Source organism: Corythoichthys intestinalis, chromosome 11, assembly GCF_030265065.1.
Source record: "Corythoichthys intestinalis isolate RoL2023-P3 chromosome 11, ASM3026506v1, whole genome shotgun sequence".
Taxonomy (NCBI): Eukaryota; Metazoa; Chordata; class Actinopteri; order Syngnathiformes; family Syngnathidae; genus Corythoichthys; species Corythoichthys intestinalis.
The window spans coordinates 12,354,489-12,426,577 of NC_080405.1; the positions used below are offsets into that span (position 1 = coordinate 12,354,489).

General features: G+C 40.2%; 1 protein-coding gene and 2 long non-coding RNA genes across 10 annotated transcripts; 1 reads left to right on the top strand and 2 right to left on the bottom strand.

The window, feature by feature from the left end:
• Positions 1–4,015: 4,015 nt before the first annotated feature.
• Positions 4,016–24,956, bottom strand: LOC130923576 (transcription factor 7-like 2). Of its 2 annotated transcripts, none has more exons than XM_057849330.1 (8): positions 24,790–24,956; positions 19,705–19,779; positions 19,515–19,632; positions 17,232–17,293; positions 17,066–17,143; positions 11,085–11,244; positions 5,825–5,932; positions 4,016–5,752 (listed from the first exon to the last, which is right to left on the bottom strand). In XM_057849330.1, the coding sequence occupies exons 2-8, from the start codon at positions 19,767–19,769 to the stop codon at positions 5,669–5,671; spliced, it is 675 nt and encodes a 224-aa protein (XP_057705313.1). In that variant the 5' UTR covers positions 19,770–19,779; positions 24,790–24,956; the 3' UTR covers positions 4,016–5,668. The 2 variants fall into 2 exon arrangements, with proteins under 2 accessions (XP_057705313.1, XP_057705312.1); XM_057849329.1 differs by lacking the exon at positions 24,790–24,956 and adding an exon at positions 20,530–20,608.
• Positions 24,957–50,211: 25,255 nt separating this feature from the next.
• Positions 50,212–54,180, top strand: LOC130924525 (uncharacterized). Of its 7 annotated transcripts, none has more exons than XR_009064893.1 (12): positions 50,222–50,725; positions 51,405–51,532; positions 51,675–51,812; positions 51,914–51,989; positions 52,268–52,371; positions 52,447–52,501; positions 52,619–53,037; positions 53,239–53,310; positions 53,398–53,469; positions 53,604–53,719; positions 53,820–53,931; positions 54,029–54,180. It is a non-coding gene; the product is annotated as an uncharacterized LOC130924525 (long non-coding RNA). The 7 variants fall into 7 exon arrangements; XR_009064891.1 differs by having other exon boundaries at positions 50,228–50,725; positions 53,633–53,719; XR_009064892.1 differs by having other exon boundaries at positions 50,217–50,725; positions 53,239–53,469.
• Positions 51,533–55,712, bottom strand: LOC130924526 (uncharacterized). Its single transcript, XR_009064896.1, has 2 exons — positions 55,135–55,712; positions 51,533–55,062 (listed from the first exon to the last, which is right to left on the bottom strand). It is a non-coding gene; the product is annotated as an uncharacterized LOC130924526 (long non-coding RNA).
• Positions 55,713–72,089: the final 16,377 nt, after the last annotated feature.

The following is a 72,089-nucleotide window of genomic DNA, read 5'->3' on the forward strand; positions in this document are numbered from 1 at the left end:
ACTTTTGAACAAATTACGTCACAATGAAAAAAAAAATTGTGTCTGTAAATAGGTCACGGATACCTACCTCATAACTATTGCTTAATTGTATTTTTTTTGTTACCGTTGCATTTTCCCTGATATTTTCGATGATAAATAATCGATCAATCTAAAGAAGAATTAAAAAAAAAAAGTTTAAAAGGGAAAATATTTGAGAAACAAAATCTCGACCACTCTTTGATGCATGCAATTTCTGCATTGCGACCTTTGTTATATTACCGTGTTTCACCCAAAAGTCCGGCTGTGGCCATTCACAGCTGCGTTTTGACACTCGGTGAGATATGCTACGCGGGGGTTTGAAAAAAATATTTTTAAAAATGCCCTCCAAAGTTTTTCTTCCCCCAGAAAATTGAGATTTTAAGCTTTCCAATGATGTATTACACATGCATATAGGACAGTTTTGAAATTTGGCCAAATTGGGGGGTTCAGATATACTAGTATATGGCAGAAAACACTCAGGTGATTTGGAGTTCTGCTCTGAGATCTCATCATTGGAAAGCTTACAATCTCAATTTTCTGGGGGAAGAAAAAAATTGGGAGGGCATTTACTTGAAGTTCCGCTCTGTCAGTCTTGTCTGTTTTTTCCGCCACTTATTAGGTCTAGTGACGCACCTGTAGCCCATTTAAAGGAGACCTATATAATAATTGCACTTCAAATATTCAAAGTGGTAGCAACCTTAGGAGCTTTGGCAACCTGGACAAAGACAAAGAATTGATATTGTAATTGGCTAATTGGTGCAGGGCGGGACATCCGTTGTAAACACAGAATCAAAATAACAGAATCAAAATAACTCGTGCAGGGTATTGACTTTTAAGATAGGAACGTTTCATCCTAACCATTGAGAACTGTGCTAGAAGTATTTCGAAAAACAATTCTTTAGCATGGTATAGAAAATTGGGTGTAAAATATTACCTAGGCTTGAGGTGTATTTAATTGACACTGACCTCATTACATTGATTGCATTTTTCTTTAAAAAGTTATTATTTTTTCAAACAAACTTCTGAGGGTTCTATATTTCTACTGAAATTTATGTATGCATTAAAAATGTGCATGTGTGAAAAAACCAAGTTTTCATAATTCCTCCCATTTTACCTGATTGCATTGAATGCACATTTTGAAAAGTTGTGTAAAAAGATTCAATATTTCTACTTTTGTGTTTGTTCATATTAAAATATGCATGAAAAAGCATAAGTGTGTAAAATTTATTTCATATGGATATTACTGAATGTACAAGCAAGTTCTGTAAGAAAGGATTCTTAAAAACAAAGATGTTCAAGTTTGTATCTATGCTGACCTTTGAGGACAAGAAAGATGTGGCAACATTGAGTTGAAAAGTAACAGTTTTGAACCTATTAAGATTAGTAACACACCTATTACATGGACTATTTTTTTTCCTCATAAAGGGACTGTCATAATTACAGATGAACCATGTGTTTAAGGTGGCTGTAGTTTTCTCCTTCAGAGTCCCAGTGTTGAGGTGGTGTTATTACTGCTTGCAAATGATCCATCGGTATGTACGGAGTCTTCAGTCTTACTCATGATATATGTCAAAGGAAAGATTACACAAGCACGTCATAAACTCATCCCCATCATTCTTGCTGATTCAGCTTTTGCATCAGCTTTGTGTTCTCCAACACACACAACAAATTAATATAACAGTCTCTCAGCTTTATTTACCTTTCCTTCCAGTAAGAGAGCAAAGCAAAAAATCCTAGTTAAAGGAGCCGTATCTAAGATTGGTGGCCCAAAATGGTACTGCAAAGTACTTTTGGGTGAAATTGTACTTGGTATGCATTCTGTATCACAAATGGTGATCATACCATTATTGCATTTCAATTAGAAAAGTCAAAGGCTAAAAACAAAAAACTAAAATTAGCAATAATATGTAGTCTGTAACGTTTAACGTCTATTACATAGCAAAAATAAAACGAGTACACGATAGTCTTTAAATGTAAGAGTTTCAAATTAAGTTGGTGCACAAATAATCATTTTTAGCGACGTAGGTTAATACAAAAATAAAAGAACCAAGTTCCATGCTAGCTATTGCCATGACAGGAGTGACAGAGAGCTACTTTTGTCAATGTGAAAGGAATTGGCAAGGAAATAAAAGACGTTACATTTATATTTTCATGTTTGCACACTATGTTCTTTATTTCAAGCTCCAAAACACTTCTTTGAACGTGTTTGTGGTGTCTATTATAATAAATAGCATATTATTCAGTTTGCTTTTGTGCATTTTTGGGACTAATATGGTCATGAAATAGGTCACAGTGAAAAAAAAATTACAATTTGTTTCTGTAGATTCAGTTGAGCTGGAAAAACCAAGACCGAGCAAGGACACGTTAAACATTTATTTTTTATGGAGTATAGCAAGGCAAAACAAAAAGTATTTTAAACAGCTAACAGGTTCCCGGCTTTAAGGTTTTTAAGTAACTTTAACTTTGTTGCTAAAACAATTATTTTAAGGGTTAAGTAACTAAAATTGCAAGTTGCAAAAATATAAAAAAATAATTAGTAAATAATTATGTTAGTAGCTCTGTTATTTGGTCATGACTCATTTTAGATTCAGAACGTTTTTTTTTGTGTGTGTTTTTTTTTTCCGGACTGATAGATGACATTAGCCCCTTTTACATACACCTGAATACCATTTAAATCCAGTCCTTATACAGTGGGGCAAATAAGTATTTAGTCAACCACCAATTGTGCAAGTTCGCCTACTTGAAAAGATTAGAGAGGCCTATAATTGTCAAAATGGGTAAACCTCAACCATGAGAGACAGAATGTGGAAAAAAACCCAGAAAATCACATTGTTTGATTTTTAAAGAATTTATTTGCAAATCATGGTGGAAAATAAGTATTTGGTCAATGCCAAAAGTTAATCTCAATACTTTGTTATGTACCCTTTGTTGGCAATTACAGAGGCCAAACGTTTTCTGTAACTCTTCACTTGGTGTAAAGAAATCAACTTTGGGAGCAATTATTAGAAAATGGAAGACATACGAGACCACTGATACTCTATCTTGATCTGGGACTCCATGCAAGATCTCACCTCGTAGCGTCAAAATGATAAGAACGGTGAGCAAAAATCCCAGAACCACACGGGGGGACCTAGTGAATGACCTACTAAGAGCTGGGGCCACAGTAACAAAGGCTACTATCAGTAACACAATGCGCCGCCAGGGACTCAAATCCTGCACTGCCAGACGTGTCCCCCTGCTGAAGCCAGTACACGTCCAGGCCCGTCTGTGGTTCGCTAGAGAGCATTTGGATGATCCAGAAGAGGACTAGGAGAATGTGTTATGGTCAGATGAAACCAAAATAGAACGTTTTGGTAGAAACACAGGTTCTCAGGTTTGGAGGAGAAAGAATACTGAATTGCAGCCGAAGAACATCATACCCACTGTGAAGCATGGGGTTGGAAACATCATGCTTTCAGGCTGTTTTTCTGCAAAGGGACCAGGACGACTGATTTGTGTAAAGGAAATAATGAATGGGGCCATGTATCAAGAGAGTTTGAGTGAAAATCCCCTTCCATCAGCAAGGCCATTGAAGATGAGACGTGGCTGGGTCTTTCAGCATGACAATGATCCCAAACACACAGCCAGAGCAACAAAGGAGTGGCTTCGTAAGAAGTATTTCAAGGTCCTGGAGTGGTCTAGCCAGTCTCCAGATTTCAACCCCATAGAAAATCTGTGGAGGGAGTTGGAAGTCCGTGTTGCCCAACGACAGTCCCAAAACATCACTGCTCTAGAGGAGATCTGCATGGAGGAATGGGCCAAAATACCAGCAACAGTGTGTGAAAAGCTTGTGAAGAGTTACAGAAAACGTTTGGCTTCCGTTATTGCCAACAAAGGGTTCATAACAAAGTATTGAGATGAACTTTTGGTATTGACCAAATACTTATTTTCCACCATGATTTGCAAATAAATTCTTTATAAATCAAACAATGTGATTTTCAGTTTTTTTTTTCACATTCTGTCTCTCAAGGTTGAGGTTTACCCATGTTGACAATTACAGGCCTCTCTAATATTTTCAAGTGGGAGAACTAGCACAATTAGTGGTAATGTACAGGACTTTCCCGGGAAGTGGTTTGTGTGAAAGCAAGTTAAATTCACGGGTCACAGCACGATGAGTGATGACATAAATGTCACGGTGGGCCGATTGTCACTTCTTTCTTCGCAGTAGGACAAAAAGCAGTAAACAAACATCGCAATTATCAACATGGCAAGCTGGAAATAGCTAAATTAAACTGAAACAATACGATATTAAATTGCTACTGGATTGTAGAGCCGACGAAAGGAGTCCATCATCCATCTTCACGCCAGCAGCCCTCCCCGCACAGAGAGCGCCGAGTGGGCAACATGGACAAGTCTGTCAAAGTGTCCAACCCGCGTCCACCCGGGATATCGCAATGACGTGAGTAAATCTCGCGTCACCTTACACGGGAATTTACCGGGATATATGTGTGTATGCTGTTTGTGAAAGTTGTAGCAAACATAGAGGCAGTTTACATGGCGACTCTGTGACACAAAGACGCAATGACTGAGTAGTGGACTCGCCTCGCGTGCATATGGTGTCTGCGAAGACAGAAGGCGAAGACGAAAAATTCTGAATCCTGCCTCCAAAGTGGAAGAATTTGATTGCGGCGAATTGAGGGGGGTTTCCTCGGCATGCATATCAAAGGCTCCCGCGGCGCGAGACTGCGCCGATAACGTCAGCACTCGTACACGTGACATTGGGTGTGCGCAGCCGTTCTCCTAAACATTAAAAACAGCAAATTTGGCGGAATGCCGGCTTTAATTTACTGTTTTACTAATAGTTTTAAATTAAATATGTTGAATGTTTGCATTTTTATGCCTTTTTGAACAAAAGAAAAATGCCATTGCTTCGAGTGGGCTGGCATATTTTTGTCCGGGCTGAGGGAGCTTGGTAGGGTCAAAGTACATCATTCTCTGTCGCCCTGTAAATCTGCATTGCCCCCTAGGGCCTGGCATAAATACTAGTTCGTTTTCATGCGAAATTGCGACATTGTTCGAATGTAGACGCAAAGGCAAATGCAAATTTGAAATTTTTCGTATTCTCAGAGAGTCACCATGTAAACGGCCCCTTAGTTTCCGAAGACTTCAGAGCTCTGGCAAATTGGACGTAAAACTGATCTCGTAATTGGCTTATTGGTGGAGGGCAGGTCATCCACTGTAAATTATTAAAATAGGCTGCCTATCGACTTTAAAATGGGAAAATCTAGGCTTAACCATTGAGAACAAATTTCCAGAAAAAAACATTTCTATAATGTGTATTGAAATATTAGGGCTATTTAATGTATAATTAAAGTGCAGTTCTTACATACGACTCCTTTAAATTCCCACTTGTGGGGCAGTTAATAGTGCTAACAAAGAAATAATAATGAATACATAAAAAAGCTAAATGAAGCTATTGCTAATTTGCATTATACTTGCATTATAACAGAAAACATTTTTCACTTTTTGAATGATACAATATCTAGCTAAGGATACAAATAAAGCCATGATAGCATGGAAGTCAAAGTATTTAGATTTTCAGTAATTAGTTCTCTCAGAGACTCTCATATGGTTGATGTTGATGACGAGGCAACGAGCTGTTCAAAGACAGTCAAGCCTTTTTTATTTCTACTATTTCAGAAGCCGGCGCTGCTGTAGCTGATTCCTTGCTCCTTTTATGATACTTTTTTTTGCCCTACAAATAAGCACATGAAATTTTAAGCATCGACTGGACTCATGTAGCATTCGTGACAAAAGACACACTTACATAGTTGTGGCGGCAGGACCAGTCTGGATGCTGCTGAGCGTGACGTCTCCTCTCCTCATCAGCCTTCTCGTAATACTTGGCCTTCTCTTTATCAGTTAGCAAATGCCACTGCGTTCAAATAACACATTGAGAATGAAGCACACAAAAATATTAAGAGGGATACTATCTCAACATGCTGAGCTCCAAGAAATACCTTTTCGGATACAAGAATATACGACAGTTGTGTTAAAAAATATTCAACCTCCACTGCACTACAGGCATAGTGAAGTAGCATTAATCAATTTTTAAATCTCATTGAAAATCAAATCAAATTGGGATTTAAGTAATTAGACAAATGTATTTTTATAATTTACATTTAAGTCTGAGTTGCCGACGGTGTAGTGGTAAATTTGCCTGACTTTGGTGAGGAGATTTTGGGATCGATTCCCACTCAGTGACAATATGATTGTAAATGCGAATGGTTGTTTGTGCCTGTGGGTGCCCTACGAATGACTGACAGCCAGTTTATGGTGTAGTCCGCTTTTCGTTAGCTGTGTGGCAGCCTAAAACCCTGACTAGGATAAGCAATGATGAAAATGGCTGGCTGGATAGACATATAAGTCCCGATTTGATCATAAATTAGATTAAATAATATATATATATATATATATATAGGATATATCCATCCTCTGCTATCAGCCTGAAGCGATACACATGAGAAATAGAAGTCAGGAAAATAAACCAGTTGTTCTCTACTAGCACGGCTACAGTGTATTCTCAGTGGCAGGGCAATACCACAAGGACGAACCCACCAAGGCCACAGCACCCTTCCTGACCAAGGCCCAGTAACAATCACAGTGGGAGGTATGCAATAAAGAATCTCAGGTATGAAGACCGGGACAGCACCTGGCCCAGACATGATTCACAGCTACTGGTTAAAGAAGCTAACCTCAATCCATGAGCGCCTAGCAGCACAAATGAACCAACTGCTGGATGGGAGCCATCCTGAATTGTTCACCAAGGGACGAACAGTCCTGATCCAAAAAGACCCCCAGAAGGGTCCGATCCCATCCAACTGTCAACCGATAATCTCCCGATAGCAGGTGACTGTGTGCCATAGCCGGCCTCAGCTCACCAGGTTCACATAGCAATCATGTCTGCTCAACGCCTCAGTGCGCCAGATACGCTGGGATCTTTAATCTGATAGTCCAAATGATAGGTTACACACTGGTCCGGGGCGAACCGTGGAGACAGGATGCGCTAATAACCTGAAATTTAATGTTCGGCATGTGACGTCACAACAGCGCGCACCCTGAAGGCGGGCATGTGTGCGACACGGTGGAGCGACGGTATAGACCCTACTCACCTACGTCACAAAATGGGCGTGTCGCTGTTTCCGGCCGCCATATTGTACCTCTTTTTCAGACCTATTCTCATTGATTTCTATTAGTCGAGCAAGTTATAGAGCAATTCATGGAAGCCCCGGTGTTATCTGACGCTGTAAACTCATTGGATCCGTTGCATAAAAGGCGTTACGTGGAAAAGCTTCAGTTTATCCATTCGCCAGATCCGTATTTGATGCCTAAATCGATGTTTTTCGACCCGCTGGCTTCGCCTGACATCTGATACCCACACAAAATCAGCCTATTCTCACGAAAGTTTGAAAAACTTTAAGAGCTTGGAGGCTTATAAATGCTACGTTGCTGGTTAGGTGAAACACGTCCTCGTACACGAAAGTTCGGCAGGAATCTTGTGCTCGGAAGGTGAGTTACGAAATTTTCAATTGAAAATCTTTTGTTCTTGCTAACATCCACTGTCAAGTCTAATGTATTTCATGTCATTTGTCAATGGAGCTAGGGCTTTTAATGTTTATATGGTTTAGCGATAGCACTAACTACATACATACGTGTATGTTGTCGGCGATTAGCCTAGCAATGATCTTAATTGTGGTTGTCAGCCCGAAACCCTCTAAATATATATTAAATGCATCTTACCAGATATAAAATGACTACTACATAATCTGTGGTAGTCGTTTGGAGCCCAGTTGTCTCGTCGAATTGCAGCAGTCAATCGCGGCCTCCTCTTCGTGTCTCTCGGAATACGGTAAAAATTCAAGTCTCTCCGTCTATCTTCTCTGTTTTTGCAACCGACCGCCACACACGACTTCACCATTTTGAGTATTAATGTTGACGAGCAGTAAAACGTGCAATAATAGGAAGAATTTACGAAGCGCTAATGCATTTCTATGGCGAGTATGCGGACATCATGGCGCGGGGGCGTGGCTGTGACGTCACGTGAGTAGGGTCTATAGTCACTGAGCATCTGAAATTCTGTGTCAAGGGAATGCGGTGCTCTGTAATTCATCGTCATGCCACTAGAGGGGTGTGACTTTGTCTTTGTATGATTTTGGGGGACTTGTCGAATTCCTTTAAATTTTCCGCCTGTCATTGACAGCAATGGCAACGAAGATGGAACTTGTGTATTTACAGCTGCAGCTAATCAATACTGAACAAACGTTGTTAATACAAATGTTTAATAAGCACACGCGACACAGAAGACGTTTGTGAATGTTTGAAAACGGGGTTGTTGTTGTGCTGAACCGGAAACCGATCAATCTGAGCGGACCAATCGCAGTCCTTTGACGTTCACGTCACACGCATTGACAAGATGCGTAGAGGTCTGCGTTAACGGCGTAGATCTGCCGTCATCGCTACGCAGTGACTCCCTGCTGAATTTGGGCCATTGTTCAAAAAGACACTGGGGCGGATCCTTTTTACGAACGTGGGCCGAAATTTGCAATACATCTGGCCCATGTCAGCTCCAGTTACATTTTGCTATCTGGGTCCGATGTCCCCGCTGTAGATCCTGTTGGTTTGGAACAGTGAGTCAATGCCTCGCTCACTCTTAGCGTACAGAGGACTTCTGGAAACAGACTGGTAAGATGGTCGTGGCGAACCAACTGGAGATCATGAACATGGATAAGCAGCAGAGGACAGCCGTTGTGATTGATGTAGACTTCCCCAACGATGGCAAAATCAGGAAAAAGGAACACGGTAAAGTACACAAATACCAATGGCTCAAAGAAGAGATGGAGACAGCCTGGAAGGTGAAAGCAACAATGGTGCCCATGGTAATAAAAGCACTGGGGGCAGTGTCCTCCACACTGGAGAACTGGTTCCAGCAGATAGCTGGAGAAACATCAGACATCTCCGTCCAGAGGAGCACAGTCCTAGGAACAGCAAAGATACTGCGCAGGACCCTCAAGCTCTCAGGCCTCTGGTAGAGGACCCGAGCTTCAGATGAATAGCCACCCACCCTACCAGGGAAGATGGGGGAGGGTGAGGGAAGGGTTTTTCCTTTTATATCTCACTTGCTATACTGCAGCAGGGGTTATGCTTTTCCTCATTTTCCCCCTAGTGTTCATTATCAAGGGGTAATCGTTTTTACTCTCTTAGGACGTCTTAAGTGGGTTACATGTTCAGGAAGAAGCCCCATTTTCAGGATTTCTGAAAGATCCAGAGTGATTATTGTGCAGTTTGAGATATGTGAGGGATTTTCACTCACACATCACTCACACAAAACTAAGAAATGTGTTTGAAAAAGCAACCACAGTTTTTTAAAAGACAAATAGAGGAGCAGCATGTTGTGTTGAGTGTTTGGAAATTGTTATCTATCGTTCTACTACTTATTGTTCTACTTCTGTTCTACTTATTTCAATTTTGTTGTTTCTTGTCCAATACAATCAGGCAATTCTCAGTCTGACTCTTGGTATTGCACACATCAAGAGCTGTAAGCAGAGGCTGCAATTTGATATTCACTCAAAATGTATGGTGAGCTCTACAAAATTGTAAAAATGGATTCGGATTATTAACAGTATTATACATTAGCCTGGGGGTTGACAACCCTTGTTTTAGGAGCTAGTGCGGCTCTTTAGCGCTGCCCTATTGGCTCCCTGGAGCATTTCCAAAAATATTTGAAAATGGAAAAAGATGGGGGAGGAAAATATATTTTTTGTTTTGATATGGTTTCTGTAGGACGGGGGTCGGCAACCTGTGTTTTAAGTGCAGCATGCGTCTCTTTAGCGCTGCCCTAGTGGCTTCCTGGAGAATTTTGAAAAATATTTGAAAATGGAAAAAGATGGGGAAGAAAAATATATTTTTTGTTTTGATATGGTTTCTGTAGGACACAAACTTTCTTAACGTTTTCCAACGCCTTAAAAATGTGTAGAATGAATATTAAATTTCAACAATTCTGTCAACGAAAACTTGCGTCATAGCCTGTGACACACGTTTCTATCAGCAGGGCAGGATGCCAGGCAGCTGGCTAATGTAAACAAACTGGCGGCTGAGTGATGGGGCATGGATCCGAAAGGGAAAAAGAGAAAAATAACTCAGGAGAACAGAGGATTCAACGTTTCTTGGACTGAATCACTTGCATTCGTTGCCAATGCGGAAGGATTGCCTGAACGTTTACTTGGTGGCGTGAAGTTGTCAAATAACAAAAAGTGCAATTTGGAAAGACATTTCCAGGGAAGGCATGCTACATTTGCAATCGAGTACCCAGTTTGGAGTGGCAGAAAAAGTGTGATTGCATTACTTCTGAAGAACTTAGGTTTAAGAAGTAGATTGCATTGCCAAACTTAACTACTGCTGCAAGTTTTGTTGCAACCCGGGAGATAATAAAGCGTGGAAACCTGTTCACAGATGGTGAGTACATGAAGGAGACATTCATCAACATATCAGAACACCTATTTGCAGACTTTCTTTAATTTCATAAAAGCAATGAAACAATTCATTAATATTGTAATGAAATTAGACTTAAGTTAGCATCATACAAGAGAGTAGTCACGTGGTGCGTTGGATGCACTGCAGGGAAAATAAACATTAAATCCTGAAGGCTCATTATGCATTTTTAGCCAACTTAGTCATTTTGATAGTAGGCTAATATAGCTAATACAGATACATACAGCATGTGTTGCCTTCATTATAAAGCTTATATAAGGCTTTTAGTTTTTTGCGGCTCCAGACATATTTGTTTTTTGGTTTTATTGGTCCAATTGGTCTTTCAACATTTTGGGTTGCCAACCCCTGCATTAGCCTGATGAACAATATGCTGACAGCCTCATTGGCGCTGAAACCGAATTGGCCTCTCAATAGCAAACAGGCCAAAATCTACATTTTCATAAAATTGCGAAGACAATGTGACCTTTGGTTAAGGCTGGTCCTTACTGACTGATCTCCAACCACCCCCTAAATTTGTTCAACAGAGGTTGACCACTTACCATCTTTCCTAAGCTCTCATTTATGACAGCAATATTTGTTGAGGCAGACTTGGCCTTGACAGCTTGTCTGTGTTCCTTCGAGAACAACATGAAGGCATTCAGAGGCTTCTTGACATATGCTTGATCTTTGACTTGGTCATCCATTTTTTTAGTTTTCTTCCTGAAATTAAGAAGTACCCTGTCAAATATATCTGACATTTAGTGCATTGACATTAGATAAACAATGGCACAATTGAAATGAGACCGTAACACTTCATTTGGTAGTAGTGTTATAAGACTGCATTAATGAATGCTTGTGACAGATGTCATTTAGTGTCATCCAGCAAATTATCACTTTTGAATGGATGTAAAAGATGCGGACTAGACATAAATGGAGTCTGAGGCGGACCAGGGCAAGGGAGTGGTCCGGGAGTCAATGAAAAACTGGCCCACTTCATGGATTGTGTTGGAAGCCATCCAGCCAGCAACACAAGTACCTGTAACTGTACATTGATGAAAAAAAAAAAAAAAGCATTGTTTTGGACAATAGTAGTGATTTTAAAGCATGTACTGATTTTAATGCAAACAGGTGATTGATACAATAAACTATAACGTGAGTAAAATATTAATTAGAGAGCTGTAACCCGATCAAAGTACACATACTGGACTGTCTCAGAAAATTATCCTGAGTCAGGAAATTAGAATATTGTGTATTCTAATTTCCTGAGACAGTCCTGTATATATACACAGGACTGTCTCAAAAAATTAGAATATTGTGTATTCTAATTTCCTGAGACAGTCCAGTATAGGACAAATTTTCTAATATTGGTACAGTAAAAATTCATTGTTTTAAGAGTGTGAGTAGTTAGAGAGGTCCACTAATAATATTGACCAACCTTGGCCAGAACCTATTCAGAACTGTGGATTTACATTACCACAAAAGTGAGAACTGTAATCTGACCAAAGTATGCATGTAGGACTTTTCATATACAGTAAATTGTCTAAATTTTGGTACAGTAAAAATGCAATTTTGAGTATGAAGGTAGTCAGAGAGATCTACTACTAAAATGAGAACTGTAACCAGATCAAATACACATGTAGGTCTTTTAATTCATTTTTGTAAATATTGAAACAGTAAAAAATGCATAGTTTTGAGTATAGGAATAGTCAGAGAAGTCTACTACTTATATAGACCCGACTCACCTACGTCACAAAATATTGTCTGTCATTTTTTAGCCCTATTCTCAATGGTTTCAATTAGTCGTGCAATTTATAGAGCAATTCATGGAAGCCCCGGAGTTATCTGACGCTGTAAACTCATTGGATGCGTTGCATAAAAGGCGTTATGTGGAAAAGCTTCAGTTTATCCATTCGCCAGATCCATATTTGATGCCTAAATCGATGTTTTTCGACCCGCTGTCTTCGCCGTCTCTGCCTGACATTTGCTACCCTGATATTTACAACTATCTTGTCCACACAAAATCAGCCTATTCTCACGAAAGTTTGAAAAACTTTAAGAGCTTGGAGGCTTATAAATACTTTGTTGCTGGTTGGGTAAAACAGGTCCTCGTCCACGAAAATTCGGCAGGAATCTATCTTGTGCTCGGGAAGGTGAGTTACGAAATTTTCAATTCAAAATCTTTTGTTCTTGCTAACATCCACTGTCAAGTCTAATGTATTTCATGTCATTTGTCAATGGAGCTAGGTGTTAGGTTTTGTGTTTGGTTTCTCCTTGTGTGACTTGTCCCTGTGATTACCCATTGCTCTCACCTGTGTGTGTTTTCCCAGTGTATCCTGCAATCTGCATCCACCTGTGTTACCCAGCTGTTCCTCGTCTCGTTACCCCTTGTCTGCGTATATAATGACCCAGTTTCTTGTCACTCCTTGTTGCGTCATTGTCTATGTCAATGTCCGTGTCTACATCAACGTCAAGTCAAGCCCCGTCCAAGTCCTCGTGTACCCGTCCTTTCGCTTAAGTAAGTTTTGTTTGAACATTGCCTTTTGAGCCCTAGCCCTTTTGTTTGTACTTTGTGATTTTGTTAGTTATCATTAAAAGGTTTTTTTTGAGTTCACTGCCACCTGCCTCGCTGCATTTTTTGTTTCCCTGCATTTGGGTCCATACAACCTGCCTGCCCGCTCATTCCTGACAGAATGACGCAACCAATCCTGGACCCAGCGGGAAAGATTCATTTTCGGCCACCGCGCCGACACCCTCAAACCACTCACAGACCACAACACATTTTTTTGGATTCTGATTTTTCAGACTTTGAGGAGGATCACAATTTATATGACCTCCTCTATTCTGATTCTGACTCCGACCCAGATTTTTTTCCCATGCCCTTTTCTTCACCCTCTCGGCTTTTTTCAGGCCTCCCTCATTCCATACCACCCAGTCTGTCCATGAACCCTGTCCAAAAGCCTTGGCGATCTCGTCCACGCCGACGTCGTGGGCACGTCTTGACGGCTCGGCTTCCCGAGGCTCCCCGCAGTCAAGTTCCTCCCGCGCCGGCTCCCCGCAGTCAAGTTCCTCCAGCGCCGGCTCCCCGCAGTCAAGTTCCTCCAGCGCCGGCTCCCCGCAGTCAAGTTCCTCCCGCGCCGGCTCCCCGCAGTCAAGTGGCTCCCGCGCCGGCTCCCCGCAGTCAAGTGGCTCCCGCGCCGGCTCCCCGCAGTCAAGTGGCCCCCGCGCCGGCTCCCCGCAGTCAAGTGGCCCCCGCGCCGGCTCCCCGCAGTCAAGTGGCCCCCGCGCCGACTCCCCGCAGTCAAGTGGCTCCCGCGCCGACTCCCCGCAGTCAAGTGGCTCCCGCGCCGACTCCCCGCAGTCTTGCGACTCCGCTGCTGTTCCGCCAGCAGTCTTGCGACTCCGCTGCTGTTCCGCCAGCAGTCTTGCGACTCCGCTGCTGTTCCGCCAGCAGTCTCCTGCAGTCTTGCGACTCCGCTGCTGTTCCGCCAGCAGTCTTGCGACTCCGCTGCTGTTCCGCCAGCAGTCTTGCGACTCCGCTGCTGTTCCGCCAGCAGTCTTGCGACTCCGCTGCTGTTCCGCCAGCAGTCTCCCGCGACTCCGCTGCTGTTCCGCCAGCAGTCTCCCGCGACTCCGCTGCTGTTCCGCCAGCAGTCTCCTGCGACTCCGCTGCTGTTCCGCCAGCAGTCTCCTGCGACTCCGCTGCTGTTCCGCCAGCAGTCTCCTGCGACTCCGCTGCTGTCCCGCCAGCAGACGACGACGACGACGACTCCGCTGCTGTCCCGCCAGCAGACTCCTGCGACTCCGCTGCTGTCCCGCCAGCAGACTCCTGCGACTCCGCTGCTGTCCCGCCAGCAGACTCCTGCGACTCCGCTGCTGTCCCGCCAGCAGACGACGACGACGACTCCGCTGCTGTCCCGCCAGCAGACTCCTGCGACTCCGCTGCTGTCCCGCCAGCAGACGACGACGACGACGACTCCGCTGCTGTCCCGCCAGCAGACGACGACGACGACTCCGCTGCTGTCACGCCAGCAGACGACGACGACGACTCAGCTGCTGTCACGCCAGCAGATGACGACGACTCCGCTGCTGTCACGCCAGCAGACGACGACGACGACGACTCAGCTGCTGTCACGCCAGCAGACGACGACGACGACTCAGCTGCTGTCACGCCAGCAGATGACGACGACTCCGCTGCTGTCACGCCAGCAGACGACGACGACTCCGCTGCTGTCATGCCAGCAGACTACTCCGACTCCATTCCTGGTCCGCACGACGACTCCGACTCTGTTCCTGACCCTCGCCCCGATGATGCTGCTCCCCGTTTCCTGCCACAACGTGGCGGTATGGACGACCGAGCACTACCTCGTCTGGGACGCCCGCCTGATCTGCCCGTGCGGTCACCCAATGTCTGGCGCCCCGGGCGCTCTCCCGATCGACCCGTGCGATCGGCCCACGTCTGGCGTCCTGGACGCCCGCCTGACTGGCCGTGACGGGCTGGTGTTGCTCCCACCTCCGAGCAACCTTCTGACTTTTTGTTTCCTCGGGACGTCTGGGATCCGTCCCTTGAGGGGGGGGGTACTGTTAGGTTTTTTGTTTGGTTTCTCCTTGTGTGACTTGTCCCTGTGATTACCCATTGCTCTCACCTGTGTGTGTTTTCCCAGTGTATCCTGCAATCTGCATCCACCTGTGTTACCCAGCTGTTCCTCGTCTCCTTACCCCTTGTCTGCGTATATAATGACCCAGTTTCTTGTCACTCCTTGTTGCGTCATTGTCTATGTCAATGTCTGTGTCTACATCAACGTCAAGTCAAGGCCCGTCCAAGTCCTCGTGTACCCGTCCCTTCACTTAAGTAGGTTTTGTTTGAACATTGCCTTTTGAGCCCTAGCCCTTTTGTTTGTACTTTGTGATTTTGTTAGTTATCATTAACGTTTTTTTTTTAGTTCACTGCCACCTGCCTCGCTGCATTTTTTGTTTCCCTGCATTTGGGTCCATACAACCTGCCTGCCCGCTCATTCCTGACACTAGGGCTTTTAATGTTTATATGGTTTAGCGATAGCACTCTCACTACATACATATATGATATATAATATGAAGTGCGATAGCACTACTCCAGATTGTCCTTAGTTGAATTTATTTTTTGGCTTTTGACCTCAATAGTGAAATTGTAAATTAAATGTATGAGAACTGTCTTATTATCCCCTTATAATTATATATTTTCAGGTTGTTCATTCACAACGTCTGAGTGTATGTTGTCGGCAATTAGCCTAGTAATGATCTTAATTGTGGTTGTCAGCCCCAAACCCTCTAAATATATATTAAATGCATCTTACCAGATATAAAATGACTACTACATAATCTGTGGTAATCGTTTGGAGCCCAGTTTTCTTGTCGAATTGCAGCAGCCCATCTCGCTCTCCTCTCCGGGTCTCTCGGAATCCGGTAGAACTTCAAGTCTCTCCGTCTATCTTCTCTATTATTGCAACTGACCGCCACACACGCCTTCACCATTTTGATTATTAATGTTAACGAGCAGAAAAACACGCCATACTAGGAGGAATTTACGTAGAGGTAATGCATCAACAGTGACGAGTTGACGGACAATATGCCGCGGGGGCGTGGTCGTGATGTCATGTGAGTAGGGTCTATTCAACAACCTTGGCCAGAATTTATTCAAAATTGTGGATTTACAGTACCACAAAAATTAGAACTATAATGTATCATCTACTTAAAAGACTCGTTGCTCAGGGGAATAACATAAGATTGCAGTGACATGACATTGCACGTATGCCACATGTAGATAGAGCGGTTTTAAGATCAAGTGACTTTATTTCATTTTCAAATGATGACAATCGTAGCGTTATATGTTTTAGAGTGTTGAAAGTATTTTCTAAGAGTTGGGAACAATGCGATCACACCAAAGTCAACTGCCTTGTCGCTCGGTCGGAATGAATTTACCGTAATGCTTGGATTATGCGGGGCTCTAATTTAAGGGTCCGCTCATTTGACCTTTGGAACACAAACATCCGCTGGCTTGACCGCAGTTTTATGACCCTACTTATTTCTCCCGACACCGGCCCACCTGGGAAATCCCTGGTATCCCTCTATGTGAGCCTGCCCTTAAATGGAGTTAGTGACCCAATTTGCCGGATGACACTTACTGACATCAGTCATAAGCATTCATTAGTGTTCATGACAGTGTTATGTCATAATTATGACGGTTTTATGACAGTCTTACGAAGCCATTGTAAAAGTGTTACCCATTAGACAAATAATGGTATAATTTGAAAGACAAAAATATAAGTTTTTTGACTATAGGTAGATCTTTTTAGGTTGTCATTTAAAAAGTTAATCACTGGGCAAAGAAAGAATGACCACCAATGAAATGCACCATCAGTATTTTAGATACTAAAACTAAATAAATAATTGATCAGAATAGGGATGTGTGGGCGTGTGTGTAGGGGTGGGGGGGGGTGGCTATAGGGGGTGTGGGGGGGAGAATACAAATTTTGAAAAGAAGGTTTGCGCTATAATGCTGTCTTACTTTAGCTTGGGAACATTGGCAGGAAGGGGGGCCGCAATGGTGGACGGAGCTGTAACTTTGTACAAAAGCTCTCCATTCCTAGAGAAAAACGCATATTCAAACAGATAAATATAACTGAAAGTTTGTTTTCAATTGCAGGGATATTATAATCCTGGTTTGTACTTACAGTAATCCAACTGGACGCATGTTCATGCCGTTGGGTAACATCACCTCTGGTACAAAGTTAGTCTGAAGGTTTAACGGACAAGGTAACTTTTTTTTATGACAAAACACCACCAAATATATGATGGAAAACACAGACAAGACTGAAAAAGCAGTTTCTGCTCTTGCACTCCTCTTTAAAAGAAACTGCTGTATTTTAAGCCAAAACATCTGTTGTGTTTGATGGAACAATATGTCTATATGCTGCCATAGCAGATTCATGGCGCATTAAATCCCCGAACTATTTTTAATTCGTCCGTTTTACCCTGAAAACCCCCGTTTACAGACGTCGCGCAACCGCTTTTGTTTTAACCCAGCCATAAAACTAAGGTAATTAATTATATTTATTATTCAAAATGTCTGTAATTTTTAGCTTAGAATCATTAATTGATGTCTAATATTTCGTTTAAAAAAAAGACTAAACATTTTTTCACTCGCATATTTAAAACTTTTAAACAAATGACTTCACAATGATAAAAATGGCATTTATAAAAAAATATATAGGATATCTACCTCATAACTATCACTTAACTGTATTTTTTTTGTTACTGTCACATTTTCTCCGATATGTTAGATGATAAATAATCGATCCAATCTGGCATATTTACATCTTTTAGATGTTCATCAAGGTGATAGTCCCTATTAAATAAGTAAATAAATGAATAAATACATACATGAATAAATAAATAAATAAATAAATAAAACCACCCAAACATTTGTAGGTTTACATATTTCAATGAGGATAATATGCATATAATGACAGAATAGGGGAAAATAAGTATGGGGGGAAAATAAGTATTCAACCATCAAATTTTGTGCCCCCCCCCCTTTGGCAGAAATAACTTCAACCTTAACGCTTTTTGTTACTGCAGATCAGTCTGGCACATCGATCAGGGCTTTTCTTGGCCCATTCTTCTCTACAAAACTGCTGTCGTTCAGTCAGATTCCTGGGATGTCTTCCATGAATCGCTGTCTTTAGGTCATGCCACAGCATCTCAATGGGGTTCATGTCTGGACTTTGACATGGCCACTCCAGAGCATTTATTTTGTTCTTCTGAAACCATTCTGAAGTTGATTTACTTCTGTGTTTTGGATCATTGTTTTGTTGCAGCATCCATCCTCTTTTTAGCTTTAACTGTCTAACAGGCGGCCCCAGGTTTTTCAGCAAAACATCCCCAAATCATGATGCTCCACCATACTTCACGGTAGGGATGAGGTGTTGATGTTAGTGAGCTGTTCCATTTTCCTTCCACACATGACGTTGTGTGTTTCTCCCAAACAATTAAACTTTGGTTTCATCAGTCAACAAATATTTTGACAAAACTTCTGTGGAGTGTCCAAATGCCTTTTTGCGAACATTAAACGAGCAACAATGTTTTTTTCGACAGCAGTGGCTTCCTCTGTGGAGTCCTTTCATGAACACCATTCTTGGTCATTGTTTTACATACAGTTGATGTGTGCACAGAGATATTGGACTGTGCCAGTGATATCTTTAAGTCTTTACCAGACACTCTAGGGTTCATTTTTACCTCTCAGAGTATCCTGCGCTGAACTCTTGGCGTCATCTTTGGCAGACAGCCACTACTTGGGAGTGAAGCAACAGTGCCCAACTCTCTCCATTTGTAGACAACTTCTCTTGACTGTCGATTGACGAACATCCAGACTTTTAGAGATGGTTTTGTATCTTTTCCCAGCTTTATACAAATCAACAATGCTTGATCGCAGGTCTACAGACAGCTCTTTTGATCGAGCCATGATGCACATCAGACAATGCTTATTATCAAGACAATTCTTACCCGGTGTGTGTTTTATAGTTGGCAGGGCAGCTTTAAACCACTCATCAGTGATTGGGCACACACCAACCTAAAATGTTTGGTAAAAATTGGTTTCAATTGCTCTTTAAGTCTCCTTAGGCAGAGGGTTTACTTACTTATCTTCCCCCTTCTATCATTGTTTGGATGCTATCCTCATTAAAATTGGGTGTTTGGGTTTGGGTGATTTTAGTTAAAGCAGACAATGTATTTTCATCTGTGTGATTTTGACAAAGATCAGCTCACATTTGATGGTGATTTTATGCAGAAATGTGAGAAATTCCAAAAGGTGCAGATACTTTTCATAACACTGTATGTACTAGTATATTCAAGTATTAGTTTCAAATAAAAATAGTAGTGGCTACGCAGCAATTTGCAATTCTCTTTGGGCTGGTACATTAATAGTGTCAATAACCAATGAATGTATTTTAGCTTACCTGGCCATGGATATGGGCAATTGTCTCAATGCTCTGGGAAAGCGGCTGGAGATTCTGATGATTCATCGGGACAAAGTGCATGCTGGGAGCAGCCATCACTGGACTTAGCTGCATGTAACTGTTTTGTATGGGAACAAAGCCGTTATAGCCCCTGCTCTGGCTGTCAACAGCCTGAGGGTTGTTGTTGTACCTTGCTCCATCAGGTCGTGAAGATTGAGCTGCATTTTGAGGATGACAATTTGTGAAACTAGACATTTCCACGTCCCTGCAACATAAAATACACATGCCCTTGTTTATTGGTCCATCAACAGTTTTTCGGAGTTAAAAAAGATTAAGTTGTTAAATGACACAATTTTCTCTTTTATGTTACACATTTAATGTGAATAAAACACATGTTCAATGCAATTTAAAAAAAACAAGCCGATATGTTAGGTATTTTCCTGTCTAAGAATATGAGGTAATCAATCACCTGTTCATGGCACTCTTCATTATTTAAGAGGATAATTTTACAAGGATGGTTGTCTTTTGACACAACAATTATCGGATGATTGATGTGGGACATTGTCTCACACGTAATCCTCATCTCATTCTGTTTAATTCTTTGGTGATTGACTTTATTAAAATAAAAAAGCTCAAACATTATATTATTAAATCCTTTGTGGGGCTTGGATGTTTTGTTAAAAGGCTTTGATTTAAAACGACATACCATTGACACTTTCAAAGGCATGATCTTTGTGCGGCTTCACTCAGTAGACTCTACCAACAATCAATCCGAAAAATCCACATATACTAACTATATTTGGCATACATAGAGTGATCAGCATAATAAATGCATCATATTTTGTTTGTAAATCCTTTGTTCACGGATGTATTAAAGATATTTGTTTTCTTTTAAATGTTTCCAAATGACACTGACTGAACAGACTCAACAATCACACAGCCATCAAGAATTCTGTTCAGTATGAATTAAAATAGCTATATTCAAAAAATAGAATTATGAAAACGAATCACAAACCTGATAAGCTGCCACAGGTGACACTGCAGTAAGAGAGTGAACTGTACGTTGTATAACATTCAAATAATACTTTGATGTAGGGCAGGGGTCGGGAACCTATGGCTCGCGAGCCAGATCTGGCTCTTTTGATGTCTGCATCAAGACAATTTTTTTTTTTTTTTAAAAACCTGTCCTGTTCAGCTGTTTGATACGAAGAATGGAAGTCTAAGTCTCCCGTTGGTCTGAACAGTTTTAATGTTTCACATTGAGAGTACGTCACACTCCCATTGTGATCGTTCAACATACCTCGTTTATCATGACAAAGCAGCAAACAGGAAGGGGTTATGGGGGAAAAAAAGAAAGAGAAGGAACACAAACATCAACAAGAAATACATGGAACGCCTACACTAACTATGAATATGTTGGTGCTATCGTCAGCTAGATGTATTGCCGGTTGACACCATGTGGGGGGCCTGTTGACCAGGGAAAGAAGGGGAGGGGTGGTGGGGGAGTCTATAAGATAATTGATTGGGAGGGGTCGAGTGTACAAAAATCAGCTCTGTGATCTAGAAAACCAGTAATCATGCAAACCTCTTGTGAGTGTAAGACCCTCGGCAACCAACGCTGCCCCATCGCCAATCCCATCACCGGGACCCCCCACCCGAGCCCACCCAATCACACCCAGCTGCGCGCAAGCTCCACCAAACACACGACAGCCACGCAGATGAGCTGAGATGTTGCGCGGGCGCCACCCCAGGGCCAGCGCAGCCGATCCCTCCTTCCGTAGCCCAGCAAAGGAGCCATCGTCACCCCCCAGGGATCCAGGGTGGTCCCCCGGGCCAACCCACCAGCCACAGCCTAAGCCCCCCAACCGGCACGACATGCCACTGGACCCCCAATTTCTCACCAAGCTCAGGGCAGGGCAGGGTCCCCCGGCGGAGCAGGTGACATCAAGCCGACACACCGGTGTCCAGCCAGCGACCCGCGACGGACCAAAGGGAGGATACCCAGGCAGAGAAGAGAGGGGAAGGCGGAAGCAGGAGAACGCTGAGGAGCCACCGCGGGGCGACACGAGATCGGAGCCCCGACCTCCCCCCACTCCCGCGGCCGGCAGCCCAGGCAGAGGGAGGCCATGTTCCGGAAACAATGCCATAGAGAAAAAGTGTGAGACCCACATACCACACTATTACTTTGGCTGCCAGGTCCCTGGCCGGCAGCCATTACCCAGCATCCTGATGGGATTGTGTGGGGAGGGTAGGCGCAATGTAAGCATTAAAATAGGAGAGCTCAGCTTGGGGCAGTGGGACCGCTGCATGGAATATCTACCCAGCTGTCCGTCCCACCGCCCTTTGCTGGAGCTCCTCCGTGGAGTAGGATGTGTGTGGTGTGTTAAAAAGGTGCGGGAATGCCTGAGCCTGCCGTGAGGAGGTAACCGTGATGTCACCTCCCCCCAACAGATCCCATCCATCCCACAACCTTCGTGATGCATTAAAACCAAGGGGGAGCCGGGCCGGGACTGTATGGCCCCATTCCAACTCTCCCCGGAGGAATGAATGAGTATGCAGGTGCCAGGATGAAAGATATTTACAGTCCAAAGTTAAGAGTGCGTGAATTGAGGGGCAGGCTCCTGCCATCGTGGCCCCGTCCGCCAGAACCACCAGTGTTCTGACAAATTTTGCAACCCATCAAAAATTGCAACTTTGCAGTTCTGCGCACGCGCGTATCATTACAAAACGGCCACGAATGCAGCGATTCCAAAGTGAACACTACAAACTTTCCTTAAAGAAAGTAATATTTACTTAAGTTTGATCAGGGAAGGACATGTAGAAAAGTTCTCCTAAGACACATCCTACCATTTTAGCTGCACACAACAACTGCACCCTGCGCTCACTGTTAACAACTTTGCCGTGTCGTTAAGCATTAATTTACGCCATTTTAGTGTTGCACATGTATGTTTATGATGTGACTAGTTTATTTAGCAACTTTGGATAACATTGAGAATCCAACTGAATGTGAAAGAGTGATTTTTCACTGCCATAAAAGCTTTGGGAGCAAAATTTTATAAGGGAGCAAATTCTGACAGAACACCAGCCGCAGGTCGGGAGAAGCGTCAGGGCACCAGCATCGGTCCAACCCTACCCCTGCTGCCCAAGCACCCACCCCACACCCAGAACAGGTGCTACTTCAAGCGCCGGACACCAAGGTATATCCACCCCACCGGCAAGGGACAGCAAGCCCCACCCAAGGCCCCATAGGCCCCGCTGACAGGAGGGCAGCGGCAGCTGCCGCGGTCCAGAGAGGCGGACAGGGCCGGAGATAAACCAAGGGGACAAAGGCGCGACTTTAACCCACCCCTGGGCCAGGAGGGCACCAGGGAGCACCTCCCCGGTACCTAGTACAAGGAGACGCAGCTCCGGCCGGGCCGACCCGGGAGGGAACTGTGGCTGGCGCATACAACCCTCACCCCGGCCAGTCAGGGAAGGGCCGCGTCCCCAGGGCGGCACCCGCGCGGCACCCCCACCCGCACGCCCGATGGGACCCACCCACGACCAGATGCAACCAGACAAGCCCAAGCCGAAAACTCTGGCGCCAGGACCAGCGAAGGGACAGCACAGGGCAGCGCACCAACAAACTCTACCCAGCACCTGTGAAGCTGACAGAAGAAGAGATTTATCAAACATCCTTGGATGTGTGCCGAGGACCAGTGAAGTGTATTACTTAAACATAGTTCCTTAATTGTTCTGAATCTGGTAATTTATATATAGGGTGTCCCAGAAAAACGCATACATTACATAGCAGCTGACAACCAAATTGTCTATGGGTTTCTTTGTAGATTAAACCAATTGAATGACTAAACTTTGAAGGAAGAAAATTATTTACCAAATGCTACTGGGAATGTGAAAATGCAGTTCCGGTGTGAACATGTCAAGTTATCAGCTGTAAAAGGATGCATACAACTTCCCGGTACACCCAGCATATAAGCATGTCAAGAGCTACTATCGAAAGTGCAAGCTAGTCAGCACCAACTCCGTGTTTGGACCCAACAAAGTGACTGGAATTTGGCTAGCTTTGCTGGCGCTTTAGCAATTGTGAAAAACGCCAAGCCATTCACAGATGGGGAGTGTGCCAAAGCATTCATGCTTGATGTTGCCAATGGATTTTTGATGACTTTTCAGATAAAGACAATATAATTAAACGAATAAAAGACATGCCTTTGTCGGCAAGAACTGTTCACGATCGTGCCATCATGATGTCAAATCAAATTGATGCAACTCAAGTAAAGGACATAAATGCGGCTCCGTTTTTTTCTTGTGCTTCAGATGAGTCAACAGACATAAGCAATTTATCCCAGTTCAGCATGATTGCAAAGTGTGTTGTTGATGACACACTACATGCTTGCAGTTTTGACCATGGAAGGGACAACAAGAGGGGAGGATTTATTCAAGTCCTTCACCGAGTTCGCTAAAGAAAAAAAATCTACCGATGGATAAACTTGTTTCGGTGTGCACTGATGGTGTTCCGTGCATAGTGGGGAAAAACAGGATTCGTAGCAGTTCTTTGTGATCATGAAAAGAGACACATCCTAAGTTTCTCAACGCCTGCATGAAGCTTAACCCCACCACGTTTCAACCAGACTACAAAGCCAAAAGCAGAAGTCACATTAATAGTAAGAAATGCTCATCATTGATTAGCAACACCATAACAATGTTATTAAAAAGAATTCAGAAACTTATTGTACTTTAAAAGTGTTGAAATTACATCAAATGCACATATTACTAGTATTTTTAGTTTTAAACATATTGTATGGCTCTCATGGAATTACATTTCAAAATATGTGGTGTTCATGGCTCTCTCAGCCAAAAAGATTCCCGACCCCTGATGTAGAGAATAGAGATGTGTTTGATGGTCCGAATGTTTGGAGTTGAGCCTAACTATGTGACCTCTACCACGGTGATCTGTCAGATGTTATTAACATTCAAAATGATTCGTCTTTCACTTAAAACAGTTAAATAACCCAAAACACTGATTTGCTGCTTTGTTTATTAGATAGTTTCATTATTCTTGATCACTGCCACCGTTAGGACTAACTGGATTGAACATCTAAAAGAAGTATTACTTGAAGGCGATATGTATTTGATGAACCTGTCATATATAAGGTATAACTGTTTAGACAGTATTTTTTAATGTTTAAAGCATACCTTTTGCATTTACACGAATTAAAAATTAAAATAAAATGCAAATATCATCTGTGACTGGTAAATGATTCTTAGAGGTACTTACTTTAGTGGTTCCTGATGTTGTTGTTTTTTTTTTTTTACTGATATTGTTGGATGAGCTTGCCCTTCTCTATGGCCAAATCCAGCTGCTGGTGTGAAGTCTGTCTGCTCCTCAGAACCTTCAACTGTCTCTAAAAAGCCTACTCAGTGATATCAACACTGTAAAAATTAAGACTGTTGTCAAAGACATCAAAGCAGTGATGGCCTTTCGTGTGTTGACCGAGTGTACTTTGACACATCATCCACATGATGCTAAAATTCTTTACATAATTATGATGTGCCACTTTCAAAATGATTTTGGTTGGGGTCAAAAGGTTTTAACACAAAAGGCTACCTGGAAATGGTGAGAATAATTTGAGATTACATCTCTGCAATTGCTGTCAATCAAACACAAAGAAAGGCGCATTGTCTTCTTTTCACTCCTCGCAATTTATAAATATTTTCTCGAGAATTTAGGATTTTTGATGCTCTTTAGTTAACACACAGAAAAGGATAAAGCATTACCATCGTCATACTTTTGAACTCATCAGTTTTGTGGCTGTGGTTGTCTCACACTAGATTATACTGTATGTGACCACTGGTTACCAATATGACTAACAACAGCGCTTAGATGTTGGAACTACATAACCAGGTCAAAATCTGAAGAATATGGGACCAGGAAAGGATTAGGAAAAGCTTGACATTTTGACTTGAAAAGGCAGCTCCTCATCATCAAGTCCCCAAGTTATACTATCTATACCTGCTACAGATAAGGTTTAACCTCCTTTTATTCTGTGCTTTTATTGGGTAGCTCTGCTGTCAGTCAGTCATCTTCTTTTTCATTTTCTTCTTCTAATTAATTCCAGCAGGCTGAACAAATGCATAACCTATGCTGCCTTATTCTGTCGTATTGTTTGATCAAGAGGGGAACCTTTAAAATCTGCCAAAGGCGATTTCGGCATAAATTTGATTTGAGATTTCAAATTTAGAACTCTGCACAGCACCAAGCTGGTAGGTAATTTGGCTCATTACAGACTACGATTAGCAGGCGGAGATGCATGTTTTTTTTAGTCTGCACACGTCAGGATGCGTCTGGGAAATAAAAAGATATATAAATGTAATAATACTTTTTTTTTTAAAGACAGCCCACAAGGACAATGGTAACAGCATGTAAGTAATGTTCACTGTCATGAATAAATATCAAATAAAAAGTTATAATACTGTTGTATTAAAAATGTGTAAAACCCGGACCGGCCCTTCTGTTCGGCCGGCCCCCCGGGATTTCTCACGATTAGCCACTCCGGGCCTGGTAGGTTACTTACCTAACGTATCATCTAGTTTGTGGCCAATGGGTCTTTGTGGTTTATGACCCTCTTTGACCTGTGTAGACAGAGGGGGATTCTTTCTGCTTTCTACTTTTTATTTACTTTAGGGCCTCCCCTGGGGTGGTGGGGAGTGAGAACTGATGACTGAAGGCTGATTTATGCTTCTGCGTTGCAATGACGGCTGACCTACTCTGTTAGCGCAGACCCAATTTGGACCCTATGCCGCAGCTTGACCTGCGCCTCCAAAAAATCCTGACTACGCATCACGTCAATGCATCGTGACGTAAACATCAGAGGACTGTGATTGGTCCACTCAGAATGTTGTTTCCGGTTCAGCACAACAACACCGCCATGTTCATACATTCAAACACCTCCGCAAACATCCTCTGTGTCGCCTTACCTCAAAATTGGTATTGACAACATTTTTTTGTTCAATATTCATTAGCTGCAGTTCCGTTATCATTGCTGGCTATGACCGGAGGAAAACTAAAAGAATTCGACAAGAGTTCCCTCCCAGGTCCGCCCGGCCGGAGCCGCGTCTCCCTGTACCGGGTGCCGGGGAGGTGCCCTCTGGTGCCATACCGCGCGCCCCTCTTGGCCCGGGGGTGGGTTGTGGGGGGTGCGCTTCTCTCCCCTTGGTCTGTTTCCGGCCCTGTCTGCCTCCCTGGGCCGCGGCGGCCGCGGCTGCCCCCCGGCCGGCGGGGTCGTTAGCGGGGCCTCTTGGGGCCCGCGGGGCCTAGGGTGAGGCTTGTTGTCCCTTGCCGGTGGGGTGGACGCCCCCTGGTCGCCGGCGCTTGGTGTGGCGCCTGCTCGGGGTGCGGGGTGGGTGCTCGGTGGGTGGGAGGGGGGTGGGCGGTCGCGGAGGCGCCGTGGGTGTTCTGGGGCGGGGATTGATCGGGGCCCTGACGCTTCTTCCGCCCTGGGGCCGGTGGTTCTGGTGGACGGGGCCACGCCCGCGGGAGCCTGCCTCTTAACTCACGCACTTCTCACTTCGGCACTGTAAATATTTTTCACCCTGGCACTTACATGCTCATACATTTCTCCGGGGAGAGTTGGGACGGGGCTTTACAGTCCCAGCCCGACTCCCCCCTGTTTTTAATGCACCACACACCAAGGTTGTGGGATGGTTGGGACCTGCTGGGGGGGGGGGGGGGGGCCTCACGGCTGCCTCCTCACCACAGGCCCCGCCATCCCTGCACCTTTTTTAAATGCACCACACACATCATACTCCACAGGAGAGCTCTGGCAAAGGGCGGTGGGACGGGCGGCTGGACAGAAACTCCATGCTGCGGTCCCACTGCCCCAAGCCAAGCTCTCCTATTTTAATGCATACATTGCACTACCCTCCCCTCACACCCCCATCACGGTGCTGGGTGATGGCTGCCAGTCGGGAACCTGGCAGCCACAGTAATAGGGTGGTAGGTGGGTCCCACACTTTTTCTATATGGCGTGGCTCCCGGGGTGTGGCCTCCCCTCTGCCTCGGCTGCCGGCCGCGGGAGTGGGTTGGGGGGTCGGGTCTCCGATCTTGCGTCGCCCCATGGCAGTCCCTGGGCGTTCTCCTGCCTCCGCCTTCCCCTCTCTTCTCTGGCTGGGCGTCCGCCCTGCGCTCCGTCGCGGGTCGCTGGCTGGGCGCCGGTGTATCAGCGGGGTGTCGCCTGCACCGGCGGGGGGCCCTGCCTTGCCTGGGGCTTGGTGGGCCGCTGGGGGTCCCGTGGCGTGCCGTGCCGGTTGGGGGGCTGTGGCTCGTGGTCCGGGTGGGCGGGCGGGGGTGGGTGTAGGCGTGGGGGTTGGTGATGCGTCCCCTCCTGCCATCCCTGAAGGCCGGTTGATGGGCGCGCGGGTGGCCCGGGGGACCACCCTGGGTCCCGGGGGGGGGTGACGGTGGCTCCTTTGCTGGGCGGTTGGAGGAGGGATGGGCTGCGCATGGATCCCCCCACCCCCCCGCCCACCCTCCCTCCCCGGGCTGGCTGGGTGTGGGCCGTGGCCCTGGGTTGGTGCCCGCGCGGTCTCTCCGCCCGTCTGCGTGGCTGTCGCGCGCCCGGTGGGGCTTGCGTGCTGCTGGATGTGGTAGGGCATGCTTGGGTTGGGGGTTCCGGTGCCGGGATTGGCGATGCGGCGGCGTAGGGTTGGTCGCCAACGGGCTTTCACTCATAAGAGATTCACACGATTACTGGGTTCTAGATCACAGAACTGATTTGTGTACACTCTACCCCTTTCAATCACTTAGTTTATAGTCTTATAGACACCCCCACCCCCATTCTCCTCTTTCACTGGCCAATAGGCCCCCACATGGTGTAAACCGGAAATACATCTCGCTGACGATAGCACCAGCATATTAGTAACTAGTTTAGATGTTCAATGTATTTCTTGTTGTTGTTTGTGTATGTGTTTCTTTTCTTTCTTCTCTTGTATTTCTTTTCTTCTGTCCCCCCATAATCCCTTCCTGTTCGCTGCTTTGTCATAATAAAAAGGTATTTTGAATGATCACAATGGGAGTATGTCAGACTCTCAATGTGAAACATTAAAACTGTTCAGAATCCGGGCACTTAGACTTCCATTCTCTGTGTCAAACAGCTGAACAGGACAGGTTTAAAAAAAAAAAAAAAAAAAAAAAAAAAAAAAAAGAATTCGACAAGAGTCCTCCCAAACCGTAAATAGACAAAGCCACATTCCTCTAGTGGATTGGCGGTGAATTACAGAGCAATGCGTTCCCTTGACGCAGAAATTGGAATGCTAAATGACAATTTCGGGTCTACGCCAGGGGTGTCAAACCGATTCCACAAAGGGCCGCAGTGGGTCCTGGTCTTTGTTCCAACAATCCAGCACAGACAGTTCAACCAATGAGGTTTCTGCTAAAACAAGCAGCACCTGACTGCAATCGACTGATTACACTTCAAAGGGGCAGTTTACATGGTGACTCTCCGAGAAGACGAAAAATTTCAAATTTGACTTTATATGGTTCTGTCTCCATTTGAACAGTGTCGCAATTCCGCATGAAAACGATGTAGTATTCATGCCAGGCCCTAGGGGGCAGTGCAGATTTACAAAGCGACAGCGAATGATGCACTTTGACCTCCTCCGCCCGGAAGACAACATGCCCGCCCACTCCAAGCAATGGCATTTTCTTTTGTTCCAAAAGGCACAAAAATGGAAACATTCAACATTTGAATTAAAAAAAAAATAGTAAAACAGTAAATTAAAGCCGATGTTGCGCAATTAGCTGTTTTTAATGTTTAATAGCACGGCTCCGCACGCCCAATGTGACATGTACGAGTGCTGACGTTATCAGCGTGGGTCTCGCGTGGCAGGAGCTTTTAATATGCATGCGGAGCCATCCACCCTCAAGCCCCCGCAATCGAATTCTTCCACTTTGGAGGCAGGATTCAGAATTTTTCGTCTTCGCCTTCCCTCTTCGCCAACACCATATGCACGCGAGGCAATTGCGCTACTCAGTCATTGCGTCTTCGTGTCGCAGAGTCGCCATGTAAACTGCCCCTAAGACACCAGATTGGTGAAAAGATATTCATCTCGTTTGGTTGGAATTAAATCAAGCACCCACTGTGGCCCTTTGAGGACCGATGTGACACCCCTTGTTTACGCCATCTCTCCGCCATCAACGGAATGCAGAAGCCTAAATCAGCTCTTACATTGAGGCATTGATTAGTTCTGTGGTCTAGTGATTTAGACAAAGGAACATTGGTTTAGATGATTGCTGATGAGATCACTAACCTCAGATGGAGATTCGTTAACCTCCTTTGTTCTCAACAAATCTCCCCTAGTAGCCTTTTTATATATTTCCTGCCTTTGTTACGTCCACTGGCAGTGGGCCCAATTGTTCATTTACATATGGCGGAAAACACAGACGAGACTGAAAAAGCAGTTTCTGCTCTTGCACTCCTCTTTAAAAGAAACTGCTGTATTCTAAACCAAAACAACTGTTGTGTATAATAGAACAATATATTTATATGTTGCCATAGCAGATTCATGCCGCATTAAGCCCCTGAACTATTTTTAATTTGACAGTTTTACCCTGAAAACCCCCGTTTACAGACGCCGCGCAACCGCTTTTGTTTCAACCCAGCCATAAAACAAAGGTAATTAATTATATTTATTATTCAAAATTTGTCGTTTTTAGCTTAGAATCATTAATTGATGTCTCATGTTTTGTTTGGAAAAAAAAAAAAAAAAACGACTTTAAAAAATTATTCACTCACATATTTTAAACTTTTGAACAAATTATGTCACAATGAAAAAAATGGCGTCTGTAAAGTCACAGATATCTACCTCATAACTATCACTTAATTGTATTTTTTTTGTTACTGCCGCATTTTCTCCGATATGTTAGATGATAAATAATCGATCCAAACAAAGAAAAATTGAAAAAAATGTTTATAAGGGTAAATATATGAAAAAGAAAATCTCGACCACTCCTTGATGTCTTCGATTTCTGCATCGCGACCCTTGTTATATTACCATGTTTCATTCATAAAATCCCCCAAAAATCCAGCTGTGGCCATTCACAGCCGTGTCTTGACACTCAGTGATACATGCTACATGGAGTTTTTGGATCGAAGCAAGGTAATACGCAATAATATCTCGTTAAAGTCATGGTGTCTGTAATTCTGCTCTCGCCTCCAGATTTTTTGCTGTTTAAAAAACTTTTTTTTTTTTGTTTGTTTTTTTTCCAAAATGTCATCCTGTTCAAAATTTTTCTTCCCCCAGAAAATTGAGATTTTAAGCTTTCCAATGATGTATCACACATGCATATCGGACAATTTTGAAAGTTGGCCAAATTGGGGGTCTCAGAGCGGAACATCAAGTCACCTGAGTGTTTTCCGCCATATACACTTAAAAGTTGATATATCCTGAAAACAGGGCCCTCCCTTGAGCCCGGAAGCCACCGAAAGTTATACAGAGAGAGGCGACCCAGACCGGTCTGTATTGTCTAATTGTTTTTTTTTCTATGTGTAGTTTGAATATGCGTTACTGTTCTATGTTATGTTTTATCATTTAAGGTTTTGTCATCTTCTTATTAAATGTTTTTCTTGTATCTAACTCAATGCTTCTCAATTATTTTCTGTTACGCCCCCCAACTATCTGCCGCCACTGTAAATAGTACTGTTCGTCTATAATTTATTATTATTATTTTTTTAATCATTATCTCACCTCTGCCTAACATTGTGGCTTTTTTCTATTAGAAAGAAAAAGAAGAAAAAACAGTAACAAAGATCAACTTTGAAAAAGTAATATAAATCAACTTACAATAAAGTACAACTTTATTAACATTGTCTTGTTTGTAACTGAAGATTTAAAGCGCATCAATTTGCCTAAATTAAAAAAAAGAAAAGTCACATCCAAACTGTAAATATACACTCAAAGTACATCGTTTTACTATCTGATACTGTAAAATAAAATTTAATAAAATCAATAAGTAATAATAAATTCAAATTGATTAGCAACATTAACTCATGAGGACAATATGCCAAACAATTTGACCGAAAAAACAAAAATATATAGAACAAAAATGACAGTGTCATTGGACAGAGGGACCGTTTTTATTTTTGCTGCAGGCAGTAACCATCTCCTTTGCTATATTGTGGGGTTATTTTGCATTGAGAATGCTAAACAGTGCTTGCTAGTTTACTGTTGTAACGCTGACAAAGCGAGATGATTGTTGGCAATATTCGGCACGTTTTCGATGAAAAACAATCAAGTGGCTTATCAATGACATTTGGATCTAATGTCTTTAAGTGACATCTTAATTGATTTGGCTTCCCGCTGTCCGCTACAAACATTTTTAGACACAGTAAAGAGAGTGGTCTTTCCCCGTTTCCCACTGTATTAAAAGTCAAAGCCAACAGCCAAACGGCCCGAAAATGCCGCATTCTCGGCAGCTGGGGGAGAACTGGAGGTGAAGGTGGTCGTCGTGACACTCCCAAGCTTAACGTGGCGCTTCTCGGACAGACATGTGAGAACCGGAGAAGACAGTGGGTCCCTGCGTGAGCCCGGCCCGAAAACGGCGCACACTTCCTCCTGTCTTTTTGCTGTGTGCTCGTGTTTGGTGCAGAAATAGTGTGCACACTCTGAAAATGAGAGCGCCACTGCCCCCCACTGAGTGGATGTGCAATGACACTTTATTCTAGTATGGCAAAAAAGTATGTTCCCCGAGGTCACATGCGCCACCCCCGGCGGGGCGCGCACCACTATTTGAGAAGTACTGATCTAATGAAAAGAATTACATTTGCAAAAATAAATTTGCAAGTAGAAGACACCGACCTGTCTTTTTATTGCAGCACACAAAAGCTTCCTCTACATAACCTCTAATGTAACTCGATACATTTTCTCATTCTATAACAGCCCTATAGTTTTTGTATGAGTGTTACCTATGTTACGTGATCCAAATGAAAAGTCTCCCCCTGCAGCGGGGTGGCACATGAGTCTATCCATCATCTTACAAACGTCTCTAATGCTCTTTGTATCTGTTGTGTTCTCTGTTGACAGTTTTGTGCTCTCATACTAGCCTCGGAGTCCACATGGCTCTTCTCACTCTCGAAGAACACAGCACGTCCCAGAAGAGGGTATTGATTGGATAACATAGGGCAAGATCTCAGGGTAAACCAATCAGAGACAGTCTGAAAGAGTAGGGCGGGTCTTGTTGATGATGTCTTCATTAATTATTGTTGTTATTATTATTTCATTTATTTCATATTGCACAGTAACTTTTGCTTTGAAGGCAGGTTCATAAAAATAAAGATGTCTGTCAAAATTTCTACATGTTTTATTCTTCCATTACCTCATAGTGTTGGGAGGGAGTTATCATTTTTCTAACTGTAGGCCCCTTTAAAATCAGGTGCAATTTTACTGTTGCACTTTTGGCGACTGGCAAACAATGCCAGTCAATGCCTATGCTGCAAATTTATAACGTCTTAACCAGATTATTTGACTAGATGTAAGAATTTTTTTTTTTTTTTTTTTTAAAGTAAATACTACATTACTATTTGTTCTTATTAAGCCCATACATCTAAAAGTTGGTCATTGTTCACCTAAATCAAGAACAATTTGCTTTCAAATACTGTTTTAAACAATATCTATTGTTAAATTAAGAACATTTCGGACAAATAAGCTTTTTTAAAATTGAATATAAGTTTAATTTATTGTGAGTAAAATTTACTTGAAGCACTGGCAGATAATTTCACTTATTTCAAGTAGATTTACACTGAAACAAGGGGAATCTAACTAGTTTTAAGGAGGTGTGATTTTGCAGTGTTGTTGTGTTGGTTCAAATGTCATTGTCTATTACTCCCCGTTGGAAACACTTCATTTTTCCCTTGATCATAAGTCAGTAAAATGTCCTCATCAGACAACAGAATACTTCCCTGGTCCACTCCACTTCATACTTGTCCACTTGAATTCCTCAATTCACTCAGCTCTCATTGTTTGGTTGGGCGGACATTTCTGAAGTTTTATGTGTACAGTGTTCGTGTTGGAGCGATTTCTTACACAACACGACACTATTGTTCTGATAAAAACGATGAGATTTTGTTGGCGTTGGCTCTTGACCTCATACCCACATCGCTGTACGTTTTCTGTGCTGGAGGCTTTAAGAATTGACACAGAGTCGACACACAAAAAACTGAGTCCCAGGGTGCAGTCAAACAATCAACAAAAGCTTTAATGAATGTAGCACACACGTTTCAGAATCTGACACCAATATATATCTCACGTTTTACAATATAGCGGTCGTTTACTTTAATCATTCAACAAGGAAAAGTTCTGGGGGTTGTCTGCGACGTCCCTTGAATTCATTATCAAAGACCCGAGTAGACTAAGGGGGATAATGTTACTCCTTTGTATTCTTCAAAGGATTGAGATAAGTGGGCTTACTTTATGACACCAAATGGTATATGTTAAAACCAACCAGAATGTAAATGCATCATTGCTTTGACTGAGAGTAAAAGGCATACAAGTAAACATATAAATGTTAGTACATAACAATTTATTGGGAAAACTGTCACAATAGTGTAACTACTGTGTGTGCCGCTTCTTTTGGTTTATTTACAGGGGTGAAAGTGGGCCAGAACGGTGTTCCGGCATGAGATTTGTAGCCGGCAGACGGTGCTTTACACCCGAAAATATGACGGCAACTGTCAAAACCCTATGTATAAAAAAAAAACTGCCACGCTGCCACACACGCTCTTCAAATAACAACAATCTACTGACATCAGATTTACATACATGAGTGTTAACAACAAGCTTTATAAAGATCTTACGTTGCGTAATCCGTTTCCACCGATATTTGTTGTTCATTTATTTATTCTACGCAGTTCTTGCTGATATACTGACATGTGATCAGCATGGATAGTTAGCTCTGATTGGTTCAAATGCACGTTTTCTCTCCCCAAGAGAGTCGTCTGCAAAACAGGGGACTGAGACGAGCGGAGGAGGGGCCTGAGAGGTGTGGTCTGCAGCCAGACCCTTCTGGTTTTTTTTGGAACAACAAATAGAGGAAAAAAAACAAGCTTGTTGAATGCAATGGAAAATTGATCAGTTCCTTAAGAGAAAGGAAAGAATTTTTTATTTTTATTTTATTTGGGAGGTTCAGAACATCTTCCATGTTAATGTGCACTTTGGAGTTATTTTTGTTCATTTATGTAAGTAAAATATTTCCCTATAATTAAAAAAAAAAGTTTGTTTTGTCTTGAAAATATATTCCATTTCATTGCGCATAATGTAAGTCATTTGTAGTTATTTTTTGTTAATGTATGTTAGTTACTGTTTATCTTTATTATATAAAAAAAAGTAAATGTTTACATTATCTTCAATTTTAAAGTAAATCCTATGTTCTTGAATGGTCAAAATTGAGGTTTTGCTTTTACATTTGAGCAAATGAGGGAAAATAAAAATTAGATGGACTTTTAGATGGAATTTTGTCAATCAGTGAAAAAATACAATTTTGAATGGAAAATAGTTTCTCATTTATGCCTTGTTGCAGTGTAATGCAGTAGCCTAATGCATGTGTGAAACCATTCATTCATTCATTTTCCGAGCCGCTTATCCTCACGAGGGTCACGGCGGTGCTGGAGCCAATCCCAGCTAACTATGGCCAGTATGTGGAGTATACTCTGAATCGTTTGCCAGCCAATCGCAGGGCACAAGGAGACGAACAACCATTCACGTACACAGTCATACCTAGGGACAATTTAGGGTGTTCAATCAGCCTACCATGCATGTTTTGGGGATGTGGGGGAAAACCGGAGTACCCGGAGAAAACCCACGCAGGCATGGGGAGAACATGCAAACTCCTCACTGGAAGGCCGAAGCCTGGGATTGAACCCTTGATCTCAGGACTATGAGGGGAACGTGCTAACCACTGTGTGTGTGAAACCTGTTGTGTTTTATTGTGTTATATTTATAACTGTGCCAAAAGCAGTTTTTGCATTTCAGTGGTTTCAGGAAGGTTACGCCCCCCCCCCCCCCCCCAAAACAACAACAACCACAACATAAAGGGCTTCGTGCTGAACTTTATGTCAGGGAGTTCCAGCAAGAAATTCTAGCCACTCTCACCCCTGTTTATTTACCAAACAAACTGACAATGGGTGTGGGCTCAGTGAAGTCTAATCTAATTCAGGAGAGTACCCCCTGAGGTGATAGTGGGACTTAATAAACTGATACTGCTACAACCCAAATCATTTCCCGTCATGCTCTTCAATCGGAATTTTCCACGTTCCATATTCATGATATGAAATACCACTTAGTTAATGTCATATACCTATACATATTCACCACTAGAATGTGCTAAAGGTGTACAAAACCAAGTAGAAAACAAAACATCCTTCTTTTAAACCATTGCATTACATTTGGTAAAATGGCACTTTGAAAAATAAATGAACTCGTACTTTCTAAATGAGGCTTTCATTAAACAGACTCATGTTAAAAGCATTCAGAGACTGACAGGTTACTTAGTAACCAAATGTTCTCTCTCTCATGTAGAAGTGATGTCTTGAGTTTTATCTTTTGTTTTTTGTTATTATTATTTTTTAATTAACTAGCTCATCACAGATCTGTTGTTACTTTTAATTCAATTAACTAGAACATTTCAGACTTTGGTGAATGTGTTGTTACAGCTTAATTAATATGACAAAAGCTACAAATGCACGTCTTCACTAATTTTTGGCTCATCTCTTTAAAGCAGGGGTGTCCAAACATTTTGCAAAAGGGGCCAGATTTGGTGTGGTAAAAATTTTAGCAAATTTTAGCAAGCCATTCTGTGTGCATTTGCTTTACTATTTTTTTTTTAATTGATAATTTCAACAATCTCGTAGCTAACCTTTGTGGCGTTTTCTTTCAACTCTTGGCCTCTTGCAAAATACTGCTGCTGTGAAATTAAACTAGCTTCAAGTTGCTTCAATATCCCGCTGCGAATCTTCCCTGTAATCTTGTCGTACATGTCAGTGTGATTTTTTTTTTTTTGGGTAATATCGCCTCACATTGAACTATTTAAAAACAGTGACTGTCTCTTTGCAAATGAGGCAGACACAGTTGTTGCGTATTTTAGTGAAGAAATAGTCCAATTTCCACTATCCCTACAGCTTCGGCCATCGCAGTCAACTTTCCTTTTTTTTTTGGGATTGTCGCCATTTTAGAAAATTGGAAGTAAAGGGTCACACGGGGTAATGTTGCTGCCTTTTATTGGGTAAATGAGGAGCAGCATTTAGTGTGTAAGCTACTTTATATGCTGGTAGCATTACTGCTGACCATTTTATTATGCGGGCCAAACGTTATTGATTTTACAACAGAGGCTGGGGGCCGGATGAAATTTGACCACGGGCCGCATTTGGCCCCCGGGCCAGACTTTGGACATGTCTACTTTAAAGGAAATGCCACAATTCCAAAACTGAAAATTTCATGCACATTTGTAAAATGATTGTATACTTTCAACAAAACGTTGCACCTCACCCTCTCAAAATGAGTTGTGTGAGATGTTTTAGTGCTGTAATGAGATGAATTGTAATCCTACTGAATCCTCATTCCAATGATACGAACCGACTCGTAATTCTACTGTATTCAACCAATTCGAATACTGTAGCTCCAATATAAAATCTTATGCCATTGACTCATGTAGCACACTACATATCAAGATATGTTTTGAATTGTTTTTATTGCACACACCAAATATATACAACATTAACCTGCAAAGGGCTTTAAGCACTGTTTAAATTGTCAACTTTAAGAACAGTACAAACTGCTCTTGGTAATTGGCTTTGGTAAACAACTGGAAAATGATTTAAAAAAAAATAAAAAAAAATAAACAAATAACATGAAGAGCACTTCTTTTTACTTCTGCCCCGCCCCTCCCCAAAAACATATGTGCACATCCCTGCATTGTTCTATTTTGCAGCTATATCTGGCTGAAAGGTGATTGATTAGTAGTAGCTTTGTGGTGTGGGCCCTCCTTTTCCACACCACTGGGTGGCACTCGAGACCAAGAAGACAACTAAAAGGCAGCTCAAACAGGAAAGCAAGAGGCTTTGACAAAGATTATAAACATAGATGCCCTGCAAATCACTAAACACTAAAGTGTCAGAGTGCAATGGAAAGAAGGGTTAATAGTAAGGTGGTTATAAAAAGCATGATAGAGATAAACAATTATTTGCTCCCCTTGTGCTACAACTGTAGAAACTCTGAACAGATGTAAAGAAATGCAATAGATTATGCTCTATGTTGACAACACATGCCGCACACGAGCATGCACACCCCCGCACATACACTACCCTTGATTCCACTTAAAGAACTGCTGTCACAGTGTAATCCCTTCTGCTGAAAGCCTCATCAACTGGCAACCAAATGAATAAATGAAGGCACTCCTGCTTCATTCCGTGCTCCTCTGGGACGATATAAAAGGGAAAAGCTTTGTTTAATAAAATATATAGGGTCCCACTTTATAACACTTTATATTTTTATGTCTTTATTTTCAAGGTGCTCTGCTTGATTTTTATATGCAATGATGCTATGGTCATGTGGCATTAATCGTTTGTCTTTTTTGCTAATGTTTCCTCATTGAACTTGCATTCATTTCAGAAGCCGGTCAAAATCAGTTCACCACTCGTGTATGAATAAAAAATGTTTAGTACTTCAACTAAGCTTTGGCGTTATATTATCTAAAGTGATCATTATTGAGCGACCAGAATTCTCCAGCACAAAATTGAAAATGACTAAAAATTACTCATACACAGAGGTGGGTAGTACCGCGTAGCATGTACTCCGTTACCAGAGGCGTAGCAAGGGTCCCCGGGGGCCCCAGGCAACAAGCAACATGGGGCCCTTCGAGCGTGTGCAAGTAAGGGGGACAGTTGGACTTGGAGCATATTTAATAAAAGTATAATATCACCTCAGTCTCATAGAGCGCTTTTAAGGACACTCAAGGTGCCCGGCTACTACTACATTAGAACATAAAATGGACAGTACTTATATAGCACATTTATCTGCATGGTTACCATGCCCATAGCGCTTTACATTAACATACATTTACCCGTTTACGCACACATTCACACACCAATGGGGCTGCTGCCATGCAAGGCGCTGTCAACCCATTGGAGGCAAATCAGGGTTCAGTGCCTTGCCCAAGGGCACTTCGACCGTGGCCAGTCGTAGCTGGGAATCGAACCACTGACCCTTCGGTCCAAGGACAACTCTAGCTACCAACTGTACCACGGCCATGGTACACTCACCGCTGTCTTGCTTCCTTTTCTCCTCTTCTGCTTTCTTTTTCTCTTTTTTCGCTTCCAGAAGGATAACTTTTCTTCATTTTGGATGTGCGCCAATTAAAAAAAAGCCAAATTGCCGCTCACTCTCACTTTGAGTCACGTGGGGGGCGGGGGGGTGTAGAGCGAGTGAAGGGGCCCCTTCAGGGAACTCAGACACAAGGTTTTCACTAAAGCTGCGTGTGCTAAATCTGTTGGCCCTCTGGGGGCCCCTGCTGACTGGGGGCCCTAGGCAATTGCCTGGTTTGCCTGATGTGAAGCGATGCCTCTGTCCGTTACATTTAACTTTTTGAGAAAAAATATCATTCTAAGAGTAGTTTTACTAATCTCTACTTTTCACTTTTACTTGAGTAGATTCTTGAAGAAAAAAACGCTACTCTCCTTTGGGCTTTGCGAGGGTTGTTACATTTTCCCTCTTTATTCCACATATTAGTTTTTTTTTTTACTTTTTTGCCAGCGATGCCAAGAGTAGAGACGTGCCTGGTCTATTACCGGGGTAGCTCTACCGATATCACCAATGAGATGTTGCAACAATAATCACATGACTCCATTTATTTTTACTTGAGTAATATTTTTTTGAAGCAATGCTACTCTTACTTGAGTAAAATTTTTGGATGACAGACATCACAAATTCACATAAAATCGTGTCTTTGAAGCACCCTTATTGGACAGCCATGATGAGGTTTGCCAAGTCCATGGAAAAAAAAAGGACACCTCATTGGTAGAGATGGCCGGCTCGATAAGTTACCGTCACACTGCAATTATTATTTTTTTGTATGTGAAAAGTGTTTTTTTGTGTTGTTCTTTTGTTTTTTTGTAAAAAAACAAACAAACAAACAAACAAACAAACAAACCAAAACAAACAAACAAACAAAAAAACAATAATTATCAGCAATATATTTTTTAATACATAATATACTAGAATTAAACCTGTCCTGCTAAATTTAAAATTATATAATTTAACGCTTAAGGTCCTTAGCCTTTATGTGTGTTTTTGGCTGTTTTCTTAAAATATTATTTTTTTAAAATTGCAAACAACCTCTCAGAAGTTTGTATTATTTATTAATTTATTTTTACAATTCTGGTGTTGTTCAAAGTCATTTCAACAAAAACTTGTTCACAAATGATCACTCCAAATATAATGAAATTGACAGAAGACAAAAATATAATACAATCAGTGCAAATGGTCTACACATACAGTCCCTGACAAAAGTCTTGTCGCTTATCCATTTTGTAGAAACAATAGCTAATAACCTGAATTTTAATTATTCAATTGGTTCCAGAAAGGGCTCATATGAAAGCTAAGACCCTCCCAAATGATGCTGAATGTACAAAAATATGTTTTGTTTCACTGAAAAAAGATTTATCATTTAATGAAGACATAAAGGTCAAATTTTGGCAAGACAAAAGTTTTGTCGCCTACAGAAAGTAGTGTGAAAATTGAACAAAAAATGTACTTTAAATACAAAAATATTTTACATAACATAAGCGAATTAAGTAGTGGTGCTGTGAAATCCAAATTTAATTTTTCGTATGACTTCCATGGGCTTGAAAGGCTGAATCTTTGCGGTTCGGCAAGGATTCATACTATTTATTACAATTATATGAAGTCATCAGGAACATCAAATAAAGCAGTCTTGTATGCCTCCCAGAGTTCATCAACATTCTTAGGTTTCGTCTTCCATGTTTCCTTTTTCATTCTTCCCCAGACATGCTCAATGATGTTCATGTCTGGTGACTGGGCTGTACAGTCCTGGAGGATCTTGATCTTCTTTGCCTTGAGGAACGTTGAGGTAGAGATTGAAGTATGCAATGGAGACCATCCAGAATTTGTCCTTTTTTATGGTTAGGAATGTAAGAGGCAGCAGAGGCATTTGTTGATGTTTCAGACTATTTATGTTGCCTTCCACCCTGCGGATCTCTCAAGGTGCAGACAATTAAAAACCCGTGTGGCATTTGCCAAGGCCCACAGCCTGTCAAAAGGATGGATGCTGGAAAAGTGGCTGGAAAAGTGGCAAAAGGGGGATTTTTTCAGATGAATCCACTTCCATTGAATTACACCACCAGGAGACCTACTGGAGCCCGCATGGATCCGAGATTCACTCAGAAAACAGTGAAGTTTGGTGGTGGCAAAATCATGGTATGGGGTTACATCCAGTATGGGTGTGTGTGAGAGATCTTATTATATTAAACAAATATTAAATTATATCATCATCTCTTAACTATCCAGGAATGCAAAAAATAAATGGTTCTACGCATGCACGTACTGTTAAAAATGGCAGCGAATGCAGTGGTTCCAAAGTAAATACTACAAACTTTCGATAAAGAAAGGCATATTTACTTACGTTTAATCATGGACGGACATGTAGAAAAGTTCTCCTCAGACACATCCTGCCATGTGGCTGCCCACAACTCAATTGCACGCCGCTCTCTCACCATTAACGTCTTCGCGGTGTCTTTAAGCATTTATTAATGCCCTATTCATGTTGCACGTGTATGTTTTGATGTATCATGTTTATTTAGCACCTTTGGATAACATTGAGAGTCCAACTGAATGTAAAACAGAGCTTATCCACCACTATAAAAACTTCGGGAGCAAAATATTATCAGGGTGAAAATTCTGACAGAAAAACGGCTGTAAACGCGTGTGGGGAGGGGAGGGAAGTCATCAGTCAATCAAACTTGCTTTTGAGGGGAAAAATGGACTAGCACATTCAGCAAGGGAAAAGGGGGTCAATGTAAGTCTAAACATATTGAAAGTACTGTAATTCACTTACAATGGTAGAGTTAATTCTATCCTTACAACATGGAAAGACAAGCTAAATTACCAATATAATTGAAGTCATTATATAAGGCAAATAAGGTTGCGTAAAAGTTGGTGGGGACAATTTGAGCATCCTGAAAAGTTGGTACTATCATGTCCCTACCGTCCCTATCTAAACCTACTCCCTTGAGATCATGTGACTAGCACCTGAGAGAAGGTCCTTTGCTATGGTTAGCCAAAACTACAGCTGAGGAGGCAAGATGGATATTTAGAATTTCTTCCAACTTAAGCTTTCAAAAGTTTCAACAACTGAGCTTGAACCGAGGATTGAACGCGAACAGTGTCAAGATGTATATACTGTATATACAGTACAGGCCAAAAGTTTGGACAAACCTCATTCATTGTAAGACAAATGATGGTCCCAACCCCATTGAAAAGGCAACATGTTTTGCCCCCAACCCACAAATGTCAAACTCTGTCTATGGGTACAAACTGTAACTATAAAATGTAAGTAAAGACTGTTTACAAACTGTAGAAGGGCTCTCGTTACCTGTAGGCTGTGCTTCAAGTTGTATAGCATCGTGCTGTAATTTCAAGTTTTTCCTCGAATTGGATGTGGCGTTTTTAGCCATACCTGTGAAGTTGTACGGTTTTAGCATAATTTGTACAAGTGAGCACTGATTTTTAAATGTGTACGCCGTACGTTCAAAATCTGTACGTTTTTTGTGCGTTACGTTTTTTTCCTCCGTTTGGATTTCGTCACCGTTTGGCAACGAGACAATGTGCGTTACTATGAGTTACTACGTTGGTTGAATGACGCGAGAAAAGTCTGAGACACTGAGTGAGAAGAGGGGTGTGATGCTGTAGCAAACGCGATGCTTGGCTAGGTGGCTCCAATATTTCCTGACTGTAGCCGACAGCCTACAATCTACGTCTAGATATTACATGCAAATAGAACTACATGCGAAATGACAGACTCGGCGGCGTTAGTAAACAGCCGCCATTTTAAAGCAGTAGACTTCTCAGAAAGCCTCTGTTGTTGTGAACCTTCCTATTGAACCTATGTAACTTTTTATCTAAAATACTCCTAAATCGGTAAAATCTTGACTTGAATCTTTGAATCATAATCTTTAAATTATGAAATGGTTTTAAAACTTTCACATGTTGAAAGTTGACAGAAGGGAACTAATGCAAAAACGGGAGAAATTTTAACAACTTTAACAGTTAATTCACAACATTAGGGTTTTTTTTTTTTTTTTTTTGAAAAATGAAAGAAAAACAAAACATGAAAGGTAAAATCAGTTACTTTGCCAAGTAACTAATTACTCCTACATTCAGGTAACTGAGTTACTAATAGTGTTGCACCGATACCATTTTTTGGCCCCGATACTGATACCTGGCTGTGCAGTATCGGCCGATACCGATACCATACCGATACCACCCTGTTTATATATATATATATATATATATATATATATATATATGTAAATGTATATATGTATACATATACAGTTGTGGTCAAAAGTTTACATACACTTGTGAAGAACATAATGTCATGGCTCTCTTGAGTTTCCAGTTATTTCTACAACTCTGATTTTTCTCTGATAGAGTGATTGGAACAGATACTTCTTTGTCACAAAAAACATTCATGAAGTTTGGTTCTTTTATGACTTTATTATGGGTGAACAGAAAAAAGTGATCAAATCTGCTCGGCCAAAAATATACATACAGCAGTGCTAAAATTTGGTAGCATGTCCCTTGGCCATTTTCACTTCAATTAGGCGCTTTTGTTAGCCATCCACAAGCTTCTGGCAAGCTTCTGGTTGAATCTTTGACCACTCCTCTTGACAGAATTGGTGCAGTTCAGTTAAATTTGATGGCTTTCTGACATGGACTTGTTTCTTCAGCATTGTCCACAAGTTCTCAATGGGGTTTAAGTCAGGACTTTGGGAAGGCCATTCGAAAACCTTAATTCTAACCTGATTTAGCCATTCATTACCACTTTTGATGTGTGTTTGGGGTCATTGTCCTGTTGGAACACCCAACTGCGCCCAAGACCCAATCTTCGGGCTGATGACGTTAGGTTATCTTGAAGAATTTGAAGGTAATCCTCCTTCTTCATTATCCCATTTACTCTCTGTACAGCACCAGTTCCATTGGCAGCAAAACAGCCCCACAGCATAATACTACCACAACCGTGCTTGACGGTAGGCATGGTGTACTTGGGGTTAAAGGCCTCACCTTTTCTCCTCCAAACATATTGCTGGGCATTGTGGCCAAACAGCTCGATTTTTGTTTCGTCTGACCACAGAACTTTCCTCCAGAAGGTCATATCTTTGTCCATGTGATCAGCAGCAAACTTCAGTCGAGCCTTAAGGTGCCGCTTTTGGAGCAAGGGCTTCCTTCTTGCACGGCAGCCTCTCAGTCCATGGAGATGCAAAACACACTTGACTGTAGACACTGACACCTGTGTTCCAGCACCTTCTAATTCTTGGCAGATCTGCTTTTTAGTGATTCTCGGTTGAATCTTCACCCTCCTGACCAATTTTCTCTCAGCAGCAGGTGATAGCTTGCGTTTTCTTCATGATCTGGGCAGTGACAAAACAGTGCCATGCACTTTATACTTACAAACAATTGTTTGCACTGTTGCTCTTGGGACCTGCAGCTGCTTTGAAATGGCTCCAAGTGACTTTCCTGACTTGTTCAAGTCAATGATTCGCTTTTTCAGATCCATGTATGTATATTTTTGACCCAGCAGATTTGATCACTTTTTCTGTTAACCCATAATAAAGTCATAAAAGAACCAAACTTCATAAATGTTTTTTGTGACAAAGAAGTATCTGTTCCAATCACTCTATCGGAGAAAAATCAGAGTTGTAGAAATAACTGGAAACTCAAGAGAGCCATGACATTATGTTCTTCACAAGTGTATGTAAACTTTTGACCACAACTGTATATATATATATATAAATATAAATATATGTATATATATATATATTAGGGCTGTCAAACGATTAAAATTTTTTAATCGAGTTAATTACAGCTTAAAAATTAATTAATCGTAATTAATCGCAATTAATCGCAATTCAAACCATCTATATTATATGCCATATTTTTCTGTAAATTATTGTTGGAATGGAAAGATAAAACGCAAGATGGATATATATATATATATATATATATATATATATATTCAGCATGCGGTACTTAAGGACTGTATTTGTTTATTATAACAATAAATCAACAAGATGGCATTAACATTATTAACATTCTGTTAAAGTGATCCATGGATAGAAAGACTTGTAGTTCTTTATGAAAAATGTTAGTACAAGTTATAGAAATTTCATATTAAAACCCCTCTTAATGTTTTTGTTTTAATAAAATTTGTAAAATTTTCAATCAAAAAATAAACTTGTAGCCCGCCATTGTTGATGGCAATAATTACTTACACTATAAAATCAGTCGCACCCAAGCGCCAGCAGAGGGCAGCAAAACTCCGCAAAACACAATTAACAAGTGGGCCTTTCACTCCTCTGTCATTTAAATCTGTCTAAACTGGGCCAAGTGCGTTAATTGCGTCAAATTTTTTAACGGGATTAATTTTAAAAATTAATTAACGCCCGTTAACGCGATAATTTTGACAGCCCTAATATATATATATATATATATATATATATATATATATATATAATTTATATATTTATATTTATTTTATTTTTTTTCCCAAAGAGCTACATAATTGGATGTGAAATCATTGCTATCAAGGCTTTGTCAGGCTGTTGCTTACCTTTGCAAAATAGGAAAAAGACTAGTACAAAGTGAATAGTCTACTCAACCCTAGTAGACAATAGTTGAATAAACCTTTGGCTCTCAAAGGCCAAAATAGTGCTACATTTGTGAAATTAATAAAACACGTATAATGCTAGCCCAACAGTAAGAAAGTATAAATAAATTCATAATAATAAACTCAGAATGAACTGAATAAACCTTTTTAAACCTCTCAAAGGCCAAACAGTGCAACTTTCATGAAATTATTGTCACATTCTGCTGCTGGTTAGACTGTGTCTTGTTGCTGGGCTGATCATGGTGGCTTTCCCGACGTCGCACCTGAACCCAATGCAGGCTCATCAGCGCAGCATTTAAGCACGGGTGATCTCAAAGATATTTGCCTTGCTGATCGCCATTTGACATCTCGCACTATAGTCTCCCTACGTTTGCTTGTTACGCCCCTGCATTGGGTTTTTTTCTGTTAGTGTGCTGCTCTCGTTTGTAACCTCTACCTTGTGCAGGTATTTGAATGTTTTTATTTTGGCTTTTTGGCTCGCTGCCTATCGTCTTAGTCAACCTTCGAGTTTGTAGTATTGAACTCCGTCGACCTGCTGTCACGGACTCCTTTTGTTATTTCTTCTATCCCGCGATCGCGTGTTATTTTTTGTTTGCAATCATTAAACCCTTGTACGTATCCCCCGCTTGTTGTCTGCTTCGAGTTCCAACCTTGTTTCCGCATTTGCGGACGCTAACAATTATAAGTAATAATAATTGACCACAGCATCCCGTCTCTCTATTAACCTCCTTTTTTCGGGAGGGGGGAGTCCCATATTTCTATTTCTGAAAGGTGGCAACCCTACTTTGGAAACAGTTCCCAAATTACTGCGGCATTTCTTTCAGTGAAACACAATAAAAGTAAAGTAGACGTAGTGAACTGACCAGAGATTGTTACTCCGGTCCAGCGCCCTTCCTCTGGATACCACTCCTGCTCTTGCAGGCTCAAACTCGTTGTGTTCGTTCACATTTCGTCTTCAAATGTTTTATCAAGTTCGAGGTATTGAAATTGGCCGATTAAACTCCACATCTCGAAACTTTCAGGCTGCAAATCTTGCATGCAGTCATTGATTTTAATCGACGGGATTTCTATTTTGAAATACTTCCCGACCGCCGCCATTTCTCCTGGTTTGTGTTTCCTCCATATGAAAAAGCGGCCTTGTCATTGGTTAGGAGTGGCTACTGGCCCGCTCTCATTGGACTGGAGCAGGCCAATAGCGATAGCTGCTTGGTGTTCATGTGTCATCACACAACACAGAGACAGAGTGTAGTGAGCGCCAGGAGGAAAAAAAGGCTGTGGTCAAATGTTATAATAATGGAACGGTAAATGGTATCGGCAGCCGTCTTTGTTGGTACTTGCCGATACCGATACCACCATTTCGGGCTGGATCGGCGCCCCCTGCCGATACCAGTATCGGTATCGGTGCATCTTTAGTTACTAACTCAATTCATTTTTGGGAGAAGTAATTTGTAACTGTAATTAATTAGTTTTTAAAAGTAAGCTTAACAGCACTGGTTATAAAGATAAAGTCTGCTGAATGAAAAGTGACGAAAGCGGAGATTTTATTCTGCCAGTTTGTTGCCGAACACAATTTGCCTGCAACTATTGCTGATCACTTCTCAGAATTAGCAAAAGAAATGTTCCCTGAGTCAAAGATTGCATCGGTAAGTTAATTTTATCAATTTACCTTTTTAATTTATAATTGGACACACTAACGAACTACCTTCAAATCAAACTGAATTGCGAGCTGAAGTGCCACGAAGTGCAGCCATCAAAAGACATGACAGAAATTGCCAGAAGTGCTACATACAATTATAATAAAAGTCACTGTTAAATTCTAGTAATCATGAAGATATTGATTGTTCTTTGATTGCACCAGGTTATATGTTACAATATTAACAAAAAATTCATATTATTTAAAAAATTTAGTTTTATTTTTGTTTCATATTGCACGCTACAGTATATACAATGTTGTAAGATTAGTCACCAATTTGTAAGGGCACTATTGGTAAGATTGCCAACAGCCTCGGGTTGACAGGTATGTTTTAGCGGTTAAGTCTTTTTGAGCCAGCGCAAAGTTTGCAAGACACGGAAGTATTTTTGTCATCTTTACTGGACAAAAATGGGAAGTAATGGCTGCAGCCGTTTGTGGTATCTCTCCTGCTTTTTCACTTTTCGTGTCCTGACGAGGTAGCTAGGCTATATGTTGTGTTGGCCGCCGCCGCAGCTCTCATTCAGCATGGTAATACACGTGACCCGTTTTTTTCCCCCTTCCAATTAGAAAACGTGACGTGATGTTACCCCCAAACTCAAGAGCAACATTTCCATTTGAAATGCTCTTCATACATGGCTTCAGTATTTTTTATTCTACATACATTATGAGGCAATGACAAAATAGTAACGTACAGGCACTAAGAAAACTAACTTTAATCAGATTACTGGTTTGGAAAAGTGAACGCGTTAGATTGTTGGTTACTGAAAGAAAGTAATCAGATTACAGTAACGCGTTACTTAGTACACTGCAACACTGTAAATAAGACACTATTTTCGAGTTTGATGAGAATAAGGGACAAAGCGCGTCCCATGAAAGCTCAATGAGGGACGCGTGCTTTTGTTTCTGAATACCGGACGATTCCGTTTTTCAAGGACAGTTGGCAACCCTTGCTATGATTGAATTTGGTTGTCTCAGCAGTCCATTACTCAGCAGTTATTTCCTAAAAATTGAATAATATTTTTATGTGTGTATTAGGGCTGTCGAAATTATCGCGTTAACGGGCGGTAATTAATTCGTTAAATTAATCACGTTAAAATATTTGACACATTTAACGCACATGCCCCGCTCAAACAGATTAAAATGACAGCACAGTGTATTGTCCATTTGTTACTTGTGTTTTTTGGTGTTTTGTCGCCCTCTGCTGGTGCTTGGGTGCGACTGATTTTATGGGTTTCAGCATAGTTTATTTCTTGTTTGAAAATTTTAAAAATTTTATTAAAACGAAAACATTAAGGGGGGTTTTAATTTAAAAATTCTATAACTTGTACTAACATTTATCTTTTAAGAACTACAAGTTAATAATGCTAATAATGTTGATGCCATCTTGTTGATTTATTGTTATAATAAACAAATATAGTATTTATGTACAGTATGTTGAATGTACAGTATATATCCGTCTTGTATCTCATCTTTCCATTTCAACAATAATTTACCTAAAAATATGGCATATTTTATAGATAGTTTGAATTGAGATTAATTATGATTTATTAATTTTTAAGCTGTGACTAACTCGCTTAAAAATTTTAATCGTTTGTCAGCCCTAGTATGTATTTAATGCAGTGTTAGTTTCACTTACATTGAAACCAAATTTGTTGTGGCGAGTTGGCCTTGGCTCTGTGTAGTGGGCACTTGTTGGAAAAGCATCATGCAATAGATCTCCACGTCAATACCAACACTTTAGTGTAATCCTTGATGAATTAACGTGTTAAAAATTTTTTTTTTTTTTTTTACCCCCTCTAATCTTTGGGTTCAGAACAGCTTTGTGCTAAAGCCCAGAATGGCTACTCCAAGGACTTGTTCACCTTGGAAAGGCTTTATATGTATTCCACGTTGGCAGCATCACACCAGTATTTGAGGGAGGATGCAACAGCTCCATAGATCAACAACATTTCTGACAGTGATATTGGTATTGGGTATTCGGAAGCTGTTGTTGCTTATCTGTACTGCTGAAGCAGCTGATATCAACTGGTCTGTTGCCGTGACAACTAGTGGACACAGTGATGACTGGAGGAGAAAGAGGCCATCAAGCTTAAGGTCCTACTATGAAAAGACTGCTAGTGGGATTTCAGGAGCATGTCAAAAGACCAAGCGACTCATGGCTTTGGTGGAGGGTCAGCTAAAGGTAAAATACTTTATTAATCCCCGAAGGAGAAATTCAATAGTCTGGCAGTCATACAATCACCGAATTCAAAGTTCAGGTTGAGAAAAAGCTACTAACACAGGTAAAAATCATATCATACTAAATATAACCATGGGTTACAGTATACTGTATTTCAAACATTTAATGTTAAAAAGGTAGATAAAGAGGTAAGGCATTTCTACTAAGCTTGAGAACGATAAACCGATACGACCGGATATCCGGTTTTACAAGTGAGAGATACAGATGTTTCGAGAGTAAAGTTACAATTTGACAGTAATTAGCCATTAAATATTCAATGAACCGATAGTAGAGATAGAATTCGGCTATCGCGAGCACAAGAATCGGCTTCTACTGCCTAGTTCAATGCATTGCTTAATATGATAATAATTTAGCTTTTACTTCACATGCTGCGCTTGTGTCATTCACCACACAGCGCACTTAGATCGAGACCGCACGCATGATATAATATGGACAAGCACTACTCACAGTCGTGTTTGCCTCAACTTCCTATGCATTTCGGCAGAACCACTACTAGTCGCCGTCATTACCCGATCGTCACGGGCGTGTCATAACAACGCGAGAGCTGATGAAACCACTGTAACGCACGCTCCGTAGCATTTTCTTCACAGCCCAAAACGAAACTAGTAATGGCAACGAAGCAACATGCTAAAACAATGGACAGTGTGATCACCGACGCCAGCGACGTGCAGCGATTGATTTTCAACGCACCCAGGAAAACAAAACTCGGACTTTGAATTCATAAAGGCAGCCATATCTGTTCGCATGGGACAGAGCTTGTGTGTATGGGGTCAGATTAGTCTCATAAGTACTCGTACACACATTGTGGGATTCATAAACACATAGCATGCGAAACACACACACATTGTGGGATTCGTACACACATTGTGGGATTCGTAAACACATAGCACGCGAAACACACACACATCGTGGGATTCGTACACACATAGCACGCGAACCACACACATTGTGGGATTCGTAAACACATAGCACGCGAAACACACACACATCGTGGGATTCGTAAACACATAGCACGCGAAACACAAACACATTCACCAAATGTGTGTGTGAATTGTTTTACGCGCATTTGTAACGTGCTTCCAATTACAAATTCCCACTTACGAATACAAATTCCCACTTACGAATGTGTGGATCGTTTTGATACCCGTCATGCGCAACTGAGAAGAACACATGCATTTTTTTAACTGGAGCCCGTCTTCAGCCAATCAGACGTCTTCTTCTTAAACAGCCAATCACAAGGGCTGGGCTGTTTCGTTACGTCACTGCTGTGCGCCTTCAAGTCCGGCTGGAGATTCCTTTTAGACTACAACGCAGTTCATGCGGTTGTCGTGCGGGTAAGTACATTTCTAAAGTATTTTCTTTTTATAGTGCCTTTTGACCACTAACCTATGTAAGCAATTACATATACACGAAATACTTAATTGGAATATTGTTGATATTGCAAGACGAAAGCGTAACGAAGTTAACGTCTCATGATAAGGAGTAAACACTAGCTTCCTTGCTTCTATTGTTGTCGTTGGAAGGGAGTAATATTTCTAAAGTATATTCATTGTATAGTGCGTTTTGTCCGCTAACCTCTGTAAGCAAATACATATACACGAAAGACTGAATTGGAATATTGATGATATTGCAAGACAAAAGCGTAATGAAGTTAACGTCTAAGCAGTAAACATGTTGGTCGCCAAAGTTTTAATGGCGATTCGGTTATTGTTCAAGAGAGATTTTTTTTACATTATAGCCGGTTAACAGCGTACGGAAGTTAGCATTGTATGATATAAGCATTAAACATTTGGGTCACCTGGGTTTTAATGGAGTTTCGTGCTTGAAATCATACAGAAATTAACCATATGGCTAGTGACCCAATTAAGCCATTATATTTTGAGAAGGCTAAGTCCTATATATATTAAAATTTTTCAAAAAAGCTTAACTGCTAATCATTGTTTTCGGGAGTGTATGTATAAAGTATTTGGAAGTCATTTTTCAAATTTGTCTTTCTGTGCATGTGCTTTACAGTTGGTGTACAACATGGAGAAGAGGTTCCAGGAGATTTTCAATTTTATGTCTAGGGGTGAATTCCCTAATTTATAGTGAATCTCAGAAATGTGCTTTAAGAAGATATATGCAGAAGCTCAAACTGAAGGGTGAGTAGGCAAAGTATTTGTGATGTTGCTGTTATTTATAATATATATATATATGTGTGTGTGTGTGTGTGTGTGTGTGTGTGTGTGTGTATACAGCTATATAATTGTTATTTGTGTGTATTTGTGTTTATATGTGATCCAGTCCCAAACAGAAGCACGATCACTGTTTAATGAAGTACACTCGGCTTCAATTGGTGCACACACAGGCACTGTTAAAACCAGATCCTCAATGTACTCCAGAAATTATTGGGATGGCATGACGGTGGACATTGACTGATGGGTATGTGATGGTTTATTTCTGCATTTTGTCACTAACTAATTTTGGTGAGCTATTTCAGATCTTATTAACCTGACCCGTTTCTCATGACGATTTGTTTTAAGGTCTCTGAATGCGACGGATGTCAGAGGACTGGTAACTCTTTGGCTGTGTGTGACACAGCCATTACAAAGCATTAAGGTATATTTTCATACTGACCGTGTGTAATCAAATAAAGAAATGTATTTCTGGTTTTTATTACATGCGTGAAAAATTGGAAACAGCTTTGTCTAATGTCACGCATGTATTTAATATTTGGACATGCGTGAAAATTAGGTTTTTATGTGTTCCCTTCATATCAAGGTGGGAGCCATCTACCCAGATTAAGTTAAAAACTTCAAAGATAAAACATGGTGCTCTTCAGATTTTGTAGGAATAGCTGTAAGAGATATGTTCAATATTGGATTTGCCTTTCACAGGTGTCTGCTGTTTGGGAGTTGGTTGGGATAGACCTGACTGGGCCTCTCCCAAAAACCAAGGATGGCTTTCAGTACATTCTTACTGCCACCGATTATTTTTCCAAGTGTGTTGAGGCCTTTCCTTTAAAAAACAAAACAGCATCAGAAGTGGCATAACGTATCTGCTCAATTGTTTATAGACACAGATGCCCCCAAAGAATCCTGTCCGACCAAGGAAGAGAATTTGTCAATTAGGTATCTGAATGCATTAAATTATTTTCACAGTGGGATTTTGGCATTGTTGTTTTCCCCCTTTTTTATTTATTTTTTATTTTTTTAATTGGATTTATTTACAATGTATCAATTTTTCAGCTCAACGATAACCTTTGTGCCTCCTGTGCATTGAAAGGAGTGTTACAGCTGCATATCATCCTAAGACGAATGGGCTGGATGAGAGGACAAATAGCAAACATAAAACGGCAAGTTGTTGTTGGTGTTCTAAAATGTATATCTAATTGTACCCTTCTACTTCGTACAGCTCTTACAAAATTGGTGAACGACCGACAGGATTTGTTTGGTGGTTTGGCCTATTCAGTAGATAATTTTGACCGGATGGTCATCTGGTCAAGTGCCGTAAATAATAACTTTTTTGATTTAACAATGTTGTGTTTTCAGTTAAATTACTGTGGGCTGCAGAGGATCAAGGCAAGGTGGAGGCTGTCGTTGGACCGTATAAATTATATGACACATCTTTTCATACGCTAAAAGGCAACGGCTGGCTGTCTGATGAAGTCAGTGGGAGCAATAAGTCTTTAGCAAATAACAAAGATTCTTGCCTTTTGCCAATTTTTTTATTTTGCTATGCAAGTATTTGATGCATACATGCATATCCTCATTGAAAGGCAGCAGCCAAGTGCTGGATATAGTTTTTCTCAATGCATTTATTTTTTGCCGGAGTATAGTTGTAATGTTGTTACCCCTTTTTTTAACAGGAGCCCATTCACCAACTCTCTGCTGTGGTAGCTGGGAGTCTGCTTTTGGGAAAATTTCAGCCTGTTAGAAAGGTAATCCATTTCATGCCAATATTTAGCTATATTATTTTAACGCCAGTAACCCAAAATAACAATAATTTGGTATTGTATGTTCTTCAGAGGAAATTCCCTGTTGAAAAAAAAAGTGTATTTGTCCTGTCCTGTCCTGTATGCGCTCATTGGATTTTAGTGGTTAGTGGGTTTCTTATATTTTCTTAAGACCTACCGATTCTGGAATGTATTATATATAGCTATTAATTTAGCTGATGCCATACAGAAGTTAAATTTCATTAGTAAGTTAACTACATAAATCTGTCATTGTGCAGAATTACACAAAGGAACTAACCTTTTATAGATTGTCCACATTTCTAAGAGAACACTGGTGATCAACGATCCCTTGAGTAACGAGGACAAATATGAGCAAAATCTTGCGGAATTGGAGGTAACCGCTTCAGAAAGTTTAAATTCCTAGTATTATGTTAATATGGAAGTTAATAGTTCAATGTTCATCTTCATTGTTTTGCTTATAAAACAATAATTAGGAACTTCTTGAGGTTGGCGGGCCGTGAGTTCCAAATAGAAACTTGGACTACCAAAACTGTGGCCCATAACAAGCAGCAGAACAACAGTAGCTGTGGGGTTTTCACATTAAAGGTAATGATTTTAAGATTTCGGAGTCTCTGCAGTAAAACTTTGCTGCTGTTGTTGTTTAGCACTGATATGTAACAGAATGCCTAAAATGCCATTTCAGTTTGCGGAAGAGTATATGGCCAATGGAGATCTCAGGCACAACCAGACCCACCTTCCCGAAGTTCTGAAGGCTCGAGGAGATCTAGCCTGTGCCCTCCTACAGGCTGGGAGTCTGAGATGTCTATTTAAATTAAAAAAATGTCTCAAAACTTACTTGGTCTCCTCACCTCACATAATTGAACTCCTGATTGCTCTCAATGTCACTATTTACTTTCAAAGGCATCCAAAGAACAGATCTGAGGATTTGCTGCTGCGCTTTATCCTCTCTTGCCATCATTGATCACTTATTAGGTTTGTCGCAATAAAAAAAAGTGTTTAAAAAGGTAGTAAAATTCATGTGGCAGGTCTTAACCCCTTAATGCCTGCAATATGAAGCAATTGTCAGAGAATCACAAAATGTGAAAAATAAGGTCTTAAACCTTTTTTTTTCCAAATTTGTAAAGAAAAATGTGTAATAAGCGCTCTAATATCTATTTTCCTTGTTAAATCCTGTTTTTCTCATGGAACATGCAGATGCATGAGTTGACTTGCATCCATTTTTTTTTTTTTTTTTTTTTTTTGAGGAAAGAGTTCTAAATCCTAAGTGTATCAAATGTGATTCATTTGGCAAGAAAGCTCTGTTGCTCCAAGTCTTTCAAAAAATATATTTTTTTATATCCGTAATAGACTACCATCCTTTAAATACTGTCACTGTAGGTAGCATTTTTAACAGGCTTATAATGTCTATTTTTTTCCTTTTAAAATGGTCTTAAATTGGTTTAAGCATAGACATCACAATCATACATTAAGAAGTCTGAATTTTCCCAAGTATGACTTTCAAATAGGCTTGAAATGGAGAAAGTAATCTTAAAAAGACTTATTTAGCGGAAAAAAAGCCTGTTAAAAATGTGCCACATATAGTACAGTATTAGACATCTAATCTTGCTCTCATCATCCCTCTGCTGAGTGGTTCAATGAGTTTTTCACCAGTTGACATCCAATACATTTGAAGTGCATGGGAGGTCCTCCCACTCAAAATGGATGGGACGTCTTCAGCTGTCAATGACAGAGAAAGGCAAAACCGTTAAACGTATGCTACACGTACGCTACATTTGTTCGACGGGACACCTTGCATCGATAGTCCCCGCGGTCGAGTTGAGCTGTCAAAAACGGGGCTCCTACTTTTACAAAAGCTCCCCATTTGTCACTTGTCACTCAGTACACCGGACTTGAAGGCGCACAGCAGTGACGTAACGAAACAGCCCAGCCCTTGTGATTGGCTGTTTAAGAAGAAGACATCTGATTGGCTGAAGACGGGCTCCAGTTAAAAAAATGCATGTGTTCTTCTCAGTTGCGCATGACGGGTATCAAAACGATCCACACATTCGTAAGTGGGAATTTGTATTCGTAAGTGGGAATTTGTAATTGGAAGCACGTTGCAAATGCGCGTAAAACAATTCACACACACATTTGGTGAATGTGTTTGTGTTTCGCGTGCTATGTGTTTACGAATCCCACGATGTGTGTGTGTTTCGCGTGCTATGTGTTTACGAATCCCACAATGTGTGTGGTTCGCGTGCTATGTGTGTACGAATCCCACAATTGCGTGTGGTTCGCATGCTATGTGTGTACGAATCCCACAATGTGTGTGTGTTTCGCGTGCTATGTGTTTACGAATCCCACAATGTATGTACGAGTACTTATGAGACTAATCTGACCCCATATGTGTGAAGTGTGGAGCGGAACAGAGATCGTGAGTTTTTAACACTGAAAAATAACCCACTACAATGGTGGAAAGGGCGGCATATTGTTTCCACGAAACGCAGTCTACTTAAACATGAACATGTGGGTTAGTTGATCTCCCTCATGAAAAATCTGCCCTTCAAAAAAGATATGGACAGTGATGAGGAATAAGCACAGGCATAAGTGAATGATTTGGCTGTGTATTAGGTTAAAGTAATGATTATTGACCTGTCTGTCTAAAATGCCATGTTTTTATTCCCCCAATTATACCTGTCGTAAAGCATAATTTATTATTTATTTATGATAAAACTAGCAGGTTTCATTCTTTTTTTTCTAGAGCTGCTGCATATAATTAATATTTTTTGTTTGTAAGATGTTTACGTTGAAAGTTTGAACTTAAATTACTTACATCTTGTGTTAAAAACACCAGGAAATACAGTAATTGAATTACTGCACTTTATTGTTGTCTGTCACTGGAGTTGTATTTTATTATCAATCCCATCCAACAAAATGACGGTCATATAGTAAGCCTTTTTTTCCCCATAAAAAAATAAAACATAACATTGGTATGAAATTTTGTTTTTTAATTTTGCTATATTATAAATGTGGTCTTTTTATGTTTAAAATACTGTACAAACACAACAAATATTTACTATCGGATCGTTTTCACTCTATCGAACCGTATCGTTCTTACACTGTATCGAATCGTATCGAATCGCTCAGCCTTAAAAAGTGTATCGTCTTTTAATCGAATCGTAACCTGTGTATCTAGATACATATCGAATCGGCTTCATGCCAGAGATTCCCAACCCTAATTTCTACAGAGAGGCTAATTATAATTTTTCTTGTCTTTTAATTTAAGGGCATCTCCAACTAACTCCACCACTGGTGATAGGGTCAACCATTTTGAAAAGGACAACCTCGGAATGCACAGTTGCAATAGAACATTAGTCTTTTGAGCCTAAAATCAATTGGTGTTGTGTTAATAACCAGCGAAACCCATTGTGAAATGTTTTTCAGAGTGACAAAGAAACTCATGGCTTTCTTGGTGTAGTGAAATACTTTAACATTGTCTGTTACATGTGGTAAAAAATACGAAGATAGTGAGATTTACAAGAAAAGGAGCAAATGCGGAAATTGCACAATTTGCGTCATGCCACTCTATGTGCATGATAACGTTGCCATGCGCCACAGTACAGACCAGAATACTCTGATTGAATACAACTCTCTTACAATCCCATATGCAAATGGAATATTCAAATCAGAAAAATTAAAAAGAGCTTCTAAACCAAACAATTGTGAGAAAATAGAATTTTCTCAATGAATTTTCTTAATCTAAAATTTGAGTTGGGAATAAAAGATCCAGAACACTGAATGGCCAAAACAGCACAACTCATTGTCAAACATTCGTTGGACCAGTTAAAGATATGAGAGGGCTAACAAATTCTTTTCATTGTTTAAAATAAGTGTATGGAGGTGTAGAGAGAGAAGCTAAACATTTATTCCTACTCCTGATCGGCCAGATAAAATAGCCCCCCCCCTATTTTCACCAAATATATTTAAACACTCACACTGAAATGGCACATTATCTCTTTGTAATTTATTATACAAAAAAGACAACAACGAACAAGTGCAGAAATTAAAAGAAAAATTCTCTGATAACTATTCAAAAGCACCAATAAAAAACACTTCAAAACAAATGAATAAGATAAATTACAATTGTTATTACAATATGATTAACACCCCCCCCACAAACCTATATAACGACACACAGATTTAACACAAGGAAAAAGTGGCTCACATCACATGAAAATAAGCAAGACAATTTTAGTCCTCCATAGACTTTGTCCAAATTTCTCTAAAATGGGAGGGGGAGTAAATTTAATTTAAACTAATCCACAGCTGGCTGAATACTGAAAATATATCTAAAACAACAGCCTGGCTAATGATACAGTATAATTTTGCTTTAGCAGTAAGTCATATACGTAAACTCGATGTAAATAACCGTTAGCTTGCAGTTGCGCTAAGTTTACATGCTTATGCTGTTGACAAAATCATCACAACAAACCTCTGTTTTTATTCACGTTTATGCTCTCTTTTTTTTTTCTTCTGACCCGGAGGGCTTTTGTCTTTTCATGAAGTTGACTTGTCACCATAACGTCGCTCAATTGCGGAGGCTAAAAATAGCACCTTCAGGTAACTCGCTGGTCTGCTGGGTGGTGAGACTAGGGTCTGTGGTGAAATTATCGCATCACAGGAAAAAGTGAAACAGGCAAAAGGCACACTAGAAAAATGATTCTATTATTATTTAAAGACTGATTACGAACGGTTTTGTTGTTTTTTTGTTTTGTATAATTTTTTGAATACTGCTCTCATCAAATATTATTTGAATATTTTTCTTGACGCCCTTTTGGGCGCTGCTGCACCCTTAGGCAGTTGCCTAGCTCGCCTAATGGGCGGCACAGGTGTGATAGGAAAGATTTGGAAGAATTGTTAGACTATTTAAATGATAAAAATGATTATTAACACACTCCGTTTAAAGGCCCTTCATTTCGGGAACCGGATAATACTCTTGAACATTATCAGAAACCGTACGTCAGCTCATTCGGAAAAATGAACTCTCTGAATGAATGATATCGTCCTTCATCTCAAATTAAAGCACTATTTCTTTAACACAAAAACAAGCTTTAATGTCATTGTATCCATTAAAATATATCATAATTAAACTGGCAAATGAAGGAGGTCAAATTGTATTACAGGATGAACATAATTATATTTTAGAAGCCAATAGACAATTAAAAGATACAGATTATTATGTACCATTTCATCAAACAATTAAAAAAAGAACTCAGGATTTCATTAAGGAGATTGTAACATACTTTCATCAAAACCAGTGTTGTTAATCTTACTGAAAAAAAGTAATTAATTATAGTTACAAATTACTTCTCCCAAAAAGTAATTGCGTTAGTAACTCAATTACCTGAATGTAAGAGTAATTAGTTACTTGGCAAAGTAATTGGTGATAATTACTTTTTTTTTTTTCCTCAATTAAAAAAAACAAAAAAAAAACATTGACTACACTATGTGAAGTTTTTTGTGAAGGTTTTTGGTACAATTGGCCCGAGCCCAATTCTTTACCTTAATTTACTCTTTACCCTGAATCAACTGTTAAAAGTTGTTAGAATTGCTCCCATTATTGCATTAGTTTCCTTTCTCTCTACTTTCGACATATGAAAGTTTTAAAACTGTTTCATCATTTAAAGATAGATTCAAGTCAAGATTTTGCCGATTTAGAAGTATTTTATATAAAAAGTTACTTAGGTTCGCTAGGAAGGTTCTCTACATTAGAGCCGTCCTAAAAAGTCTACTGCTTCAAGATGGTGGCTGTCTACTAACGCGTTTAGTGCCATGTCTGTCATTTTGCATCTAGTTATATCTATATACAGTACATGTGATATCTACCATGTCTACCATATCTACCATAACATGCGGCCGTAGTTTGCAGGCTATCGGCTACAACATGTATTATTGGAGCTACCTAGCATCGCGTTTGCTCGGCGTCACAACTTTCTTGCCTCCTCCACACTCCTGCTCTGCTCTGTCGTCTCGGTGAGTCCGTCTCCCTCAGACTTTTCGACCAATATAGTAACGCATAGTAACGCATGCCTTTCCGTCCTCAGTAACGGTAACGGCGTTGCCAAGATGAGAAAAGTAATTAATTAGATTACCCACTACTGAAAAAAATAACGCCGTTAGTAACGCCGTTATATTGTAACGCCGTTATTAACAACACTGATCAAAACTAATATATATATATATATAAGGAAAACAAATTTTTTGGACATATTATCTTTTACATAAAAAAGAAGTCTTATGGAATCGCTGAGTACCGTAATTTCCCGAGTATAACGCACACTTTTTTCCCCCAAAATCAACTTGTAAAATCATGGTGCGCATTATAAGCGGGCACATGGATGGAGACAGAAATATATATATATATATACATATATATATATATATATATACAGTATGTATATATATATATATATATATATATTAGGGCTGTCAAAATTATCGCGTTAACGGGCGTTAATTAATTTTTTAAATTAATCACGTTAAAATATTTGACGCAATTAACGCACATGTCCCGCTCAGACAGTATTCTGCCTTTTGGTAAATTTTACAGCAAGGTTTTTTGTGCTGTCTAACAGCGAACTCTTGTGGTCGCTTTGCGACATGGTTTATTGCTTTCTTGCCAGTTCAATATGGCTGTATGACATCTCAGGCTGACGCCTACGTTGTAATGTTGTGCTTATATGATCCTTGGACAAGATTTGTCCGTAAGTATGGTTGTTGTAAAGAATGTACATATTATGTTAGTAAGCGAAATGTTATATTTTTTGTATGAGACACTTTTTGTTTATGTTTAGTGAACCTGTATAGCGTGCTAAGCTAACGTTGTTGCCAATGCAATGCTTGTGTACTTTTTTTGTAGTTTCACTACGGTCTAAAGAAGACAAAGGTTTGAGGCCATTTTGTTAATAAATCAGATGAAAAAGGAAGAAGTCTGATTATTAAGGCGTCGTTCACTAGCTGTCTAGCTTTGGAAAAAGTAGACGCTTCGGAGTGAGGACAGCATAGACAGATTTAAATGACAGTAGAGTTAAATGCCCACTACAGTCCTTATGTACCGTATGTTGAATGTATATATCCATCTTGTGTCTTATCTTTCCATTCCAACAATTTATTTTACAGAATATATATATATATAATTTACAGAAAAATAAGGCATATTTTATAGATGGTTTGAATTGCGATTAATTATGATTAATTAATTTTTAAGCTGTAATTAACTTGATTAAAAATTTTAATCGTTTGACAGCCCTAATGTATATATATATATATATATATATATATATATATATATATATATATATATATATATATATATATATATATATATATATAAACCGTTTTTTTTTTTATTGACACGGCCACGTTGTGTTGAAGGAACATATGTGGCGACGCGTTACCGACCCTTACGGTACGTGATGTCACCATTTTGTTTCGGTAATACTTCACTCTAATCGGCCGAATGATTTCGTCTGTGGTAAATTCTGCTTTTTCGCTCTTCATAATGCACAGAATTTAGTTTCTTGAACTCATTTGAGTCAACGTTTATTGCAGCTCTGCAACTCGGACCATAACAAACGTAAGCACACAGACTTCCTGTGTCCGTCAACTATGTCTGTCCCTCGGGAAACTCAAACCCAAATAACAATAGTTCCTATTGTTACTGTCGTGTTGACAGCGATGAGCTCTCACGGATTTCCGACTTACGTTCTCACTTTCATTTTACCGTATCAATCAATGGAAGAAACATTCATCACGATGAAATGAACAAGTTATACAGCCGCCTTTAAAAGGAAAGTCACGTCTGTTTTGTTTGCTCCTAGATTCTGGTAAGTTGGAGAAGTTGTCAAATCATATTATTACCATAAATATTGTCAGTTTATGGTAATGTTTTGAACTATCAATGTGCTATGCTTGTGCTGTGTTTCACCAGTCAGTAAAATGACATTTCTGTATCTGTACACGAGCTCTGTTTTCTTGTATTCTTCTTTATTGGTGCTAAAATTAGGGTGCGCGTTGTAAACGGGTACAATAATTTCCCCTAGATTTTACAAGTAAATTTAGGGTGCGCATTATACACGGGTGCGCCTTATATTCGGGAAGTTACGATACATAGATTATTTTAGTAATCCATTTTCTCTATGACATCCTAGTCACATAAAGGATACATAGAAGTTTGTGAATGAATTAAAAGATTTGATACTGCCTAGTGAAACCTTATTTTCCATTGATAGTGATTCATCTATCAAAAACACTTTAAATAAATTTCCTCAAATACAAAGGCTGGAGCAGAAAATTTTACACTTAAAAGGGCTATTTTTTTATTTTTATTTTAATGGTCAATTTAATCTCCAAGTATGTGGTTGTGCCAAGAGTCGGAAGCAGTGTTGAGAATAACGCCGTTATAAATAACGCCGATACACAACAGCATTATTTTTTTCAGTAACTGGGTAATCCAACTAATTATTTTTTCCGCCGTTACCATTACTGAAGGTCAAAAGCGGTGCGTTACTTACTCTGAATAAATTGAAGAACCTACCAGCCGTAGCGAGTCTACTCTGCTCTGTTTATTTGTCATGACTCCAGGCTGTTTGTCCCTGCTCATTCAATTAGACAATGCTTTCCAAAGCTTGCTAACGTTTCTGTTTTTGCTACACCTGAATGCTAGCCTCATTCCCATCCCCCACTGTCAGCCAGGAAGAATGCTGCTTCCATCTTGAGGACGGCAGACGCTTTGAGGGTGACGGGAGGAGTAGGGGGAAGAGGCTAACTGAATGCACCACCTGGATAGATGCGATGGAAGTGATTGTGATTGGCCGAGGGTTAGAGTCATGTGTCATGGTAAGCCAATCAGAGCCAGTGTTTTCACACACAAACCGGAACAGCATGTGCGGCAAACACACACACGCAAAACAGATGCTGAGGGATATGATGGCAGAGCATTCAGAGGAAAATTTGTCCTTTACGAGATTGAGATATAAACACTATTTCATGTCAAAATACTTGAAGTACTGTAGGCTATGTCTACTTGACCAGTTGTCTCAGGTTGTGAGAGTTAGATTTAATTGATTAAACTCACTTTAAATTATTTACTGCTGGTTGTTATTTTATTATATTGTTTACTGTTTATTTTTGTTGCACTTTAAGTGTAGGATAAATCTGTTGCTGGTGAGGTGCAATAAATATTACAAGGTTCTATAACACAACTACCTGTCTGTTCTCTATTCAACTGACTCGATTACTGCTCAGAAAATTTCAAATTCTTTGACATACAACAACTTCTTTTTAAAGGAAATAATTACTTACCCTGGTAATTCAGTTACTAACTCAGTTACTTTTTGGAAGAAGTAGTGATTAACTATAATTAATTACTTTTTTAAAGTAACGTGCACAACACTGGTCGGAAGTACTCCCCATTGTATGTAAATGCGTACTGGCAGATTGGGAGGAAAGGGCTTTTAGAAAAATGTAATAAATTACATTATAAATGACAAATATTTGCTATTACGGAAGAACAGAGCTGCTAGTATTAGGGATACATTTCTACTAGGGCTTTCTCATTTAAAGGTATTGCCAGCATTGACAACACGTTTCCACCTGTTGCTAAACTCATTTATGCGTATTAAAGCAACACTAGGTAACTTTTTAACCTTTAGAAATTATTTTCATAACATTTGTGATGATATGTCGACTCACAACTAGTTGAATGACACCTGCTTTATATCTTGAAGGGGTCTGTTTCGCTTTCACCTCACTAATTAACTTTGCGAAGAGTGGCAAGAAACCTGCTACACAAAAAAACTACAAATGTGCTGACCTCTTTACGGCCTACGTCACTTTCCTCATTAGCTATAAAGACGGAAGTCGATGCGAACGCTTTCGCGCACATTCTGCGAAGATAGCATAGCAAAAAAGAGACAAAGTTTTGTTCAAGGAGACAAAAAAAAGAAAAAGGCTACGAGTATAATACGACACTCAAGATGTTGATTGGCCTGGCTTTCACTCGCTGTCATGAACCCCCCCAAAAAACATAAGTAACACTTTTTAAATTTTGTACCGAACAACGAATGACGCTGTGTGCAGCTCCTCATGGGAAATGCAGTCTCCCTAAAGGCAAAACACTACCGCTTTAGTCCACTTGTCCACCTAAAATTGACCAAAACTTAAAGGTTTTTGGGGCGGGGGGATCAAACCTGTTAAACTACTGAAATGCAAAGAAAACCGTTTTAGCAGTTATTTCTATAACACGTGCAAAAACTGATTTCCATTCAAAATGGTATTTTTTCAATTATTTGCATAATATAAGTTACCATAAACAGCAATAACCCCAACCTCCACCTCCTAATTCTTTATTTTCCCTCATTTCCTCACATGCTAAATGCCAAATCTCAATTCTAACTACTTAAGAACATAGGATGTATATTAAAATTGAAGTTAATATAAACATGTACTTTTTTTAATAACAAAGATATGAGTAACTTACATTCAGAAAAATAAGTACAAATGACTTTTATTATGCAGAGTGAAATAGAATATACAGTATTTTGAAGATTGCGCAAACATGGACTTTTTTTTTTTAAATCCTGACCGTTCTGGCCCACTTTCACCCCTGGTAATAAATGATTAGAAACCTGATGAAGCTGCCGATTTTTTGGGGATGTTACCACAGTAAGAATTGTCACCTTAACTTATAAAAACTGGCGAACGGAGGTGGATCGCCAGCCGAGATCGACATTCTATGAGCCAGTTCATGGATACATGCACCATGCTTATATTTTGCAATCATTTACATCTTCATTTCAATGGTTAGCTTCATCTTTTCTTTTTTTCTTTGCCCCAACTGCACTAACCTTTTTGGATCCAGTGTTGATTTCTCCCACAAGAAAATCAGCCGTGTGTCCGTCTTTCGGCAAAACAAACTGCGGCACTGTCAAAAATCGTCGTATTTCGAGCATGTCGTCGGATGTAGAAACAAAGGGTGAGTCAAATTTTACGTTGGATGTCGAAAAGATCATGTGTCCTAGCGATCGTATGTCTTACCTTCTGGCTTACCTTACTTTTATTTCATCTCCAAAAAACATAGCTATGAGATTGTGTACATTTGCATCAAAGGCACCAGCAACTTCCAACTGCATGTATAGATGAGTTAATTAGTGAATGAGTTTTAGTTGGCAACTTGGCATGCGCTGGAGTTGTTGCCCATAGCGAGTAGCGTTTGCCTGATCAATTTCATGCTGCCTTTATGTGTGTGTGTAGGAAGTTTCCAAAGTGTTCGAGAAGTGTCTCACATCGTCATCTATGGAAAAGTCAAGCCGAACATAAGTACCATAATTTTTGGACTGTAAGCCGCTATTTTTTTACCCTCATTTTGAATCCTGCGGCGTATTTCTTGATTTATTTGACTTAATAGGTAACGATTTATTTGACAGCGGTGTCATAAGACTGTCATAAGACCATCATAATTAGGACATGACACTGTCAATGGCATAAATGAATGCTTATGACGGATGTCATCAAGCGTCATCCAGCAAATTTTGTCACTAACTCCATTTATGTCCAGTGCAGTTTTACATCAATTCAAATGTGAGATAATTTGCCGGATACACTCAATGACATCTGTCTTTAGCATTCATTCATGCTCATCACAGTGTCATGTCATAATTATGACGGTCTTAAGACAGTCTTACTTTTGGTGTAAATATCACATAATACAGTGAGGACAATTGCAGCTCATCTATTAATGAATGCCGTTTTTGTGTTAAATTTGGTGGGTGCGGCTTATAGTCGGGCGCGCCTTATAGTCCGAAAATTACAGTAATTGTCTCCGCCGCCCCTCATGACCGCTTTGCATTGCAGTTTTGGCGTGCACCTGTCGTCGGGTAACGGTAAAGACACACCATTGCCCATCAAGTTTATTTCAAAGACAAAGACCTTGAGCTGTTGACCTTCATCAATAGTCATGTTGGTGGAAAGTATGTCAACAAGGACATCAGGAACGACTCTTTCCCCATCGCAGCTGGAAGCGACTTTGAGGCCATTATGTCCTTTTACACACGCCTCCATTTGAAAAATAGAGGTGGCATTCTTTTTCAGATGAGCATTGAGCGCGGCGACGACATTTTCCGCTTGGCCGTCAGCAACAACTACGAGGTAATATACGAGAATGATGGCTATAATCTGCAAAATATGAAAGATGATGTGAAGGTCACTACCACCAGGCTCATTAGAGGCCATTGGCCAAGAAAAATGGGAGGTGCTACATCGTGTTGGGATGACGCTATGAAGGAGGCCTGTCGCTATAACAAATTTTAGTAGCCAGTATTTTGCCTCATAAATTATTGCCGATATGCGATATTATTGTATTTTTTTTTTTAAACCAATACAACCATTAATGTAGTGACAGCATATCCTAATAAATCACCAAATCAAATGCAATAAATTGTTATTCTTAAATAGAACATACCATATTAACGGTAATAAAAATAAAAAAAACACACAAAATAGGTGAGAAACCCAATGCCTTTTTTGTTCTGTGCCGATTAGAGCTAATCAAAATTTGTTTATTTGAGCCAACATGACATCAAGTCATCTTGTCCTGCAAAGTGCGCATGCTAGCAAATCTGAAGCCAAATTATTCATTGTCAATCAGATTTTTCATAATGGGTGTCATTTTAAAGCTATTCTTAGTGTAAAATGTGAAGTATGTGAGATTAAATAAATATTTATTTACATGTTGAACAATATATTCTTATATTTTTAAATGTTCACCCGCAGTACGTTCGCTAAGCCGCTAACCATAAGCTTTAACACTCAGTAAAAAAAGTGCACTTTTCGTGCAATTTTTGTCATGCATGTGGTGTCAATCATAGATTTTTAATTTTTTCGCATCATTTGCACATGTTATAAACCAGACAGCTTTTATTTTTGAAGTGTCACCTTTTAACCGTAAATTTGCGTTTTGGAGAAGACTGCTAACGTTTTATAGCAGGCTAAAGTGGTTAGTACATATCCTTTTTTCCATTAGCCTCAATGTAGCAATGCTAACGTTTTACAATGTTTAATATAGATCTGTTTCCTTATTTTGTATGTCTGAACTTTTAATTCTTAGGTGTGCTGATGTCCAATAAACATTTGTGAAAGGAACTGGAGTCTCATATGCAATCAACACGCATGTGTGCCGAACACACGCAGTACACGCAAACACACACACGCACAAATAAATAAATCGCAAATGGGAAAATTACCCTCCTCATTTTAATTGACCGTGTGATTAATTGACTTATTGCATATCGCGACAGGCTTACTATGAAGGTGCTTAACCTAAAATTAAATATTAAACCTGTTTGACTATGTGTAATCTGTCATATTGTGTAAATGACCGCAAAAATAGTAAATTTTCTCTTCAATTGCGATTTAGTTTCCGAATGTTGTTACCATTTTTCTTAAAGTATGCTCTGTTTTCGATCCACGTTCTTGGTGAATAAAAGAATACAATGATTTGCAAACCCTATTAAGGATACAGAAAGATATGCACTCTTGCACTGAAGTAGTTATCATCTTGGACATACATTGAAAGGAATAATCAAGTCACACCTCATTTGATTTAAAACATTGTTCAGATCTTTAAGACCAAGGGCAGGGTTCATCAAGTTGCCAGCAGGCATGTTCTAAAAATAGCACAAGACAAAAGTGAGCTGTGCCTCAGAAGTATTTTTTTCTGCCGCTATTTTTTAGAAATCTCACCTGCAATCTAACAATGTTTTCCAAATTAAAAAAATAAAAAGATCTATTATAGGTTAAATTGAGGTGAACTACGACCTAGTTCAAATGTCAGTGTTGTGAGCATGACAAAACCTTCGCACTGATGGAGCAGAAGCGGAGTGCAGTTTACTACCTCAAGAACACAGTGAAAAAAACCACATAAAATGGATCATTTTCAAAAATAGAATTCTTTTTTACTAGCGTGAAGACGTTGCGTGTTTTTCATTTGCGGTGCGACACTTCACTAAATATCATGAAAGCTACAACGCTAAATACACAATGCGATGCATTGTACGGTCAGGGAAGGCCCGTTAGCTAAAGGCAGCTATGGATAAGAAGCACTCTTCTTTACGAAGCCGGCGAAAAAAAATCTCGAAAAGCAAGGGAAGCCTCAATTAGAGAGACAAATCTCCTAGTAGAAAAGAAAACGGTCTTTTCTGTGTTGAAAATTGATCTTACATATTAATAACTACACGCGATATACAGTGATCCCTCGTTACTTCAAACGTTGCGCCCTCAGTCCATCGCGGATTTTTTGAGCTGTCCCCAGCCGATCGCACAGTCTCCTTCTCTCTTTCTCCCTCTCCCTGCTCTTTGTTGGTCAGGCAGGCCTGTTTGTTTATTAAAGTTAATGATAATTGACAGATGAATGCATTAGATCTTGCCAGAGTCACGGATTCATCATTTAATTTCATTCATCGTTTAATTTGTTAAACAGTTGCTGTGGAAACTCATTGTGTGTAAGTATGCAGCTCTGAGTGGATTTGAGGAGACTCACTCATTGGAGCATTTAATAAAGCCGAGCATTTTTGTACTAATATTTTTTTCTTGTTTAAAAATAATTTGGTGGGACAGTAACATGTTGAAAACTTGTCATAATTATTATATTTGAAGTGCTAAAAAAAAGTTATATGTGTATTTTATTGTTATTTTTAAAAAAAAATTGTACTAAGGGGAAACAAGTGAAAAAAACACGTCTTATTTTCTTCTCTTTCCAATGCTAAATCTGAATAAATATATTGAATACACACAAAAAAATTAAAAAACATTTTTTTGGGTGCGCTACTTTGCGGTTTTTCACTTATCGCGGCGGGTTCTGGTCCCCATTAACCGTGAAAAACGAGGGATCACGATATATATGTGTGTATATATATATATATATATATATATATATATATATATATATATATATATATCTTCGTCTTGCCCACTCGGGCGGTATGGTCTCCTCTTTCAAGCTCGGGTCCTCGACCAGAAGCAATTTATAGTGCAATTCATGGAAGCCCCGGTGCTTTCAGATGCTGTAAATTCATTGGATGCGTTGCATAAAAGGCGTTATGTGGAAAAGCTTCAGTCTATCCATTCGCCAGATCCATATTTGATGCCTAAATCGATATTTTTCGACCCAGATGTCTTCGCCCTCTCTGCCTGACATCTGATACCCTGATATCTACAACTATCTTGTCCACACAAAATCAGCCTATTCTCACGAAAGTTTGAAAAACTTTAAGAGCAACACTCTAAGCAACATTACCCCGTGTGACCCTTTACTTCCAATTTTCTAAAATGGCGACAATCAATTAAAAAAAAGTTGACTGCGATCGCCGACGCTTCAAGGATAGGTGGATATTGGACTATTTCTTCAATAAAACACGCAACAACTGTGTCTGCCTCATTTGCAAAGAGACAGTCGCTGTTTTCAAAGAGTTCGCTGTGACGCGATAATGATATTACCGAACAAGACACGCTGACATGTACGACAACATTACAGGGAAGATACGCAGTGAGAAATTATAGCAACTTGAAGCTAGTTTAATTTCACAGCAGCAGTATTTCGCAAGAGCCCGAGTGTCGAAAGAGAACGCCACAAAGACGAGCTTGTTGAAATTATGAATTAAAAAAAAAAAAAAAAAAGCAAATGTGACACACAGAAGGGCTTGCTAAAATTTGTTTAAATATATTGTTCTACGTAAATCAGCCAAGGTAGCCCCCCGCATTTTTACCACACCAAATCTGGCCCCCTTTGCAAAAGGTTTGGACACACCTGTTTAACTGATGATCCGTAGACGAGGCCAGCTTCTTTCACTTGGTACCAGCTAAATATTATTCAAAATGTAATGATGGTGGAAGAAGTAAGCATCTTGAACTTGAAACTGTATGTTGTCGGCGATTAGCCTCGCAATGATCTTAATTGTGGTTGTCAGCCCAAAACCCTCTAAATATATATTAAATGCATCTTACCAGATATAAAATGACTACTACATAATCTGTGGTGATCGTTTGGTGCCCAGTTTTCTCATCGAATTGCAGCAGTCCATCTCGCTCTCCTCTCCGGGTCTCTCGGAATACGGTAAAACTTCAAGTCTCTCCGTCTATCTTCTCCGTTACTGCAACCAACCGCCACACACGCCTTCACCATTATGATTATTAATGTTAACGAGCAGAAAAACACGCCATAATAGGAGGAATTTACGTAGCGGTAATGCGTAAACACGACGACCTGACGGACAATATGGCGCGGAGGCGTGGTTGTGACGTCATGTGAGTGGGGTCTATAGCGAGTAGGGTGAATTTTGGCAGCCTTTGGAGCCTTTTTTTAATTGGTTAAAGCCTTAGAATCCCTCTCCCTATGATTAGAAATATCATGGGAAGCAATGTGGGGAAGCAAGATAGCGCTTGATCTTTTTCTTAACACCTTAAGTTAGTCCTCAACGCAGAGAAGATATATCAATTGGTAGCACTACGCACAGTCATGGGTGCACTTCCCATCATGCATTTGGGCAGAAGTTAAATGCCTGAATTATCATTTACTGAAAGCTCATAAAAATCCACTTGATGGCAATATTTAGTCACAATATACAAAGTCACATCTGGCCTTTAAGAATTACAAGTCTTTCTATTCGTGGATCCCTCTCACAGAAAGAATGTTAATAATGTAAATGCCATCTTTAGGATTTATTGTCATAATAAACAAATACATTACTTATGTATGTTGAATGTATATATTCGTCCGAGTTTTATTCATTTTTTTCTTAATGCATTGCCAAAATGTATATAATTGGGAAAAATTATTGGGAATGATTGGAATTGAATCGGGAGCAAAAAAAAGCAATCGGATCGGGAAATATCGGGATCGGCAGATACTCAAACTAAAACGATTGGGATAGGATCGGGAGCAAAAAAACATGATCGGAACAACCCTAATATTTACCCTTAAAACTTTTTTTTTTTTCAATTTATCTTTGTTTGGATTGATTATTTATCATCTAAAATATTGAGGAAAATGCAAGACGAAAGAATGAACGGGAAAAAAAATACAATTAAGTCATAGTTATAACTTATACTATTTATACTTATGACTTTTTTACAGACGCTAAGTCTTTCATTGTGACGTAATTTGTTTAAAAGTTTAAAAGATGCAAGTGAATCATTTTTAAAAGTCGTTTATTTTTTAAGCGAAATATTAGACATCAATTAATGATTCTAAGCTAAAAATGACAGACATTTTGAATAAATAAATATAATTACTTACCTTCTTTTTGTGGCTGGGTTGAAACAAACGCGGTTGCACGACGTCTGTAAACAAGGGTTTCCAGGATAAAATGGACAAATTAAAAACAGTTTGGGGACTTAATGCACCATAAATCTGCTATGGCAGCATATAGACATATTATTCTATCAAACACAACAGTTCTTTTACAGTTCTTATAATACAGCAGTTATTTTAAAGAGGGGTGCAAGAGCAGAAACTGCTTTTTCAGCCTTGTCTGTGTTTTCCGCCATACGCTGTATATCTATACACTGCAAAAAAACAAAACAAAACAATAAACAAAGGGAACACTGAAGTAACAGATTGTAGATATGAAAGAATGAAATATTTTTATTAAATACTTTGTTCTTTCGATAGTTGAATGTGCTGAAAATTATGACACCTTCTTATTTTCTATTTATATTGCTTTATTGTTAATAGTATATGAAAGCTGGATGTAGCTTTCAGTCCGGTTGAAGTGCTCATGGATCCTATATTCCTTCCAAAGGAGGAGCATCTTTGGTGGAGCCCTGCGTAGTTACTGCATTCTACCAGATGTGATGGATGAAAGGATGCGCTTGTGCAGTGTACTGTTGTCAGGCTTCAAGCTTTTACAAGTGCCGCAAGATGATAGCCATGCCACTACTTGTCAGAAAGGAGCCTTGTTTTTGTGATGGTTATGCCATCTGCGAACCTAGTGCGAAACATCAAGCGGGAAAGCACAATCTGGAGAGAAAAGATGAATGAGCTTTTTCTCTAGGTATTTTGTAATTTACAAACATAAAACTCAAGCAGAGTCAGCTGAGAGAACTTAATGGTTGCATTCCTGTGCTAAGTGTTATACACTTAGCTTGTAACAGCCTTTTTGTCTGAGTGAGTCACAGTGAGTCACTTGTAAGAGAGATCTGAGTTTCAAATGACATTTGAATGATCAACCTAAGCCGAGTCAAATCAATTTCTATAGCCATTTACAAAAACCCCAAAAGGTCCTAAAAGTGCTTTACAACAACGATAAATACAGCTCATAATAAATAAAAGACAGGAAAGTATTATACAATGACATTGAGGGGAATAACTGAAAACAAAAACAACATACCACAATAAAAGTCAAAACAGCAAATAAAACAATAGAACAGATAAAATCAGAGAAAACAGAGAAAATATTAAAACCCTGAAGAAAGAAAACCAGGCTCGCCTAGTCTGGAGGAAAGGTGAGTCTAAAAAAGTGGGTCTTTAACCGCGATTTAAAAAGGCCAAGTTTCGTAATGGTGCGAATATCAGGGGGCAGGCTATTCCACAACCTAGGGGCAGCAACTACAAAAGACGATCATCCCACTGTTTCAGTCTCGACCTTGGAACTTGCAGAAAAATCTGGCCAGTTGAACAAAGAGCCCTGCCAAAGTTACTGAGGGTTAAA

What these genes read in the sequence shown, in the direction of transcription:
- LOC130923576 (XM_057849329.1), bottom strand. Translation starts at nt 20,588, where the DNA reads ATGTTATACAACGTACAGTTCACTCTCTTACTGCAGTGTCACCTGTGG. An exon ending in CACCTGTGGCAGCTTATCAG is followed by an intron (nt 19,780 to 20,529) that starts GTTTGTGATTCG and finishes TTTATGTTGCAG; the next exon opens with GGACGTGGAAATGTCTAGTT. An exon ending in TCACGACCTGATGGAGCAAG is followed by an intron (nt 19,633 to 19,704) that starts GTACAACAACAA and finishes CATACAAAACAG; the next exon opens with TTACATGCAGCTAAGTCCAG.